Raw genomic sequence first — 72,089 nt, 5'->3', positions numbered from 1 at the left:
ACCGGCCCCAGGGGACGTGAGCTCTGCACCAGGGCCCCAGTTACTCTCATCTAGTGCTTTCTTCAGACGATTTCACACGAGACAGACACTGGTCATTATGGTGGCGTGGGTAGAAAAGTTCCCACAGCGTCAATCGATGGAGCGCGAACTCCCTTGTAAGGGAACACCTCAGTTATAACCTTGGTTTGATGAAATGAGACGTATGACACCCTGCCATACTTCATGCGTGCCTCTCAGCAACTTACTTCAGCCTGTTTGTGTTAATATGTTATGGATATGTTTACTGGAATGTGTTTTTATTTATTTATTTATTGCCATTACAAGCAGGTTGTCTGGATTTTTCTCCATTCACAATTATAAAAAAAAAAACATACATAGATACATACTGTATAGCTTAGCATAAGTGAACACACCCATGCTAAAGTTGACTAAAAAGAGGAATATAACATCATTCTTTGGAAATTGATCTTAATACCTTAATTAAAAAATGAGGAAAACTGCTGTTAAGTGTCACCCCCCTTATATACATGAAAATGCACATTTCAAACTTAAATGGTTGTAATTCAAGAATGCTTTGGAATATAGATGTAAGATTGGTCTCGTTTTAAAGAAGACATTTGGCAGATTTTTGTAGAAGTGAAATAAATTAAGAAAGTGAAACAGAAAAAAAAGTTATAGAAGTTTGAGTTTATGAAAATGTGCAATGTAAAAAATTTAATTATTCATATTTTATATAAAATATATATTTTCAAAACCTGGGCGACTCTAAAATTGCAACAACAAAAAAATCAAAGCCAAAAATCTGAACAAGTTGTGTTTCAAATTTTAGGTTGATATCTCAAAAAATGAGCTTTCAGTGAGATTTTGTTTGGGGGCAGTACCAAAAATTTTTTCACTAGGGCACAGCCAGACTCCATTATTGCCCATATAAGGGCGCCTCCATTTCCATATGTGTTTTGAGTGATATGAACCATTATTTCCACAATTTTCATACAATTTATGAATTAGACATCCTATTCAGAAGTAATATGAGAAGTTTGACAGATTTTGATATGAATTCAACCTCTAAGAAACATAAAAAGAACACGTATGTGCGTTATAGCTCGCTGCCACATCACAAATGGTGAATCTATAATCTTTTTCTTTATATTTAAAAAAAATCAAACCTTTTTTTTCTAAAATAATTGAATGGATTCTATCTTTTGAACTCTTTGCATGAAAACAAACTGAGGTTTCTACCCTTCTTTCATGATTTTCCATGTTCATCACTATTTCAAAATAAAGGTCTGAACACGCCTTAGGAGTATGGAAATATTCTTGTTGCAAATTGATAAATTACTGCTTTATTTTGAAAATCAATCACCAAATATGGAAACTAGAGATTGTAAGCTTTCACATGCTATATAGTTTGTCAAAATTTGTTTAGGTTTAGTATATTACTGTTTTAAAAATGTAATGGATTTGGGCCCACCGGTGGGCCGGTGACACTTAAGAGGTTTAAGGACTATGGAAGTAAAATAATCCCAAATGTTTTTGAAACAAAAAGCCTGTTGAATTGTATACTTGAAAAAAAATATGCATTGCATTAACCCTGCTTGTATTTTAATGCATTGTATTTTTAGGGCTTGTATTTTTATAGGCTGAAATTTAGCATGGTTGAATATTTAAGCTGTGAATATTTCAAATCAAAACATTTCAAACACATTTTCATTAGTAAAATTTCAATAATCCATATTCACCTTTCATATTTAATTTCCCAAATATTCAAACTGATTAAAAATACAACCTATAATATTCAACAGGCGGTTTTCGGTCCATTTTATTTCGCTTTGAAAATTCGCTTCCACAAATTCAGTGGTTCAAATTCGACAGTAAATTCAACATTGACATCCAGGAGCTGCAGGAAAAGCAGTAGATTACCGAGTATAATCTCCATCTGCTGTTAGTCGACCTCACCAGCAGGGGGTGCAAGCGCGTGTTGTTGACGAAGACCAGAGCAACAGTTAGTGCAAGCCATTCATTCATAAAAACTCAGCATGCATTATGTTTTTTGTGACGATTATCTGGGTCAGTATATATGCGGAAAAGATGATAAAGGCACAAAAGCTGTTTTTATGTTTCATTCATTGTTACTTTCCCTGTGTAGCCTTATGTTATCAGCCTTTTCTACAGTGAACGGGATTATAATCTGTTTCCCTCAATACATCATCATACTCAAAGATTCCCCGAATTCCGTCAGGACTTAAGCGCTTAACGTAGCTTAATGGACTACAGTGATATAAAAGACCAAACTCGCACCTTATTTGGAAAGTATGTATTGTACATGTACTGCATTAGATTAAACTGGGAAGTAGCACTTTCATATTGTTGTTCTATATTGTTAGTTTAACTAGTCGCTTTGGATAAAAGTGCCAGCTAAAAGACTAAATGTAAAATTGGGTTGACATTTGCACATTTAGGGACCGTCTCTAAAGTAACAAGTCCTATAGGCCTAAACGTTTCTAACTTCAATAGCAAACTTCAATCTATTTGAATAAATTGCGCATTATGCCTGAGCCGGACACCTACATGAACACTTTACAGTTGGTTTTATGACTGTAAGTCGTTCTTTTCAAATGGTATTGAAGTTAGAAACGTGTATACCAATTTCGTATGTAACTTTAGAGACGGTCCCTAAATGTGCGAATGTCCAATGTCAAACCAAATTTATGCCAGTATATCACTGGGAAACGCTCAGCATTAAACTTTGCGCGTTAAATTCATATTCTGAGTCCATCTGCTAGCCTGCGAGTTTGGTCTTTTATATCACTCTATTAGTCCATTAAGCTACGTTAAGCGTTTTATATGTCCAGCAGGGGAATCCTGACATTGAGGGAAACCAAACCCTAGTACTGCATGCAGCACATCGCTGCAATATAAGGTTAAGGCAACTAAACAACCAAGAGAAATAAATATGTCAAATGTAACACTGGATCTGCACATCCGCATCGAGGGAATAACATTATCGTTCATGGTAGAGAAAGATGCATGTAGGCTACACAGGAAAAGTAATCATGAACACACTGAATTTCACATAAAACAGACGTCATAATAATCACAAATACACTTACATTTTTGTAAATAAGTTTTTATGAATGAATGGCTTGCGCTAACTGTTGCTCTGGTCTTCGTCAACAACACGCGCTTGCACCCCCTGCTGGTGTGGTCGACTAACAGCAGATGGAGATTATGCTCGGTAATCTACTGCTTTTCCTGCAGCTCCTGGATGTCAATGTTGAATTTACTGTCGAATTTGAACCACTGAATTTGTGGAAGCGAATTTGCAAAGCGAAATAAAATGGACCGAAAACAGCCTGTTGAATATTATAGGTTGTATTTTTAATCAGTTTGAATATTTGGGATATGAAATATGAAAGGTGAATATGGATTATTGAAATTTTACTAATGAAAATGTGTTTGAAATGATTTGATTTGAAATATTCACAGCTTAAATATTCAACCATGCTAAATTTCAGCCTATAAAAATGCAAGCCCTAAAAATACAATGCATTAAAATACAAGCAGGGTTAATGCAATGCATATTTTTTTCAAGTAGTACAATTCAACAGGCTTTTTGTTTCAAAAACATTTGGGATTATTTTACTTCCATAAAGGACACCCATTTTCTTTGTGAATGAATAATCTATCGTAAATAAATAAATGTTCTTCCTTAAAATACAGGGTGCATAACTCAGGACACCCCTATGTTAAATTCCCATAGACCTAGAGATTGGCACGGGGTACTTTCCATAAGATCATTTCTCAATGCAAATCAAACCAGCTATAGGCTAACTGAAATAAAACCATGCCGATCTCTAGGTATGGTGAAGGGTGTGTGATGTTGTGGGGCGGTTTTAATTACAAAGGCTAAGGGAACTTTATCAAGAGGCATAGTGTCCTGGATCCATGAAATAACTGACCTCTATATAAAATAAAATTCTGCCCCTCTATGGGAATTCAACCCAATCACACTAAATGCGTCTCTATAGCACGCAGTGTGTTTATCGTGTAATTTATACGCGAAAATGAGTTTTTACGTGCATAGGATACGCATGAGTTGGTTAGGGTAGGTTTAGTAGTGGTGTGGGGTGTGTGTGTATTACACGCAAATGAACTGCGTATCAAATGCACGCGAAAACTGCGTATCATATGCACGTAAAAACTCATTTTTGCATATAAATTGCACGATAATACACAATGCGTGCTATAGAGACTAGGGCTGTCACTTTTGTGGAAAAATCCTGATCGATTTTTGAGACATAAGTGTTCATTGAATCGATTGTAAAATCGATTTTCCATGTCTAAAGACGTTTCCATTTTCAACACCAAATACACGCAAATCCACGGAGTAGCCCCAGAGTGCAGTCTGGACGATGGGGCGGGGCGACACTTTTAGGTGGGGCGACACATGTCGCTCCGCCCACACCCGATTTTATTGGTTTATAATGCAGCAATCTTATTGGCATAGACGCTTGAGCCACGAGCATGCGCATTCTTTTATGTACGAGTTTATGAATTATCTATGACGCTGTTTGGCCGTAGTACTATATTAAGTGATAACCGTTGCGATTTCAGTAACGATCAATTGGATAATGTTTTGATGAACTTACGAATCAAGTTAGATGAAGTTACTGTCAAAATGTATTCACAATTCACATCATTTCAAAGCAGCTTTACAAAAAGTCATATTGTAAGCTTTAATATTGAGCAGTTTTATGGCTTGGCGATATCATATGTTGCTGATAAATAATACACTGTTTGAGATTTAGCCTAGCTATACTATATTAATTTACCCTACAGATAAGTCAGTGCCACTTTTGGTGGGCAATGAGAATGACTGCATGAAATTACTGGCAGATCAAAGGAGAGATCATTTCTATGTGGGCTGATTTAGGCAATATTTGTCCGCATGTCATGCAGAGCTCAATTAATCGTGCTTCTTCGTTTTTCCATTAGGATCAGTGAATAAACACAAACTCGGGATTTTGCACAAATTATGATAATTCCCTGTATTTCAGTAAAACAAAGGATAAATCCGAAAGTGTGTTTTATTTTATTTTTATATTTATTTTATTACAGCCTATTATAATTGCACAGATTTATAGCAGCGTGTTTTTTTATGGTTATGCAGCTATAGCCTATATGTGAGTGTTAATATTTGTAACCATTTTTATCCAGTAGCCTACATGAACATGAACAGTAGCCACCATGCGATGGTGGATGAATAAACAATTGGATTTTTAATATAGCCTACTGATGTCACAGTCACAGATAGACAGTCGTACATAACCGGTTGACACACTTATTAGAAAACATGAATCTTTAAAAAATATAACATAAGGCTTTACAGAACCAATAGGCCCTCATTTTGTATGAACAGGTAATCAACCAGGAAACGTGTTTGCCATTAAACATTTTATTTGCACTTTGTACCAAATAAATAATGCAAGCATTGGACAATCTCGTTAAAAAAATGACAACAAAAAACGGTCATGCTTTAGAATTTAAAATCAGCTGCTTACATTCTTACAGTCAATTATCATCATTTGCGTAAAATCCCGAGTTTGTGCTGATCCATCGATCCTGATAGAAATATGAAGAAGCCAAGTGAATGACGCACTAATCTAATGTAAAACATCTCCCTGAAGTACAAGTGGGTCACCAAGCGTTCGTTTTTAAACAATAACTTAATCTATACTGTGTCTTAAGTATAATAAAGTATTAGCCAATAGATATTAACAAAAATTACCATGGTAAACTGATAATAAGATACGATTAAAGTTAGCATTTAATTTTTCTTTGATACGGCCAAATCATTCACAAAATCGTACATTAAGGAATGCGCATGCTCAGACCTGAATCGTTTACACCAATAAGATTGCGGTATTATAAACCAATTAAATTGGGGGTGGGCGGAGCGACACGTGTCGCCCCGCCTAAAAGTGTCGCCCCGCCCCATCGTCCAGACTGCACTCTGGGGTACTACAATCCACGGACACCTAACAGGCATTAGGACGAGCGTAAAGAGGGCGCTTGAGACGCACACAAGTCGCAATATTTCTGATGATTTATTGGCGTGAAGTTTCGTGCACAATGATAAACTGGAGCGCAACATTCAGGGATTGAAATTAACACCCTCCGACCCGCCAAACGCGGGTAAAAATGAACGCTGTCAAATCACGAGCCAATCTGGCGCGTGTTTCTGTTTTTACTCACTTTGCTGGGGAAGTTATGCCGCGTTCCAGGCAACCTGTAACCCGTGTTTTTCCAACCTTATACCCGTGAAAGTGCACTGGAACGGCAGTCAAACCCGTGACTTCCCACCCGTGAACTCGTACTAGATCGATGTACTCCCAGTTACGAGCTCTGACGTCACATAGCCCGCGGAACCATACAAAACAACAATGCCCCCCCCCCACACACACACACACACACACACACACACACGGTGAGAATGCACTTTAGGCCATTAAATAACGTTTCAGTCAAATTAATAATTATATAATAATGATAAAAATACACACACGATTATGTATTACAATGTTAAGTGTCTCTGAAACAATAAGTATATATTGCGCTCAGGTAGTTTGGCGTGACTGGATGGAACGCTACAAAGTCGTGAGTCGTGGTTTGAAGTCGTGATTTACCTGCTCAAAAACCTGCCTGGAACGCAGCATTAGTGTAAGACAAATCTGCCCGGATTTAGCGCAAATACGCAACTCGTGAGTCCTCATGATATATTAAATACAGCGTATTGCACAGAATCTGCGCATTTCTGGCTTACTTGAACACACACACACACACACACACTAAGCAACAAATAACGGCGCGCTTGTTCACTTGCATTGAAGTAATAGTGAATTTGGTTAACAGAAAAGACATTGCTATTTTCCAGCATCCTACATGTTCTGATACTGTATTGATCTGTCCATCTAAAACACATTTTTGGTAAAAAAAAAAATAAAAAAATAATCGTTAAAATCGATTCCCTGTTTTCGAAACTTGTGTTGGTTGGTCCGATCGATTGTGCAATCGGTTTTCGAACGTAAAGTGACAGCCCTAGAGACGCATTTACGTGTCCTGACTTATGCAAAATGTAACTGATTCACTGTGCGAGACACAATCATTAGTGTACATGGAATATAACATTAGTGACAATACACAGCCTTGTGGAGCTCCCACACTTGGGCTCGAAATATTGTTGTTAATTTTTACTACTTGTGATCTAGGCCTATTCTACAAAAAAAATCCATAATCCAAAGAGCAAGGAAGTGATGAACCCCCAATTGCTCTAATTTAACAAAGAGTTTAGCTGGAACAATTGTATTAAATGCAGATTTATAGTCCAGAAAAAGAGCCCTAGCATACGTGCCAGGAGTCTCAAGGTGTTGCAAAACACTTTTTAAGTTCCATCGCTCAAATATTTTCATTACAACCGAAGTTAAGGCCGCTGATCTGTGCTGGTTTTCGGCTTTTCTGGCACTGGAATTATAACAGCGCATTTAAAGCATGCTGGAACTCTGCATACTCTTAGCGACCAGATGGGGTAAATACCAGGGCAAGGGTGTAGACTCTGATGTCTTCCTGCAGTTCTGCCTCCTCAGCAGTTTCCTGACGTCACGCTCTTCAGTTTATGAGGAGGAGTCACTGAACTGGGCCAGGAGGGCAGCATTAGCGGACATATATCTGCTCCATTGTATTAAATCGACTAGAACACATTAAGATCTTCAGGTAATGTCATCAGAGATAACTGTAGCTTTTACCTTATAGCATGTGATCTGCTCCAGACTTTTCCAGACACCATAAGTGTCTTTGGTCTCCAACTTATTTTCCAAGTCACACTTGAATTGAACTTTTGCCTTTTTAACTGCTTTTTCAAAGTCAGTTTTGGTGATTTTATAAAGCTCTGTATCCCCACTCTTAAATACCTTGTGCTAATTGCCTTATTGAACCATGGTTTATTTTTTATTATCTGGTGACAGACTTGGATGGTACACACACCATCTCACAAAAATTAATGAGGTAACTCTGTACACTCATTCAAATCAAAACATGATTCCTTTAAACACAGACCAATCGGGGATCTCTAAGCAGTCCATTAAAGTCTTCATTTCATCTGCAGACCATTCTCTAACATTTCTCCTTATTGGTGCAATATATTTTGAGATTTGCAATAAAAAACAGGAATAAGAAAAATCATTTTATGATTCTGACCTATGATCTAAATGATTCTTGCCAATTGTAGGCATATCCACCATCAACCTGCCAGGGGCTACAGAAAAAGCCTAAAGCTAAACCTGGCACATTTACATGACGGACTTAAGTGCTCACGTTATTTAATCTGCATTGTCCCTTAAAAAAAAAAAAAAAAAAAAAAATGTCTGCCTACATTCAGAATAGTACAGGAATATATATATATATGTGTGTGTGTGTGTGTGTGGGTATACATATTTACAAATATATACATATACTGTATAAACATACATACATACTACACACACACACACACACACACACACGGTAAAGTATAACATATAAGTTTACTCCGGTAATTGTATATATATCTTGTTATACATTCACTATATTTATCTTACAACCAACATAAGATTAGACATTTTAAACATCTGATACAAGGATACTTCAAGTTGTCACGGGTATGCAGGGACGAGGAGAGTTAAGGATCTATTAGCAAGCGGCCTTTATTCCATTGGTACACAAACACAAAGATAATCCAAACAATGACGACATTGGAAACATAGGAGACGCAGACAATAACCAACAAACACAGACTGAAACAGTGGTTTACACAGGCTAAAAAGAGGATAACAAGGCACAGGTGAGACTGATTAAACACTATGAAGACTAACAAGGGTAAACAAGGGCAAACAGGAATTAAACGCAGGCGCAGCAAGACAAAAAAATATCAAAATAAAAGTCAAGGAACACTAAACACAGGGGTTCGTGACAGGTATATGCGATTATATTGTATAGATAGATGTTACATTCATTATATTTATGGTGAATAAATATAAAGGTTCAAAAATTTGCCATTAGCAATATAAATAGCTACAATGCCAAATAATTTAATAAAATAATTAATTACAATAATATTAACTTCAATTTATTCATAAACCCCAATTCGACATTGTCCAAACTTCGACACCTTACTTTATTGTCAAAGTGGGACACTTCGTTTTAAGCACAACAGCATTTAATTGCATATGTTATTTCTAGAAAGCATGTCGACAAACGGTCTTTGTCTTATTAGATTTACAGTTTTAATTTTCTCCTCTGAGTAACATCTTCCCTGACTGCTAGTCTTCCGTCTTCGTGTTTGTTCCCTGCCACTGCAAGTGGATTATTATTAGTGTAGTGAATGAGTCATCATACCAACAGAACTAACAAGCTTAACACATGGCTTTAATCTTCTAGCTGCACTTTAATGTTAGAGTTAGGGATGGTGTGTTTATGTAGGGAAAATCCCCCATTAAAATGACTTAAACGTAAAAAAACAAGAAGAAAATTATTTTAGGAAAATCTTATCCACTATTGCTTCCCCAACCACAAACTGCCCATTACATTTGACTGTTAAATAACCTTAACATGATTTTCTTCAGAGGACTTTGTCATTATGTTGGGTTATAAATAGTCAAATGTGGTATGACACCCCCTGAACTGCTCTCGCTGAAGAAGCCCTTATTATCCCATACTTGTTAGGATAAACCAGGGGCATCACTGGGGCCAATTTAGGAGGGCTTTAGCTCCCCTATATGTCCACCCAGCCAGCCCCCTAAATAGTTACAATTAACTCTATACTATAGAGACTAATTCGTGATTGTGATGTATTTTAGTCAGTGTCATTCAGCGTGTTCTTCAATCCGCAGCAGCGCTACAACAGCGTCAAAAGAAGAGGACAGTGCGTATGTATTTAGGTGTTCAAGCACGAAGTGCTGAAAACCTATTGTAATTGCTATTTGAAAAAAAAAAAAAAACCTAAAACGCATCGTGCAGCCCAAACCGTAAGGCCTAGAGACTTGAAACCTGGCCAGGTGCTAGGGCCTCGGTTTGGGGAGAACCTATCAGACTATGACCCTGATTGGCCCATAGGTGGCGCTACAGCAACCAAAAGTACTAAATTGCCCATAACTCATCGACCGTTTGACCTAGAATCTAGATTTGTACACCACTGTGTTCCTTGGCTCAAGACGGACAAGATGTATATCTCGGATTGTCGATTTGAGCAAAGAAAAATGTGTTATGGCCAATTTTGTCCAAAACCTACTTTTGCGAACTAGTCCCTGGTTTTTTGCCTGATCGGAACCAGACCAGTCTAGGACAATTCTATGGACTCTCTAGATCAATAATTATCAAAAAAAAGTTGAACTTTGCACTTTGGTTCACTGTAACAGGGTCATTTAGAAAAGGGGGCGTGTCAAAATACACTCAAAAGCCTATAAATCATAAATAAAAACTCAGAACTTCACAAAAATTGATGAGCACATGTGTCCTAACATGGTGAAGAAGCATGCAGAGTTTCATGGAGATCGGACCATAGGTGGCGCTATAACTGTCAAAAAGGTCCCCCATTATTAGGTGTTCAAGCACCTGCTTATATACCATTAAAAGAGATTTTCACAATAACATATCCCGTGTGTGTGTGTGTGTGTGTGTGTGTATGTAAGTTTGTTTTAGTGCAGAATACTGGTGAAACCAAGTGTGTTCAAAATGAAAGTGAGTCAGTAAGTGGTCTTCTACTGCCCTCTCTACTTATTAATAGTCTTTTCACATGTGCTTTTGCATTCATATATATAGACAATAATAAATCACTTATATAACAATTACTATTATAACACAATCATATTTTGTCAGAGTTTATCAATTCAATTGTTCTGATGCTTCACATAATGTCTATCAACGTGGTAAATCATGGTAAATAACGCCAGAAACATGGTAAATCATAGTAAATAAGGTAAATCAGGCTAGAATCCTGGTAAATCATTCTAGAATGTGCTATATCATGGTAAATCATCCGATAACATGGTAAATCAAGGTAAACTAAGATAAATCATGGTAAACTATGGTAAACCATGTTAGAATCATATTAAATCATACTAGAATGTGTTCAATTCTGGTAAACCATGTTAGAACATGGTAAATCATGGTCAATCATACTAGAACTTGGTATATCATGGTAAACTATGGTAAATCATACTGGAACATGGTAAATCAAGAAAAATCCAACTGAAATGTGGTATATCATGGCAAATCATGCTAAAACATGGTCTATTCCATCTATGATGTCAGTGGTTAAATGCTTGCTACATAAAACTTAATGTCTTTTGATGCTTTTGTGCTTAACGGCCTTAAAGGCCTTAACTGCTTGAACACCGCTAAATGCTGCTTGCAGCTTTAATTATCTTTATTATTATTATTCATCTGCATCTGTATAGTTCTTTGCCATAAATGCAGTTTACATGATATGATGTATAGGAGCAATTCAAGATGGTTTCCCATCCACTGTAAAATCTGGGCTTAATCATTTCTTTATTTTATGAAATTCCTTTCATCTAAATTGCATGATACTTTGTGACTTTTCTATACTTCAGTGCATTATTAAATATGCTAAAATTGTTATAATATTTATTTTATAATAAATCCAAAAGCAAAACACACGAAAATAACTATAAAAGGGAAATGAGTGGTCCTCTGCAGCCATCTACTGGTTATAGTGGTATTTTCATGCGCACTAAAGCATGGCACATCTTCCATGTTATCTCTCCACATATGAAAATTATACATGTAGATCTTCTAAAACACTGTAAAAAAATAGTAGTGTTTAAAACATTACATGTGCTGAAAAAAATATCTAATTCCTTTTTTACCAACGTATTGCCAATATGTTTTTTGGTGATTGTTTTACTATCCACATAGACCCTGGTTTTGAATGGCCGTGCTATTAAAATGATTTATATAATTCATGTTGGGTGGTCATGATTATTTTCCAGCATGGACAAGATAACAGCTGCCATGACTCTGATGGAACAGATATATAAGTCCGGAAATGTTTTTTGTTTATCTACAGCTCAGATCTAGAAGTGAAATAAAGTAGCCCTGTAATATATTTTTTTTTATGAATTCGAATGAATTAATCAGAGAGCGAGCGAGAGAGTAAGAGAGAGTGAGAGAGTGTGCGAGTAACCTAAAAGTGAAGCTTGTTGGTTTAATTACAGTGAAGTTATCACCTCATTGCTGAGACATAATGTAGCTTTCAGTAGTGAAGCTGTTTAATTTATAAAAGTCACGGGCAGAGGGAAAAAACCAGCTCCTGAATGTTTTTGTGTTCGTGCAGAAAGATAAATATAAAGTTCCCATCTCAATAAAAGCTGTGAGCGAGCGCATACAGACTCATAATACAACATTAAAAAGATATCTCTCTGAATAAACGTGTCGTCCTCGCCTTGTGGTGGCCTGAATTCAAAGGGGAATCGGATATGTGTGATCAGACGTCGGTCGGATGTCCAGATATCGGATATGTATCAGTGTATCAGTGTTTGCTGTAGGCTAGTCTGAACCCCTCCACCTCCCCAGCTCCACCTGCACATCTGCTATACGGGATTTATGTGTGTCTATTTATGCATTTCTTACATAGTCCACCAAGACCAAATGTATTAACGTTGCCATATTCAATGCTAAAACTATTTTGAGAGTTGTCATGATTGAAATAAAATTATAGATACCTTAATACTGTACATACTGCCAGTGCCAAATAGGCCTATAAAAGATCTGGCCTATGCCTATAATATACTATAATAATATACTATAGAAGTCATATAACATTATAATATATATATTTATAATATATGAACTGTGTACAAGACATGTATAATCTTTTCTTATCATACCTTTAAGTTTAATATGCATGCATATATTTAAAATACAATGTTATGCAAATAAGTGTGCGCAGATCAGCTGGTATAGAGGGCAGGGGATCATGTGGGCAGATGCACGGGCACGGCACCTGCGCGCGGGAGTGAGCATCATCATCACTATCTGAAGCGTGCTCGCGGAGATCTCGCGCTGGCCACCGCCTTCACGCTCTGCACCATCAGCACCATCAGGACCATCAAGGACAATGAGCCCCTAGCGAGTCACCGCATCCATACGTTAACCTCGCGCTATTCCATAGACCAACTATGAATCATGTGTGTGCTAGTACTGTCAAATCTGCTCGCGTGCATCCTCGCTTCTCGACTCCAGCCGTTCGTGGCGTCCGCGTCAGCCGGTACGTACTTAACCTTAACCGAATCACTCTGTGTTGAACTTACACAGACCGCAGTGCGAAACATGATAGTTGTAATGTGTTTATATAAAGAAATGTGATGTGCTTTCGCGATTGTGCAGTTCGGGATGTTTTCAGGGAGTTGTGCTTCTGCAAGGGCATCGTGTGTGTGTGTGTGTGTGTGTGTGTGTGTGTGTGTGAATGCGGAGGACAGCAGGGAGCAAAGTGTCCTGACTGAGAGAGACAGACACACACATGTGCATGCTAATACAGCTTCAGTGTGTCTCTGAGACTTGATGTGGTCTGGGCTCACAGTCAGAGGACACTGCAGAAGTTTACATGTATTTTTGGAGCCTAATCTCTTTAATGCCTCGATTAATACTATTGCTTAGAGCTCGGAGTCCTCTTGTGCATTTAATCTTGAGAAATTGACTTTAGAAATCTCACTTTGAGTCTGGTTTTATTTCTCAGAGGGAATTTCATGAAAACCAGGAATGCTTGTAGAGAGGGATCCCAATAAAAGTCTTCAATGGTATAATAACTTATTCATTGGGCCTGGGGAAAAAGGCAAGGCACCCGTATCATGTCCTGCCTCTTAGCAATACTATTTATCATAGCTACAATAATAATGTCATAATGTGAGAAATGATAACACGAGTACCAGAGCTTTATAACATTGTTATGAATAGTCTAAATAGATGTATTCTCTTGTGACGCATGTATTGTAGTCTGCACACTGACACCAAAGCCTTCCTGTACATTCCTCACTGATTTCTTTGAGGTTCAGTGTCAGATTGGCCTAGTTTAGATGGTGTTAGTGTCAGGAGTGCTCATCGGACGTGAAGACGGTTTCAGTCATGTGTGTGTGTGTGTGTGTGTTGTCAGTGTTGGAGGCTGAGATCCCCAGGGAAGCGGTGTCAGATGATACTGCAGCGGGACAGGCGCACAATGCCAGCATCCCGCAGGACTCACAGCGCACACTCACATACCCCTCTCGCCTCATCTACTACCTGAACGAAGCCTCTGAGAGCACCTACCATGACCTGGACACCCGCAGCAAGATCCCTGACGCACACACACAGGTGAGAGCGGCTTCACTGAGCGCAGTATCCTGACTGAATATGATACATCAGCTTATGTCCATAGAAATGTGCGCGGATCTAAGTAAGACACTGCTGGGGCAGGATAGGGGACTTGTTGTGTTTGGTAAGGATCACACTTTTCGTATTATCACATTATCTTATCTTTTGACTTCTTCTCATGGACATTCAGACCCAAGTAAACGAGCTTCAGGCATAATGTAATGCTCCCAGCACAATCAAACTCGATGCATCACTGAACACTAACTCATGCATTATTAAACCCCACTTAAGAGAACACAACAGGACTGTTTTAAGAAACTTTCATCCAGCCATGATCTCAGCTAACAGGCAATGTGCCGAATTCTCTCCAAATGTGATATTCATACACTGTGCAACAAGATGAAGCTTTAGCCGCTCATTTCTTTACATTAAACGCAATGCAGAACAAGAGTTACCATCTAGTAAGGTGGTCAGATTAAAAAAAACAACAATAAAAAACACAGAATATTTAAAGTGCAGTGGTCCATATATGAATTAAATTTCCAGTGCCGTTATATATGAATAGTAAAGTGGGACAGTTCCATTATACCATTATAAATGTAGGAACAATCTACATTGTTAAAAGCATTATATAAATGAAGATGACTTGACTTGAGGATCTTAATATTATTATGTTCTGCTGTTGCTGTTTGCATATTGGCATCCATTACTATGCGGCCTAATGCCTCACGACTTCAGAATGGTTGCATTTACAATGGCAAGTAAACCGTAGAGGAAGATGTAGGATAAGATGCCTGAAAGCTGCTAAAGCGAGCGGATCCTCCGGTGGCCAAAATAAGCCAGAGCTACTCACACTGATCCCTTTATTAGATCCCTGTGGAAAAGATGTGATCTTAAGTTTATTGAATGTACACTTTCTTCAAACATTAAAAGTACATAAAAAAACTGTGGTTGCAAACAGTATAATATTAATGAATTAAATGCCACTTATTTAAAGTACACTTTCATGACTGTTTCCTAACTCACAAAATGTCATATAAAATGTTTTACTTTAAAATCCATTTTACATCATTGTGTTATAATATTCTGTTGTGCTTTAAATATTTACACTTAATTTAATGTGTACAGGTCACGTAAAGTACTTACTAATGTGTAATTAGAAATATATTTTAATAAGCTACATGACATTCAAGTTTCAATAGAAATTACATGAAAGTGTATTTTATTTAACCATAAATGCTTGTCAGTACATTCATCTGTACACTTTAACCATATTTCATAGACAATAGAAGTAATTATGATATTACATATAAAGATGTGCTTAAGACGTCCTTCTGAATTGGCTCAAAAAGCACCATAAAGTCATTAAATAAAAAATGTAATTGCAATTAACACACAATTAAGTGTCCGAAAATGTAACATTTAGTGAATTCTTTTAAAATATATTATTTCCCCTAATAATTATTCTAAAAGTATTCTAAAGTGTACACACACACCCCTTTATTTGATAATAATTATTATATATAAATGAGGCTAGAAATTCATCCCAAACCGCCATATTACACAACAGACACTGCATCATTTAATTACTTTTTCTTATTTATTAACTTACTGGAAGCAAAACCAAAGATATGTTCAAAACAACTTTATGCAACACTTGAGCTGAAAATAGACATTACCACTGACTGTGGGAGTCACATTTCACCAGCCCTGATAAGAAGATGTTTGTGATTATTACTATGATAATGACATCGCTCAGACATTGCTTTAGAATTGCTTAACAATGTTTTGAATGCACCATAGAAATGATTGCATTTCCCGTGACAGCTCGAGGGATTTGATCTGTAAGCGTTTGGTCATTCTAGCATCCGCTGACTCTAAATCTGTGTTTTTCTTTCTTCAACAGGAGGTTCATCTCGCTCAGGCTTCATTCCAACTTCAGGCCTTTGGATCCCAATTCATTCTCGACCTCACATTAAACAAGTGAGTATTGCTAAGTCTAATCGGCAGTGTTGTGCTAGTTAAATAGGAAATAGTTACAGTTACTAGTTACTTCATTCAAAAAGTAACTCAATTACTTTGTTGATTACTTACACCAAAAAGTAATGCATTACTGTTAAAAGTAACTTTTTAGTTACTTAAAAAAAAAAAACAACATTCTTTAATGTTCCCATTAATGCCCTTTTATGCGTTATGGTCTATACAAACACAAAACTGACTTAATTTTTAAACACTATTTTATTTGAGTCAGACCAGCACAAACTGAATATATCACAAGGATTTCTGAGGTGACTCACGATGCTGACTCGCGATCTTCGCAGTAGTGAATGCGCCAGAGAGAAATGCACATTTCATACGGATTACATAAGCAGAGAGCAGTCTGTAGTCTGTTTCCTTTCATTTTGAATTGTTCTGTTTAAAAGTAGACATGTCTGAGGCAAGTAGGCTACCTAATACGCCGAGTTTCGGTTCATTTATGAGACGAGCTCCAGTTCACGCGCCGGCGCCTCCGTTTCGTGATTATCTATCGTCTGCTATATTTACTTCTTATTTATTAAATCCAGGCAATTGGTTGATGAAACATTGATTAAAATTAAGATACAATTAATACAAAACGAAATTCACTTAAAGAAAGGTTTTGTGCTTTCTGTTTGATGTCTCTGTGAAAGTATTAAAGCATCTTTCAGTGCCGCTTTCAGAGCGCATCGCGTCCGTAACGGAGAACTGTCACGTCCGTAACATTGTTTTTCCATAAATGCAAACACTAAACATAAAATAAAATGAATATTTTGTTCTGTGGAGACTGAGAGCCAACCCTTCTTCAGTCGGTGGGTAGTAGTTTGCGCAGTGTAATTCACATAAGGGACGGTGGCAACCCTACCACCAACAATGCGTCGCTGCTGTAAACAGGTTAGGCTGTAGGCTACACTTCAGCCCAAATTAATTAATTTAAAAAAGTAACGGACAACGCACCATATGGTAACGGTAACGGTAAGTTAATTTATTTAAAAAGTAATGCGTTACAGTATGAGTTACTGTCAAAAGTTCATAAAGTAACTGCGTTACTGCCCAACACTGCTAATCGGTATGCAGACTCTCATCGGCCTCACACACACACACACGTCTCTCATGACTGTTGATGTGCCAGACTATTGATGTGTTGTGTGTCTGTGAAACTAACACATGCACTTATGGGAATGCAGATCCTCTCTTTTGTGTTACTGGAAGCAAAGTTTGTATGATGGGATTCGCGGATTTACACTGGAAATAACTCCATATCCTTGTGTCCCCTCCACATAAAGTGGTATTGAGCGCCTGAATGGTTATTGCAGGTTATGTAACCAAAACACTACATAACTACACACTTCTGTCATCACACAAAATCTCCACAGCCAGACATTCATCTGAAGGGAATGTGTTTGCGTGTGGTTAACACATGCACACTCACAGACACGGCATCCCTCCTGAAAGAGAAGTGTGCACTGAATATTGCGCTTGTGCAACTTCAAATCTTCAAATCTATTTTTTAAAAACTACTTGCAGATGATATTACATTAATGAAATAAAAGGGCACTTTAGTGTACTTAAAGAGAGCACACTTTCATAACTGTTTCTTAACACACTTTTTAAAAGTGCCCTTTGTAATAAAGTGTACTTCTTTTTCACAAGGGATTGTTCTGCATCAAGGAATTCTCTGGAAATTATTGTATTTTCACAAAATTGTGATTATTAATATTTAGTGTTTACGATTGCTCAAAATAAGGGTTAGGGGTTTGTGAATATTAAACTTCATTGTCTAACATTGTCTAGCCACTCCAGTTGTGTTTAGGACTTCACTGATATCTCAAATCGTGTCGTTTGCTGATGACAAGAGCGATTACTTTTCTAAGCAATCTAACTTTGCATTTTTGCCAGCTGCAGGATGATAAATCGAGCAAAAAACTCATTAAAGAAGTGCCCTGAGTCAACATAGCTAGCTGAAAGTTATTGTCATGGCTCCGTTTCTGCATCTTACGCTTGAGTTGATTGAAGAGGCGATTTTGACACGAGAGGCTAAAAATACTGTAATTGTAAAAGAGAAGTGTCAGTCTGTCAGACCGCCTTGATTGATATGCGGTTTACCTTGTAGACTCGCGGTCTCTCTCACAATGCCTCTGTGTGTGTGTGTGTGTGTGCTGTTAGCATGTCAGTGTGTGGGTATACTGTGCACCTGTGGCCAGTGTTGTGGTTGTTGTGCGATAGTCTTGATCTAAATATAGCCGTCCCACAGCATGCAGTGACTGTAGATCAGAGAGTCCCGCTCTGGCTCTCACTGCACCTGTAAAACATCACTCATCGCATTCAGCATGTTATTAGCATTATTTAACACACTGTTAGCATGGATTAACACATTGCTATCATGTTTTAACATGTTTCTAGCATCAGTTAACACAGACATGTTGGTAGAATGAATTAGCAAATTGCTAGCATGTTTCTAACATGAATTAGCACATTACTACCAGACCCCGTCTACGGAGAGCTTGGCCACTCCCTATTAAAGGGCACCTATTATGGCATTGAAAATGTTCCTAATATTGTTTTGGGAGTCCCTAACAAAAGTTTTACATGCATGCAATGACAAAAAACACTTTTGTTGTCTTATAATATGCATTTATTTTTACCGGATTTGCTCACCGACTCCCAAATGATTCGTTCAACGACTCATTTTTCCAAACCCCTCCTTTGCTCGACGCTAATCTGCGGTGATTGGTCAGATGACCCAATCAGTTATTGTTTGCGTTAGCCCAACGCATAAACATATTGATAAAGCACTGCAGTACTACAAGGTATTGCTCTATTCTTTATGACAACTCCAATAACAACGACATGTGTTTCACATATTTTTAAAAAAATTGACATTGGAGACCTAGAAGCTGCACTGAGCGTAACTTACACAACACACACAAATACTTATTGAGCATGCTACAAAACACATAAAAGCAACAATTATTAATAATACTTACAGGTTGTGATTCGGAGGAGGAAACTGATCCAAATAAACTTGGTACTGAACCTTCTTTCAGTATCAACCGGCTCGCGAATCCACACTTGAACGCATTTATGTTTGTAAAGCAATCGTCATTAAAATGACGCGAACACAGCACAAGGTTCGGCCTATACTTGTGTGGTATAGTTGTATATGAACTGTAGCCACTGATTCTTCACATGCTCGTCCCTGGGCTGTGGAAAAAAGGTCGCTTTTGATTCGCACTTCAGAACACAGCGTCTTGTTGTCGACATGATGTTTTCAACTTTTCCCTGGTGTCTGCGCGCGCAATGAGTGGGTGCGGCCAATTTGATAATTTTTCGTCTTGCATCACAACGAAAAGGAAAATTACTAATTGGAAAACCGATTCATTAAATTGACTCAGAGTCGACTCATACTTTTGAGAGACAATAACTTTTTTTACGGTGAACTTTCATACATAAACTTTGCAGGATGTTTTTGTTCACTTAGATCTATGTTACACACTACATGAAAGGTAATTTTCAAAATTCCATAATAGGTGCCCTTGAAGTCCTATTGTACCGAATTTTGGTTGTAGTTCCACCAGAGTTCCACTGGGGGCGATCGCCCATGAGTGCAAAATGAATGGGAGTCTATGGAGCTAGACGGCTAAATGTGTCTCTTTCACCCGATTGCCGTTGAGAAATCTCAGATTTGATTGTAGGTTTTGCTAGTTCAACATTACATGGGTTATAGGTCGAAAGTTGAATGAACGAGTACTTATGTCCTTTCGATTTCTTACAGGTTGAGTTGTTGTTGCCCATAACACGCTAGCATTCTGCTAATGAACGCTGGTTGGTCAGTGAAGGACTGATTATGACCAGAGATACCGCTTGATGGCATCGTGGCATCCGAAGCGGGACCAGAATGTTAAGAACTTTAGTTTTACAAAAACTCTTCTAGCTCGTGTGTTTACCTGTGTCAGCTGTGTTGTCGATGTCTCGAGAGGAAAGAGTGCAGAGCCTGAAAGCACCAAAGTGACCGAAGGATTGCCGTTAAGCAGTATCTCTGGTCGTACGATGTGTATGACGTCATTGACATTTTAAAAGACTTTTTAAAGCAAATAAGTGACTCTAAAAAAATCTAACACCCAACAATGTGTAATTTCTTTGCATCTCGTTTCGAATACATTCAAATTACTAGACAAAAAATTATATCTTGAGAAAAGTGGATTTTTAGGGGTATAGCTCCATAGACCTCCATTCATTCTGCACTCGTCCTGTGAGCGCCCTCATATGGGACCAGAGTGGAACTGCAACCAGTTCAGAAGCCGGAAGTTTACTGAGAGTGGGAGTTCTCTCCTTATTAGACATTCTCTGTTACTACCATGTTTCTAACATTAATTAGCACATTGCTAACATGTTATAGCATGTTTCTAGCATGAATTAACACATTTTAACATGTTTCAGCATGTTTCTAGCATTAATTAGCTCATTGCTATCATGTTTTAACACGTTGCTAGCATGTTTCTAGCATTAATTAGTATATTAACATGTTTTAGCATTTTGTTGCATGAATAAGAATGTTACTAGCATGTTTTAACACATGGCTAACATGTTTTAGCATGTTGTCCTAGGCTAGTTGTTAAGCTTTGATATAGTGACAGAAAGCTTAAATACGCTTTATATAGAGTTTAATATAAGAGTTATTGTATAAAAGTTTTTAACCTGGCAATGAAAGTCTTTGGGAATATGGGATTGTTCGAAAGTCCGGTACGGGTATTCCCAAAGTCAGATAAATTAGAAAAGATATAGGAACGTGAGTCAGAACAGTCTAAAGGTCTCACCCAAGTTTGGTTGTTGTAGCTTGAAAGCTGTATGAGTTAGAGTCAGAAACTTTGGTTTCAGGAGAAGAATAATTCCTTCTCAAGCCAACATAATTACACTGTTGACCCTGTCTTATATCTAAATACACGGTACTGGTCAGATGTTGATTCCAGATGTTGTTCCAGAGAAAATAAATCTTTTCCTTTGTAATAATTCATGAAAATCTAACAATTCCTCTTGGCGGCTAAGATCACCTAGATAGTTGATCACTGTTTTATCTACAGTTGTAAGTAATTTAGCCTTTTTAAAATCTTGCCAGCAGTTTAACAATGAACTAATTTAATGTCAGTTAACGTTAATGTATAAAAGGTTACGGCAATAATAGCACATAACAAGTGACTGCTATTAGAGTACATTGAGATTGTGTTATTGTTGAGTTACTTTATCAGTTCATGATGGATTATTTTGGAAAACTGGGTCACTCTGGGTAAATAGCATTGTTATATCAAGGTCATGCGTGTACACAGATAGAGAAGGATGTAGTTCAGTTAACATATGCACACGCACTAGCCTAACCCCCATTAATGATACAAATATTCTAATATTCTGATCTGAGCCTTCAGACGCTGCTCCAGCCCTGTTTGCTCCCGAGAAAACTTGACTGTGTGTTTGAGTAATTTCCACAAGGTTACAGGAGAACACCATTCTGGCAGAAAGTGGCCTCTCTTGAAGTGAGCAGTCAGCTAAGAATGAGACAGCTAGCGGTTTGTCAGCTAGAGTGTGTGTTTGTGTGTTCTGCCTCGCTGACTCAAGTCCAGGCTTGTGATGATTAAAGGACGTCGAAGGTCAGTCAGTGTCAGCTCCTGACACACAACACACACACACACACACACACACACACACACACACACACACACTAAACACGGCCTACCTTCGTTTTACACATAAACAAACAGAGATGAAAGTGTTAGTCTCAGCCTAAAGCACCTCTTAGATTCGTCTGTTTTGACACAACACATCAGTTGTGCGCTGACAAGGCAGACAGCAACAGTATGTGATCTTGAGTGTGGCCAAAGTCCCTTTCAAGGAAAGTCTATTCACAAGTCGGCCATATTTGCAACACCTCGGGCAGCTATTTCGGCCATCCAAGACCTACTTGGGTCTAAGTTTTTCTTTTGTATTGCAACTACTCTGAACTTTGATGTTAATTTACTGTCTACTGTATACTTCTAGCCCACTTTTTATATATGAAAGCTAGGGGTGTGACGAGACGCTTATCTCACGAGACGAGACTAGACACGAGATTGGGTTCACGAGAACGAGACGAGACGAGATTTTTGCACAATTTTTCAGAAATCCTCAATGACAAAATTCATGGCTGGAAAAATAGTATGCAGGTGCATTTTTCAATGTTTTAACTAATAATCTTCTAATGCATGTCATTTCAGGTCTACTTTATGAGTATGAATTATCAAATGCATTGAAAGAAAACAATATTCAAGCACTGTAAAAGGTTTTTATTGACTGGCTTTTCTCCTGTATAATTTCACATTAGTCTCTTCAGACCTTACTGTACATTTAAGAGCTTTCAGAACTTCTGATTGAGGCTGTGTGTGACCTCCTAACTGAACTCCTTTTAACACACATTTAACAGAGAAATAAAAACCGTATAAATAACAAAAATAAATAACTGTTTTCTCTTAGTCTTATTAAGTGCAAACAATAAGTGCGAGTGCAACCATAATCAAAGTTAGCACACAGACTCTTTATAATTGTTGTGAAATTGCGGTTTTATTTTGCACCGGCAGTTATAGGGTTAATGCGGTGAGTTCGGAAAAGGCCGAGAGAAACGAGGCTGTTTGTCTCTACAGTTGTTCTTGCGTTCCGATTATAAGTTCAGAAACGGAGCCTCCCTTGTCTGTTGTCCTTTGTACGTTACAGTGCTCTCTCAATATTCGCAGTGCCAACAGAGACCAGAGCCGCAAATAAACAGTCCAGAGATGGGTATTGGGAGACGGATTATTTTATGTATGCAGCCTAATTTGTGCGCAATGCACATCAGGGAGCTTGTGTTTTACTTTCACTTACAAATTCGTGACCGCGCGTATAGGGAGCAGCGGTGCTGAGCGCGCATTCTAAATGATAAGACATTTACCAGACGTTTAGTCTGTTGCGCAACGAATCCTCCGCCATCGTCACGCGATCAGTGAACTGTGATTCGTGCTGCACTGATTGCAACGGCAACTCGCGCTGGATGAGCAGAGCAGACTTTTGCATTAGTTTATAATGGTTTTTATTTTTTTATAAAAACAACAAAACGATAGTTTAGGCGAATGTGAGTGTAGCGGTGGAATATTAATGGGGATATCGCGAGACAGCTTTTTCACTCGACGAGAAATCTCGTCATATTTAGTCTCGCGAGATCTCGTGGCACGAGATCTCGTCACACCCCTAATGAAAGCACATCAAGTATACTCTCAGTAAACTACTAGTTTAATAGTTTTTATACTGCAATTAGACTTTTCGAGGGAACTCACGCTGCATCATTTTAGCGACGGTATGGGAATGCCCCTGCGTGACTGCGTCGTGAAGCACGTGTGAAATCAGTCCAATGGCATGGCGGGACATCATAGATGGGTGATGTCATGACCAGGATGCTATAAAGTGCACCCGGACCAAAATTTGCCAGCAGCCATATCACCCTGTAGCCCAAGACTGGTTGCCCACTGAAGCTAAGCAGGGCTGAGCCTGGTTTGTACCTGGATGGGAGACCTCCTGAGAAAACCAGGTTGCTGTTGGAAGAGGTGTTAGTGAAGCCAGCAGGGGGCGCTCACCCTGTGGTCTATGTGGGTCCTAACGCCCCAGTATAGTGACGGGGACACTATACTGTCAAAGAGCACCGTCCTTCGGATGAGACGTTAAACCGAGGCCCTGACTCTCTGTGGTCATTAAAAATCCCATGGCAATTCTCGTAAAGAGTAGGGGTGTAACCCCGGTGTCCTGGCCACATTCCACCCATTGGCCCCTGCCAATCATGGCCTCCTAATAATCCCCATCCACTGAATTGGCTCTATCCCTCTCTCTCCTCTCCACTATAGCTGGTGTGTGGTGAGCGCACTGGCGCCGTTGTACTGTGGCTGCCGTCGCATCATCCAAGTGGATGCTGCACACTGGTGCTGGTTGAGGAGAGACCCCCTGATATGATTGTAAAGCGCTTTGGGTGTACAGTAGTACATATGAAAGCGCTATATAAATGCCTCATTCATTCAATATCATCTTCTGTGCCTTCAGCAAGTGCTCTATGTGAAATTGTCTCTATTTATTTTTTGTTTGTCACAAGCACTGTATATTTAACTAAGACAGGAGTATAATGGCAAGCACACAGCAATTTAAATCGTTTGTCCCTCACTGCCATTGCTACATTACAGGTGAGGATACACATTTTATGTGATTTATGTGTTGTTTGTTTGGGAGCAAGGGGCACACTCCTGCTCCAGCCAGGTGCTCTTTAAGGAGGGTTTGAATGCAAAGAAAAGTGTGCTTTCTGTATCACAGAGGACCACCTTTTGGCGTTGTGTGGGATTCGATGACGATCCAGGCATGTCTGTCACCTGCTCGTATCTATTCGATCCTTGCAGCCATGAACAAGTTAAAGCTAGACCAGTCACTCACTGTTTGCAGTTTCAGTCGTGATACCTTTTGGCCTGCTGTACAGTGGTGGCTCAAGACCAAGGTTTTTTACACGCAAGCCTTTGTACCTTGGTGATGTGGAAGAAACCTTGGTTCTTGTCCCAAGGTCCCGTGCTGGGAGTTCCTTGTCATCGCAAGATGCTAATGATGGATGCGTCCCTCACATGCTGGGGGTCGACCATGGACAAGTCTACTCAGGGCCTGTGAGACGAGTTCATCATCTCTCTTGGCACATAAACAGTCTGGAGAAGATGGCTGTCTTTCTATGGCTCTCCCTGACCTCAGGGTCACCATGTTCTTGTCCGGACAGATAACAGACACATCGGTGGTCGCCTACATAAATCATCAGGGGGGCCTGCTGTCACGCCTACTTTACAAACTGCCACACCAGATCCTCCTGTGGAGTCTTATATCCCTGGGCATAAAAATCAGGGAGCAGACATCCTATCAAGGCAGAGGCCCAGGGAATGGAGACTTCACCCTGAGGTTGAGGAGCACATATAGAGGGAGTTCAACAAGGTGGACATCGCTCTATATGCGTCTTAGGAAACGATACACGATACTACAGCCCCGCTTGGGTTGGATGCCATGGTACAAACATGGCCAAGGCTACGTCTGTATGCTTTACCCCTGATCACTCTGCTCCCAGGAGTTCTGGAGACAGTTTGCCAAGATGGGGCCTGTAGTATTGTTAGTATCCCCTTTCTGGCCAGCCTGAGTTTGGTTCTCGGACCTTGTGTCTTTCTTCGACCTTCTTACTCAGACAGGGGGCACATTCCCGCACCCCCGGCCATACTTGAGGAGGCTGTGGGTTTGGCCTGTGAGGAAGCCCAACTCCTAGACTCTGGTCTCTCAACTGAGGTTGTTGAGACCATTCTCCGGTCCAGAGCTCCCTCCATGAGGAGACTATATGCCTTGAAGTGGAGAGTATTCATTTCATGGTGCAGGAATCAGCTAACTGCCTGGTTGGTACAGTGCTGGAGTTCCTGCAAGGTTGGTTCTCCGCAGGGTTAACCCCTCTACTTTAAAGGTTTAGGTGGCGGCCATAGCTGCTTACCTTTGGGTGGTGAGTCATTGGGGAGAAACCTGTTGATGTTGCATATCCTTCATGGTGCCTTGACGCTGAGGCCTGCAAATTACACTGGATTACTGGCCTTGGATTTGACCGTTGTCCTGGAAGGCCTGTCTACGGCTCCCTTTGAGCGTATTGAAACTGTTCCAGAGAAATTTCTCATGTTAAAACCTGTTTCTTCTGGCTTTAACGTCTCTTAAGAGAATAGGAGATCTTCAATCCCTGTCAGTTGCCCCTTCGTGTTTAGAGTTTGCACCAGGTATTTTGAAAGCTTTTCTACACCCTAGACCGGGGTACATTCTAAGTTCCCCGCTTCGGGACTCCTAGACAAGGGTCCCCAGCATCTATGCAGAGTATGAGCAAGTGGATAGTTGAGGCTATCTCTCTTACATACAGTGGGGAGAACAAGTATTTGATACACTGCCGATATTGCAGGTTTTCCTGATACATGGCCCCATCCATCCTCCCCTCAATACGGTGCAGTCGTCCTGTCCCCTTTGAAGAAAAGCATCCCCAAAGAATGATGTTTCCAACTCCATGCTTCACGGTTGGGATGGTGTTCTTGGGGTTGTACTCATCCTTCTTCTTCCTCCAAACACGGCGAGTGGAGTTGAGACCAAAAAGCACTATTTTTGTCTCATCAGACCACATGACCTTCTCCCATTCCTCCTCTGGATCATCCAGATGGTCATTGGCAAACTTCAGACGGGCCTGGACATACGCTGGCTTGAGCAGGGGGACCATGCGTGCGGTGTGTTACTAATGGTTTCCTTTGAGACTGTGGTCCCAGCTCTCTTCAGGTCATTGACCAGGTCCTGCCGTGTAGTTCTGGGCTGATCCCTCACCTTCCTCATTATCATTGATGCCCCACGAGGTGAGATCTTGCATGGAGCCCCAGACCGAGGGAGACTGACCGTCATCTTGAACTTCTTCCATGATTGCACCAACTGTTTTTGCCTTCTCACCTAGCTGCTTGCCTATTGTCCTGTAGCCCATCCCAGCCTTGTGCAGGTCTACAATTTTATCCCTGATGTCCTTACACAGCTCTCTGGTCTTGGCCATTATGGAGAGGTTGGAGTCTGATTGAGTGTGTGGACAGGTATCTTTTATACAGGTAACGGGTTCAAACAGGTGCAGTTAATACAGGTAATGATCGGAGAGCTTCTTAAAGAGAAACTAACAGGTCTGTGAGAGCCGGAATTCTTACTGGTTGGTAGGTGATCAAATACTTATGTCATGCAATAAAATGCAAATGAATTACTTAAAAATCATTCAATGTGATTTTCTGGATTTTTGTTTTAGATTCCGTCACTTGTTGAAGAGTACCAATGATCGGCAGTGTATCAAATACTTGTTGTCCCCACTGTATATGCATCTGGTCAGCCTTAACATATGGCTTTCAGAGCTCATTCAACTAGGAGTATGACGGCTTCTAGAGCCTTATTGTGAGGCGTATCATTTCAGGATATGTGTGATGCTGCAAGCTGGTCCTCTCCGCACATATTTGTGAGGTTTTTTTTTTACCTTGATTTAGGCTCTATACCAGGGTCCCAGGTGCTCATATCTTAGTTGTGCTCTCCATAATTTCACACTAGACAGTCACTTGTCAGTACGCCGTTGTGGGTATTTCGTTCCCAAAGCGTTGCTACTATGATGCAGCGCGAGTTCCCTTCGAAAGAGAACGTCTCTGGTTACGACTGTAACGAGACACTGTGTTGCCCTACCATACCTCCTGCATGCCTGTTATCTACTTCGACATATCAGAAGCTGACATTGTTTGGTGCGGGTGCACATTATAGCTTCCTGGTCCCGCTATGATTTCACATGTGGTTCATGACGCAATCACGCAGAGGTGTTTCCATAGCGTCCCACAGCGTCTCAGCGTCTCGTTCTCTTTTCACAGGGAACAATGGTTAGAGTCGTAACCTGAGACGTTTCATTTAGGTAAACTTAACATCACACTTGTACTTGAACTTTATGTATGCTTCTAGGGTTCCTATTTAGATATTAATTTTTGTACTTAAAATCTGGAATCTTTTGTACAGTTAAAACCATTAACTACTTGAATTAGACTTTGTTAACACCTATATGTACACTACCTATAAGTTATCCCAATGATTTATGTATTACATAAAGAGACTTGCTCTATTTGCTAGTTAAATACAAACTAAAAATGTTAAATACAACTACAAGAAAAGTATACTTTGAATACTTATTTATAACTTTCTTAAGCATATCTCGATCACAAGATTAAGTACAATTATAGGCTAAAGATACAGATTTTTCTGTATAGGCTACTTGTCAGTATTAGACAAGCATTTTCGTTAAGTATATCTCTGATAAATACAAGACTATCTTCTATACTGTGTGTGTTTTTTTTTTTTTTTAAATAAGAACCATATGATGAGGTGTTATCCATTTGCAGGATCTCTCTTCTGTGTATGGGTATGTTACAGATGTCAAGTTTCAGAAATGCTGAAAATATGCAGAAAACGTGTTGCACATGAGTGTATGTTGAACTGAGTGTAGTGAAGTTTCATCTGAATTATATAGGCTCTGGTTCAACAAAATTGGATTTAGATACTTTCCTTTCAAAGCAAATACTCTACAGCCGAAGGTGGTTGAGAAAACAGTCCCTATGCGTAAACCTGAGCTAAAATACCAGTCTTCTGATATCCAGAATCAACAGATGATCATAAGTTTGTACCAGTTCATATCTGTGTGTGTTTTTGTGTTCCAGTGACCTGCTGTCCTCAGACTATGTGGAGATACACTATGAGGACGGGAAGCCCATCCTCGGGAAGGTATAAACTAGGCATTTTCAATTCATTGTTTGTCACTTCACTCTGAATTGTATAGCTGCTTTTCCCCCGTCGGGCCAAACTGTTCTCGTTGCTTAACCTTTCCATTCTGTGCAGATTCGGTCCAGCTGGTATGGAAATGGTTTCATTTTCCATTAATATCAGTAAATCACTGGGACTCAAATGAGAACGTGCCAATGGAATAAACTTCAATTGTATTAAAAGAAGCTGTCGCGTTCTGGCTTGACATGATCATCCAGATTCAAGAGGCTTGATGCAGATGAATGATGAAATCACATTTAATAAACACAAGGAACAATAACGAGAAACACCAGCACGATTACGACGTTAACACAAGACAATGAACAGACAATGACTGAGGGTTTAAATACACAAAGCTAACAAGAGGCTAAATAAAGGACAGGTATTGGTGATTAGTTCACATGGTAACAAACAAGGATATCTAACAAGATGGCAACAAGGGTTGTGTCCGAAATCACCCTAATATCTTTAAATAGGGAACTACACTCACCGGCCACTTTATTAGGTACCCCATGCTAGTAACGGGTTGGACCCCCTTTTGCCTTCAGAACTGCCTCAATTCTTCGTGGCATAGATTCAACAAGGTGCTGGAAGCATTCCTCAGGGAGTTTGGTCCATATTGACATGATGGCATCACACAGTTGCCGCAGATTTGTCGGCTGCACATCCATGATGCGAATCTCCCGTTCCACCACATCCCAAAGATGCTCTATTGGGTTGAGATCTGGTGACTGTGGAGGCCATTTTAGTACAGTGAACTCATTGTCATGTTCAAGAAACCAATTTGAAATGATTAGAGCTTTGTGACATGGTGGAAGTAGCCATCAGAGGATGGGTACATGGTGGCCATAAAGGGATGGACATGGTCAGAAACAATGCTCAGGTAGGCCGTGGCATTTAAACGATGCCCAATTGGCACTAAGGGGCCTAAAGTGTGCCAGGAAAACATCCCCCACACCATTACACCACCACCACCAGCCTGCACAGTGGTAACAAGGCATGATGGTTCCATGTTCTCATTCTGTTTACGCCAAATTCTGACTCTAACATCTGAATGTCTCAACAGAAATCGAGACTCATCAGACCAGGCAACATTTTTCCAGTCTTCAACTGTTCAATTTTGGTGAGCTCTTGCAAATTGTAGCCTCTTTTTCCTATTTGTAGTGGAGATGAGTGGTACCCGGTGGAGTCTTCTGCTGTTGTAGCCCATCCGCCTCAAGGTTGTGCGTGTTGTGGCTTCACAAATGCTTTGCTGCATACCTCGGTTGTAACGAGTGGTTATTTCAGTCACTGTTGCCCTTCTATCAGCTCGAACCAGTCTGGCCATTCTCCTCTGACCTCTGGCATCAACAAGGCATTTCCGCCCACAGAACTGCCGCTCACTGGATGTTTTTTCTTTTTCGGACCATTCTCTGTAAACCCTAGAGATGGTTGTGCGTGAAAATCCCAGTAGATTAGCAGTTTCTGAAATACTCAGACCAGCCCTTCTGGCACCAACAATCATGCCACGTTCAAAGTCACTCAAATCAACTTTCTTCCCCATACTGATGCTCGGTTTGAACTGCAGGAGATTGTCTTGACCATGTCTACATGCCTAAATGCACTGAGTTGCCGCCATGTGATTGGCTGCTTAGAAATTAAGTGTTAACGAGCAGTTGGACAGGTGTACCTAATAAAGTGGCCGGTGAGTGTATTTTAGTGAACATCCATTTGTAGTGGTGTCTGATATTATAGTGGACTTTATCGAGTGCACTCATTCAATCTCACAATGCACCATAATAACGAGTGTAAGACCGTTGTATGCTCAACGCCTAGAGAATTCCCATAATGCACCACGAGGGTCACGCTGAATAAAGTCCCGCGTCTTGCCAGAAGATGGCGTCCGCAGCTGAATCATCCAGCCATTTGATTATTAAATAGTTTAATTAAGGTTTATACATAGTTTCCATGACCGAGTTCGAGACAAATCTTTTCATTACAACTGGAGCTGCCAGTTTCAAATGATTATTAAACAGCAAGCACAAACTCTGCAAAAGCGGCAGCCCTTCCTGCACACTCAGTGTCCGAATTCACTCACTCGTTTTCATTCACTCCTTCAAGTGGACTTTATTAGTGGAGTAATGCGGGCAATAGTGAATGAGGGTATAGGGAGCGATTTCGAACACAGCCAAGGAAATAGGAACTAAACCACAGCAAGACAACAGAATATCAAAATAAGAGTCCAGAGACACAGGGAATCGTAACAGAAACGAGTTATTTTCACTTAAATATTACTGAAAGTTCAATGCACTTAAAAAAGTTATGTTTAAGTAGAAAGTTATGCTTGATTTTAGTTAACTAGAAAAAAAGTTATGCAAACTCATTAACTGATTATATTAAACAGAACTCAAGCTGAATCAGTTGCAGTAGCCTCTAGTTCCCTGCATGCTTTGCTTCAGACTTTGTAAGGAGAGTAAATGTTGAAATTAAATTATATTTTATCTTTACACTGATTTGTTTAAATGTAGGCTAGTAACTGCACTTGCTGATAGAGTAGTAGTCTCAGTCATTGCTGTGCAATTTCAGTTTTTAAACATAAATGATGTTTTATTAACAAAGCTTGGGAGGAGCATGTTCAGATGGTCTACCCAATCAGTGCGAGAGTAAGGAGTTGGCTCTATATATAAGCTTACTCTCGCACTGATTGGGTAGACCATCTGAACGTGCTCCTCCCAAACTTTGTTAATAAAACATCATTGAAATTCGATTATTCTTATCCTAGCCTGGGATGGGGGCGGGGGGTGCTCTGGGTTTTCAGAGCTCGGAGACCTTTCCTTGGACAGCACGCCAAATACGCATATTTTATACTATATCTGATTATATCTAAGTGTGAACTCATGAAATGCACTGAGAAAATCTGTATCCTCAATTGAAATGAGTTATCCGAACTCGTTGGGTGTTACAGTGTAATAATTTAACCGCCTACAGACAGTGTTGTGTGATGGGAGAGATGACAGATGTGACACAAAGATTGTGAGAAAGGGGAGAGTAGCAGAAAAGAGCATGACCGGAGGGAGAGAGAGAGAGAGAGAGAGAGAGAAAGAGAGGATGCTGATAAGTGCTCAATCCGGTAAATCAAGACTTCACTGCTGAATCAGCACGGCTTGTTCACCTGCAGGTCAGGTCACATGACCAGCAAAGCAGAGAGGCTGAAGACCAGTCGCTCTGGGCTGGCATTCCTCGAAGAATCACTTTTAAAGTAGATACGAACATCAAACTGTTAAACATTTGCATTCATGCATTTGTACACAGATACCCATCATACAGGAAAATGTATAAAAGTCCGATCTTCACTATATGCAAATTGATGGCAATGAAATTAACTGATAATCGAAAACAATCCGCTTATTTCAAGATCAAAGAATGCAATAGGAGAGAGAAAAAAACGAAAACAAACATTTTTGGAGGGAAAAGACTGAATATAAATGGAATCAGTACATAAAACCCTCAACTTTAAAGATGAAGAGATACTGAGACCTTATCTGTGACGGGCCATATCGTATGCACACAGAGATATATCTTTAATTTTAGGAAAGTTGCACTCGGGCAGCGCATGATTAACATCAGCATCACACATGCACACGGAACGCACATGTAGGAAACCTCGTGAATTACGGCCGTTTCACACCGCAAGCGTGAGCGGCGCGCATGTTAATCAACGAGTGCATTCACACCGGGAGCAGGAGCAGCGCGTGAGCAGCAGTGAAGCGGGGGTTTCGGCACAGAGTCTATTTTTGCTGCGCTGCTCACGCTCAATTAAAGTGAAAGCACACTTTTGATGGACAAAATAAATATGATTTCACACAAAAAGTGCCGAAAATGCACAGAATTTGCATGTCTAGTGTGTTTTGGAGTAGTAACTGGAGTAGGCTATGTCAGAAATTAAAATGAAGACTCTTTATAGAAAATATTTATAGAAAATGTACCCATTTAAACTTGTTTTTATTATTCAGTTTGGGTAAAAGTATATGGTGTTTTATAAATAAAAAAATATATAGAAAATAAATATTTGTGTTATTGAAAATAAAAAAGTGGTTAGAAAAAATAGAATCGGAATCGGCTAAAATCGGTATCGGCAGGTCAAAGTCAATGGAAATCGGAATCGGCCTAGAAAATTGTAATCGGTGCATCTCTAGCAATTACCGTAATCTGTGAAAAGCCACATTTTCTGAGAGCTATGAGTGCTGTACCACCTGACCACTGCAGATTTAAGGTGTGTTTGAATTGAAGCCGCGCTTGAAGACCGATCGGTGTGTATGACATCAAAGTACCGCGAGATTGATTCGAAAGCATACAAATCTTTATTTACGGTAATTACGACATGCCGTGAACGCAGCATATCTCAATGACACGCCTATATCTTATCGCCAATGGTCAAGCACTGGTCACTCGACACACAGTGCCTTGATCCTGTTCATTTCAATGGAGAGCTGGTAATTTCCGGCGACAGTGATCTTTGGCGACAGGACGTAACGTTGAGATGTGTTTAACTTGATGCAGGTGAAGAGTGAAGTCAAAGGAGCGCACGTGATCCTCCACTCCATCCTGTAGAGTAGTGTTGGCGGCAATGTGGAGAAGTTCATTTTAGCTAACAAAAAATTCTCTATGATTAACCTGAGCTCACACTCGCCATGCTGACAACGAGCTTGAATGGTTTTGTGAACCCAGATAGACCAGCGATTTGCTTTAAGACACACCATGTGTAAATTCATAAGTCGACAGCATTGCAGAGTATTTTCTCCTTAAAACTGCAGTGAACCAAAGACAGTCTCAAACACACGGTTTGAAATCGCTGGTGTTTCTGACGTCACAAACGACCTTGTAACCAATCAGATCAACGTGTGATCGTCAACCAGTGGATCTCTGAGCTGAGTGAGTGAGTGGAGGCGGGGCTCATTTGCATATTCATAGAACCGCGTATACTAAATGAGGCAAGAGTGTCGAGTTACAGTCAAGATATTTGAAGGCATGATGAAATAATTTTTTCAAGGAAAAAACATTTGAAACATGTCATTTTGGCGATCAAAGATGAGTTTTAAGGGATACAATTATTGACTACAGTGGGAGCATTTTAGGTATTGATTCCATTTATATTTAGTCTTTTCCCTCCAAAATGTTTGTTTTATAGCAGCTAGAGAACTTATTCATTGACTACTACATGGAATAACATCTGTGACTGTCATTGTAGCCAAGCTGAGCTCTCACTTTTTTAGTAAAATATGGCTTCAAAGGGATAGTTCACCCCAAAATGAAAACTCTGTCAGTAATTACTCTCCCTCATGTTGTTCCAACCCCGTAAGACTTTCGTTCATCTTCGGAACACAAATTAAGATATTTTTGATTAAATCTGAGAGCTGGATCACTCCTCCATAGGCTTCTTAAGGGACTGAAACTTGCCGGCCCAGAAAAGTCATTAAAGACATCGTTAAAATAGTCCGAGTGACGACAGCGGCTCAATCTTAAGTTTATCAAGCGACGGGAATACTTTTTGTGCGCAAAAAAACAAACAAAAATAACGACTTTATTCAACTTTTCATTTCCTTCTCTGTGGGCCTTGAGATTTCACGTAGTTTAACAGCGCAGCGCTTCTGTGTTGCACTTCACATGCAGGCTCACTATTGGCCGACGCTGGTCATGTGTGTGATGCGTGACGTGCAACCTAGAAACTTTGCGTAGTTTCACTACGTGAAATCTCGAGGCCCACAGAGAAGGAAATGAATAGTTGAATAAAGTCGTTATTTTTGTTTGTTTTCTGCGCACAAAAAGTATTCTCGTCGCTTGATAAACTTAAGACTGAGCCACTGTAGTCACTCGGACTATTTTAACGATGTCTTTCATAACTTTTCTGGGCCGGCCAGTTTCGATCCCTTAAGAAGCCTATGGAGGAGTGATCCAGCTCTCAGATTTAATCAAAAATATCTTAATTTGTGTTGCGAAGATGAACGAAAGTCTTACGGGGTTGAACAACAGGAGGGAGAGTAATTACTGACAGAGTTTTCATTTCGGGGTGAACTATCCCTTTAACAACCAGATGCATTTACACTTCTTGTCCACGTTCATCTGGCAAGCGTCTCCTGAAGTGGTTTGAGTGATCAGATTTATATCCGTCTCGAATGCGTTTTGGAGGGCATTTACACCTGGTCTTTTCACGACCGGATAGCTGTCCAATCAGAGAAAACGCATGAAGTGACCAGGAGTGAATGTGTCCTAAGGCCCTAAATGTGTGTGTGTTGTCAGGGTGGAGAGCACTGTTACTACCACGGCCACATCAGAGGGAATGACAACTCGCATGCCGCTCTGTCCACCTGTAACGGTCTACAGTGAGTACCGCACTCAACACACACACCTAAATACTCTCTCAATACTGACTTACTCAGTTGTGTCTGTATTTATTCCCAATTTTTAAGTTAATTTGAGTAATGTATGTTTATGCTACAAATTATGTTCCTATAACTCATTGTACTGTGGTTTGTAATGTCTGTATGTTTTCCTCACTTCTAAGTTGCTTTGGGTAAATGACTCAACATAACTGTGTGTCTCTCTCTGGTACCCAGTGGCATGTTTGATGATGGACTCCATGTGTACACAATTGAGCCACTTAATCAGACTCACTCTATTGTAAGTTTTCTTTACTAAATATCATTTGCATACACTTTAAGACCAACTTTTATGAACTTGAGCGCATTATCTAATTCTAATATTATTATGTGGTGATGAATAGATAGTAAATTCATAGAGTTAGATGTGATGTTCCTGAAAGAAATGAATACTTTTATTTAGCAACGGTGCATTAAATTGATCAAAAATGACAGTAAAGAAGACATTTATAATGTTGCAAAAGATTTCTATTTGAAATAAATGCTGTTCAAACTTTCTGTTTATCAAAGAATCCTGAAAAAGACATTTTCCACACTTCATTAAGCAGAATAACAATTTTCAACTGTGATTATAAGAAAAGCAGATTCTTGAACATCAAATCATCATATTATTTCTGAAGGATCATGATGCTGAAAATTCAGCTTTGATAACAGGAATAAATTACAGTTAATATATATTATTCACATAGAAAACAGCTATTTTAAATTGTAATAATATTTCACAATATACAGGTAGCATACTAATATTACTGTATTTTCGATCAAACAAATGCAACATAACCTAAGTGTATCTTTGGGAAACTTGATAAAAATGTTGCATAAAAATAAGTATTTCCTGTAAGCATACAAATAAAGCCTAATTTTCCATTAGATTACTTATTGAATATTATTCTTATAATAATTAGGTATGATTTGTAGCCTGCCATATTTAGCTTCTGCAAGTTTCAAAAGATTATTTTGGTCGTATGAAGTCTCCAATGAGAATATGTACACATTTATTATAAGGAAAGAAAATGGTTGTGTGATTTTTTTGATCAGTTCTGTTACTACAGCTCTGTTTCCTCTGTACATCAACTCTAAACACTTTAATAAACTCCACACACACTCTCCTTACACACAGTGACTCAAATACGTCTCTGAACTTTCATTTTAAACTAACAAACCATCTTCTAAATCAGAAACCAAACTGTACAATTCATTATAAACACTAATCAAAAGCACAAGGCCATTTAAAACTCTGATATGTGCAGCTTTGGATGAACTCGATGAGGTTTGGCTGCTCATACTGTGTGTGTTTCATTAGGAGGGAACAGCGAGACCACATGTCTTACGCAGAACCAATATCCTGCAGCAAACCCCCCCTACAGGAGAGGAAGGTACATGCACAACACACATCAAGAACTCAAAATATTAACATCTTTGAGGGGGGAAAAGTGTGTATAATTGTATTTAGTGTGCACTTGCAGTGTACTTCAAATCTTAAATGAAATGAAAGGCGATTTATCTGCAGAACCTTTCAAGACTGTTTCATAACACACTTAGTTCACCCAAAAATTCGTCCCAAGCCCGTCAGACCTCCGTTCATCTTCAGAACACAGTTTAAGATATTTTAGATTTAGTCCGAGAGCTTTCTGTCCCTCCATTGTAAATGTGTGTACGGTATACTGTCCTTGTCCAGAAAGGAAATAAAGACATCATCAAAGTAGTCCATGTGACATCAGTGGGTTAGTTAGAGTGTGTTGAAGCATCGAAAATACATTTTGGTCCAGAAATAACAAAAACTACGACTTTATTCAGCATTGTATTGTCTTCCGGTTCTGTTGTGGATCCGCGTTCAGTGCCGCCGCTGACGTGTGTCTGGTGTGTGTGTGTGTGTGTGTGTGTGTGTGTGTATTCCGGTTCTGTTGTGGATCCGCGTTCAGTGCCGCTGCTGACGTGTGTCTGGTGTGTGTGTGTGTGTGTGTGTGTGTGTGTGTATTCCGGTTCTGTTGTGGATCCGCGTTCAGTGCCGCCGCTGACGTAAGACGCTGCTGACGTGTGTCTGGTGTGTGTGTGTGTGTGTGTGTGTGTGTGTGTTCCGGTTCTGTTGTGGATCCGCGTTCAGTGCCGCCGCTGACGTAAGACGCTGCTGACGTGTGTCTGGTGTGTGTGTGTGTGTGTGTGTGTGTGTGTGTTAGGGGTGGAACGGTACACAGAAGTCACGGTTCGGTTCATACCTCGGTTCAGACATTACGGTTCGGTACGATTTCGGTACAATGGAGGGAAAAGCAAAACAAAAATGCAGAAGGCATTGTATTTTTTAAATAAGTTTTATTAATAAAGGCATAGAACCAGTTTATTTGTAGTGCACTGACAATAGTTTTATATAATTAGTTTATTAATTAAATTAATGAAAAGACAAAAAGACCTTGCGATATGTTTGGTAATTGTACCTGAATTAATTTAAAATTAATTTGCTATATTTCAGATCAATATATTTGTTTTCCTTAATTTTAATTAACATTATTAATTAACAATGTAACATTATTCTCATCTGAATTATAAATAATTGATTTCTGTTAAAATATTACTACCATTAAAAACACATTCGATTTTCTTTTTTAATCAATGTAGAATGTGTTAGATTAGCGCTCCGAGGACAAGAAATGAAAACCAATGCGATATGATGAATGTCTAAAAGATGGAACACAGACTGTTTTGAAATGGAGTTGGATAAAATATGTTTTTCTTTTAAACAGTGTGTGTGTGTGTGTGATTTTGGTTGAGTGACAGTTGTAGGTTACAGTTTGACTAGAGTTTACAGTGTGCACAATGTGTAAACACTTTGCAGGTTTAATGATCTGTATGAACAAAATTACGGAGTATGTTTTTTTTTATGTTTCCACTGTTCGATCGCGCCCGCGTCTCTCTCTCTCTCTCTCTCTCTCTCTCTCTCTCTCTCTCTCTCTCTCTCTCTCTCTCTCTCTCTCTCTCTCTCTCTCTCTCTCACACACACACACAGAGTTCAATCGCGCCTCTCTCTCGCACACACACACACACACACACACACACACACACACACACACACACACACACACACACACACACACACACACACACACACACACACACACACACACACACACACACACTCCAGCATTGCAATCTTGACATCGCAGCCCATTATGCGGTCACACCAAACGCGAATAGAGCGTCAAATTCGCGTCTATCGCGTCTAGTTCGACGCAAGTCCAAAGTGAATAGGACGCGCGTATAAAGCCAACGTTTGAAGTGAACGCGCGTTCAGAGCTAAGCCGATGGTACAGATTATGTGTCCCTAAAGAACCCGCGTATCTAACGGTAGTTCCGCATTACATTAATTAATTTGCACGCGAGTTTAATTTATTTTTATACCGTGTATTCTCCGTGTAAATTCGTGCACCGAACCGTGACGCCCGTACCGTTTCGGTTCGATACGAATACATGTACCGTTCCACCCCTAGTGTGTGTGTGTGTGTGTGTGTGTGTATTCTGGTTCTGTTGTGGATCCGCGTTCAGTGCCGCCGCTGACGTAAGACACTGCTGACGTGTGTCTGGTGTGTGTGTGTGTGTGTGTGTGTGTGTGTCTGGTGCGCCCGAGCTTCGTTTACAGTCTGAGGGAGACGCACGCCGGAAACAAAACAATCTTCACAAACATGTCTAAGGATTTCCACACAGAGGAAGACTTGAATTTTTTTGCCCAGCCATATTTATTTGAACCCGAATACACACACACACCAGACACACGTCAGCAGCGGCACTGAACGCGGATCCACAACAGAACAGGAATACACACACACACACACACACACCAGACACACGTCAGCAGCGGCACTGAACGCGGATCCACAACAGAACCAGAATACACACACACACACACACACACACACACACACACACACACACACACCAGACACACGTCAGCAGCGTCTTACGTCAGCGGCGGCACTGAACGCGGATCCACAACAGAACCAGAATACACACACACACACACACACACACACACACACACACACACACACACACACACACACCAGACACACGTCAGCAGCGTCTTACGTCAGCAGCGGCACTGAACGCGGATCCACAACAGAACCAGAATACACACACACACACACACACACCAGACACACACACACACACACACACACACACACACACCAGACACACGTCAGCAGCGTCTTACGTCAGCGGCGGCACTGAACGCAGATCCACAACAGAACCCGAATACATATGGCGTTATTATCCTGTCCAATGTCGAGAGCGCATTATTGTAGCGCGAAAGTACATTAATATTATGCGCGAGCGTGAATCTCTCTGCTCGCGCGCGGAATATGATGTGCCGAGCGTGAATCCCTCTGCTCGCGCGCGGAATATGATATGCACAGCGCGAATCTCTCTGCTCGCGCGCGGGAACTGGGCGCGCGCTCTCAGATACACTTCTCTTGTAAGAATTCTCTCTCTGGGCTGAGTGGGCTCGCTGCCTCGCTCAGAGAATATGCCTGCACTTAAAACGTGTTCAGTGCAATCGCGAATTGCTCCTCTTCCCCAGCTAACAATTTTAGGTTATAAGAACGTTTTCATAACGTTCCCATTAAGTTATAAAAACGTTATTTCTGAATGTTCTAGGGAATTTCAAAAAGTCCAGTTTTTTAGACGTTGTATTAACGTTATTTCTTGGTTATAAGACCGTTCAATTCTCCCTTTATATAAACGTTGTATTAACGTTCTTGCTTGGTTATAAGAAGTTATTCAAACGTTAAATTCTCCCATTATATAAACGTTCTCTTAATGTTTTTCTAAGATAATGAAAAACGTTTCATTCATAACAAGGTAGCCTATATAATAGGCCTATATGAAGAACCTAAAACAAGAACTTTCAGATTTTAAAATTAAGACAAAAATAAATAAAAAAGACCCATGAATCATGTCTATAATATGTGTAATGTAGTCCACTGAAGTCGAGTTGAATTGAACCCAAGTAGGCCTATAGTTTATTCCAATAAACCGATTTGGGTTGAAGTGACCATATGAAATTAACATAAACATAAACTTGGAAATTGTTGTAAAAATGAGCTATATAAATTAAATTAACTTTAACTTGTGGTTGTTTTTGGTCATAATCCTTGTCCTTGTGTTCCCATTGTCTCTTGTCTAGCTTTGTTCCCTGTACCATTGTTGGTGATTCTATGTTTAGTCCAAGTTTATGTTCATGTTAATTTCATATGGTCACTTCAACCCAAATCGGTTTACTGGAATAAACTATAGGCCTACTTGGGTTCAATTCAACTCGACTTCAGTGGAGTAGGCTACATTACACATATTATAGACATGATTCATGGGTCTTTTTTTATTTTTATTTTAGGTTCTTCATATAGGCTAGGCCTATTATATAGGCTACCTTGTTATATAAAAAACATTAAGAAAGGTTTTAATAATTATTAAAACATTTCTTAATGTTTTTTTTATTGAATGAAACGTTTTTCATTATCTTAGAAAAACATTAAGAGAACGTTTATATAATGGGAGAATTGAACGTTTGAATAACTTCTTATAACCAAGCAAGAACGTTAATACAACGTTTATATAAAGGGAGAATTGAACGTTCTAACGTTATTATAACCAGGAAAAAACATTAATACAACGTTTACATAACGGGAGAATTGAACGGTCTTATAACCAAGAAATAACGTTAATACAACGTCTAAAAAACTGGACTTTTTGAAATTCCCTAGAACATTCAGAAATAACGTTTTTATAACTTAATGGGAACGTTATGAAAACGTTCTTATAACCTAAAATTGTTAGCTGGGGAAGAGGAGCAATTCGCGATTGCACTGAACACGTTTTAAGTGCAGGCATATTCTCTGAGCGAGGCAGCGAGCCCACTCAGCCCAGAGAGAGAATTCTTACAAGAGAAGTGTATCTGAGAGCGCGCGCCCAGTTCCCGCGCGCGAGCAGAGAGATTCGCGCTGTGCATATCATATTCCGCGCGCGAGCAGAGGGATTCACGCTCGGCACATCATATTCCGCGCGCGAGCAGAGAGATTCACGCTCGCGCATAATATTAATGTACTTTCGCGCTACAATAATGCGCTCTCGACATTGGACAGGATAATAACGCCATAAATACACACACACACACACACACACACACACACACACACACACACACACACACACACACACACCAGACACACGTCAGCAGCGTCTTACGTCAGCGGCGGCACTGAACGCAGATCCACAACAGAACCCGAATACACACACACACACACACACACACACCAGACACACGTCAGCAGCGTCTTACGTCAGCAGCGGCACTGAACGCGGATCCACAACAGAACCTGAATACACACACACACACACACACACACACACACACACACACACCAGACACACGTCAGCAGCGTCTTACGTCAGCGGCGGCACTGAACGCGGATCCACAACAGAACCCGAATACACACACACACACACACACACACACACCAGACACACGTCAGCAGCGTCTTACGTCAGCGGCGGCACTGAACGCGGATCCACAACAGAACCGGAATACACACACACACACACACACACCAGACACACGTCAGCAGCGTCTTACGTCAGCAGCGGCACTGAACGCGGATCCACAACAGAACCCGAATACACACACACACACACACACACACACACCAGACACACGTCAGCAGCGTCTTACGTCAGCGGCGGCACTGAACGCGGATCCACAACAGAACCGGAATACACACACACACACACACACACCAGACACACGTCAGCAGCGTCTTACGTCAGCAGCGGCACTGAACGCGGATCCACAACAGAACCGGAATACACACACACACACACACACACCAGACACACGTCAGCAGCGTCTTACGTCAGCGGCGGCACTGAACGCGGATCCACAACAGAACCAGAATACACACACACACACACACACACACCAGACACACGTCAGCAGCGTCTTACGTCACACACACACACACACACACACACACACACACACACACACCAGACACACGTCAGCAGCGTCTTACGTCAGCGGCGGCACTGAACGCGGATCCACAACAGAACCAGAATACACACACACACACACACACCAGACACACGTCAGCAGCGTCTTACGTCACACACACACACACACACCAGACACACGTCAGCAGCGTCTTACGTCAGCGGCGGCACTGAACGCGGATCCACAACAGAACCAGAATACACACACACACACACACACACACACCAGACACACGTCAGCAGCGTCTTACGTCACACACACACACACACACCAGACACACGTCAGCAGCGTCTTACGTCACACACACACACACACACCAGACACACGTCAGCAGCGTCTTACGTCACACACACACACACACACCAGACACACGTCAGCAGCGTCTTACGTCAGCGGCGGCACTGAACGCGGATCCACAACAGAACCAGAATACACACACACACACACACACACACCAGACACACGTCAGCAGCGTCTTACGTCACACACACACACACACACACACACACACACCAGACACACGTGCCTATAGACTTATGCCTATAGATGCCTCTTCTAGTTTTGAGGCACAGCTCCTAAAAATTGAGCTAAATGGCCCCCTACTTTGTGTTTTAGTGTATAGACCTCCCAAAGTCAATACAAACTTTATTCACGAGTTTTCTGAATTTCTGTCAAATCAAGTGTCTCGCTGTGACAGACTGTTGGTACTGGGGGATTTCAACATCCATGTCTGCTGCCCATCCAAACCGATGGTTAAAAACTTTTTGAACCTTATGGACTCACTTAATTTTGTACAGTCTGTCTCCAGGCCAACACATATTTTAGGCCATACACTGGACCTTGTTTTGTCTCGTGGTTTCTCTGTACAAGTCTGTGAAGTATTTGATACTGGCATTTCTGATCATTTCCCTGTGGTGTTTGAGCCTGTTATTTCATATACTCAGCCTAATCTCTCTCGTCCTGTACACTATTCTCGTGTTTTTCATTCAACTACTGCTCTCGAATTCTCTGAATCTTATTCCAAAATACTTTCAAATTCCAATGCTTGTCTGTCACCTTGTATGGATACTGAAAAACTGGTTGAAACTTTCACATCCGTCTGTTGTACTGCTCTAAACACAGTTGCTCCACTTAAGCGCAAGAAGTGTAAGGTCAGATCTAATCCTCAGCCCTGGTTAAATGCATCTACACGTACTCTCAGACAAGAGTGCAGGAGGGCCGAGCGCAGGTGGAAAAGGGATGGGCTTCAAGTGTCCTACCAAATTTTGAAATCTCACTTAACAGTCTATCAACACTCTGTTAGTGAGGAAAAATCCAAATATTTCTCAAACTTGATTGCAAAAAATGCCAATAGGCCAAAAGTTCTGTTCAAAACTATACATTCGGTTCTTAATCCTGTGGGTTGTTCAGTTCCTGATGTGAATCTTGAGATGTGCACACAATTTTCTGAATTTTTTGTTCAGAAAATACAGGATATTAGATTACGCCTCTCTCCTCTTTACATAGATCATTCTGACCTGGTCCTTACATCCAGTCGTTTTTCAAACTTTCAACCAGTGTCTTCATCCCAATTACTTAACATTATCTCTCAGATGAAATTCACATTCTGTCAATCAGATGTATTGCCTGGACGTCTTTTCAGTGAAGTTTTAGACACAATCTGCCCCATCCTCTTAGCTATAATAAATAGCTCTTTAATAAACGGGGTTTTCCCAGAAAGTTTTAAACACGCTATCGTACAGCCCCTATTGAAAGGACATCACCTTGACCACACTGTGCATAACAACTACCGGCCTATCTCTAAACTGCCTTTTATTTCAAAGATTTTGGAAAAAGCTGCACTGTTACAGTTTACCTCTTATCTGAATACTTTTAATATTTTAGATCCATTTCAATCTGGTTTTAGAGCGCTGCATAGCACTGAGTCAGCACTGCTGAAGGTTACAAACGACATTCTATTGTCTACCGATTCTGGGTCTTCTGTTGTCCTGATACTTTTAGATCTGAGTGCTGCATTTGACACCATTGATCATAATATTTTACTGAGACGACTGGAGTATATTGTTGGAGTGGAGGGCCCTGCTTTACAGTGGTTCGCCTCATATTTGCAGGGGAGGACCTTCTCTGTAAATATTGGGTCATTCACTTCACCCTCTGCGCCGATCCAGTGTGGCGTTCCACAGGGATCCATTCTTGGCCCCCTTTTGTTTTCCCTCTACATGTTACCTTTAGGCTCAATATTCAAAAAATATAACATAAATTATCACTGTTACGCCGACGACCTCCAATTATATCTCCCAATCAAATCAGGAAATGACTTTTCATTAGACAACCTCTTTACATGCCTTAACGAAGTCAAGACCTGGATGACAAATAACTCACTGCAACTGAATGAAAATAAAACCGAAGTGCTTTTACTGGGTCCTGCTGCTACCAACAACTCCATTAAAACACAGTTAGGTCCTTTAAGTAATAACTTACACAATCATGCAAAAAATCTTGGAGTCTTTTTTGACCCTCTTCTCCAATTTGATAAGCACGTAAATGCAGTTGTAAAGAGTAGCTTTTTTCAACTACGATCTATAGCAAAAGTGAAAAACTTTCTATCTAGTAAAGACCTTGAAATTGTGATTCATGCGCTAATTTCCTCTCGATTGGACTACTGCAATTCTCTGTATATTGGCCTACCTCAAACTACACTGTCTCGGTTACAAATGGTTCAAAATTCAGCAGCCAGATTGTTGACAGGAGCTAGGAAAAGGGATCACATCTCCCCTGTTCTTGCCTCATTGCATTGGCTACCAATAACATTTAGAGTCGATTTTAAGATCCTTATTTTTGCATACAAGGCCCTACATAGTTCGGCACCAGATTATATTTGTGATCTTATTAGGCCATACACAGCCTCTAGGTCACTAAGATCTTGTGATCAGTCACTCTTATCTGTCCCACGCTCTCGGTGTAAATCAAAAGGTGACCGAGCTTTCTCTGTAGTTGCCCCCAAGCTCTGGAACAATTTACCTTTAACTATTAGGACCTCTCCATCTCTGGTTGCTTTTAAATCCAGCTTAAAGACCCATTTTTACTCTCTCGCATTTGAGTAAATTTTAAATAATTTGGTGTTCTACGTTATGTATGTGCTGTTTGTATAAACTGAATGGTTTGATCCTTCATTTTATCTATTTTTTGCCTTTTGTCTACTACTTTTTCTTTTCTCTTTTTATTCTTCTATTTTATTTTTATTATACTGTAAAGCACTTTGGATCAACTACGGTTGTGTTAAACTTGTGCTATATAAATAAACCTTGACTTGACTTGACTTGACACGTCAGCAGCGTCTTACGTCAGCGGCGGCACTGAACGCGGATCCACAACAGAACCAGAATACACACACACACACACACACACACCAGACACACGTCAGCAGCGTCTTACGTCACACACACACACACACACACACACACACACACACACACACCAGACACACGTCAGCAGCGTCTTACGTCAGCGGCGGCACTGAACGCGGATCCACAACAGAACCAGAATACACACACACACACACACACACACACACCAGACACACGTCAGCAGCGTCTTACGTCACACACACACACACACACACACACACACACACACACCAGACACACGTCAGCAGCGGCACTGAACGCGGATCCACAACAGAACCGGAATACACACACACACACACACACACACACACACCAGACACACGTCAGCGGCGGCACTGAACGCGGATCCACAACAGAACCGGAAGACAATACAATGCTGAATAAAGTCGTAGTTTTTGTTATTTTTGGACCAAAATGTATTTTCGATGCTTCAACACACTCTAACTAACCCACTGATGTCACATGGACTACTTTGATGATGTCTTTATTTCCTTTCTGGACAAGGACAGTATACCGTACACACATTTACAATGGAGGGACAAAAAGCTCTCGGACTAAATCTAAAATATCTTAAACTGTGTCCCGAAGATGAACGGAGGTCTGACGGGCTTGGGACGACATGAGGGCGAGTCATTAAGGACATAATTTTCATTTTTGGGTGAACTAACCCTTTAAGTCTCAAATTTGGCTGTCTTATTAAACTTAACTGTCTACAAAAATAGCTTGTTTTCTAAGTTTGTAGACTCGCAGTATCATGAGTAGTATGAGAATTTTGTGTCCCTTAACAATTAAAAACAATTTCATGGCACATAAGTTTCCGCTGAGAGCACTGAATGTTCAGATTGTCTAAGTTACTCTACATCTTGTTTGGAGAAGAGAGAATGTGCGCTTTGTGTCACTGAAAACAATGATACACTCTTGTTAGAAGATTTCTGCTTTGGGAAGGAATCTAAGAATAGAGCATTACAAACACAGGAAGAGCTGACGAACACACACATGTTTGTTTACGTGTGTGTGTGTGTGTGTGTGTGTGTGCAGGCATGGAGGAGGATTTGTCTTGGCTTCACCGGAGGAAAAAGCGAGCTGTAAGAGTTTGAGCTGATGGACACAGGCCACACAGGGATCCAGAGCACAACACTGTCAATGCAAACCTACACACATCCCATAATGTCAAACAGATAGATTCAGACTCAGAGACTTAAGAACACAAAGGGTACATCCCAATCCGCATAAAGGCCATACTAGATCGTATTCATGCATTTCACACATTAGTAAAGTAAAAACAGTTTGACACTGGTGTCTGGATGGGAGGCTTTTAAACACATGAACATAAAACATTAAGTAGATAATTATGAAATCATTCAAAATGCATCAAAATACTGACTTTTATGCTAGTGCAAACAATATTTGATGCAATTTTATTAACTAGTATAGAAGTATTTCCCAATAATTAATTGTTCAAAATGTTTGAAATGTCAACAGGTGCATCAGTGTAGCTACTTTCTATTTTTATTGATTAAAAGAAAATCAATTTTACCTGTGATGACAAAATCCTATTTTTAAAGGTCAAAGTTTATTTATATAGCACCTTTTAACAGCACGAATCTTGACCAAAGTGCTTCACACAAGTAAATTAAAAATACACACAGTAAAACAGAACATTTCAAAAATTCAAACCTAAAAAATCTTTAAAAAAAACAGAATATTTATAATAAGTAAAAGAAGTCAAACCTGGCAACATCACAAACACTGCAACCCCATAGCATTAAAGAAATAATTAATACTTTTATTCTGCAAGGATGCATTAAATTGACCAAAAGACACAGTAAAGGTTAATAATGTTACAAAGATTACTAATGAACTCTCTGTTCATCAAAGAATCGTGGAAAATATTTTTTTTATCATGCTTTCCACAAATATCTGAAGTAGCACAACAGTTTTCAACATTGATAATAATCATAACTGTTTCTTGAGCATCAGATCATCACATTAGAGTGATTTCTGAAGGATCATGTGACACTGAAGACTGGAGTAATGATGCTGAACATTCAGCTTTGATCACAGGAATAAATTACACTTTAAATGATTTAAATTGTAATAATATTTCACAATTGTGCAAAAATATTTTCTGTATTTTTGATCAAATAAATGCAGCCTTGGTGAGCACAAGAGACTTCTTTTAAAAATATAAAATAATCTTACCAACCCCAAACTTTTGAAATGTGCTTTCCCATCACCAGAAAAGAGCATGTTTTCACTAGGCAAAAAAGGAGTTTGTTTTTGAGGCCATGAATTTAATTATGTTGTTGCAGATGTAAATTGGGATCCATCCAAAAACTTTGATCCAGAACAGGGCACATTCCTTATCCATAAATGTAACCGCAGCACATTGTGAGAGTTTGTAATGTCTGAAAGTGTTTACAGTAGCATTGATGCAGAAGCTGAGCCATGTGTGTGTTCTCCTCCTCCAGATCCCGAGGAACCTGTTTGAGGAGATGAAGTACATCGAGCTGATGATCGTCGTCGACCACAACATGGTGTGTTTGAATGCTGTTTGAATATTATAGTGTGTGACTGTCTTTGCCACATGATTTCTGTTGTGAAGAGGCACAATTTAGCAGTACTTTTAAAAAGAGAATGGGAAAAAATATGAAAAATGATATGATCAGTAAGCCTTGTGTTTTTCCATGTTCCACTTTAACTCATCAAAATAATTTGACCAATTTTATCTTACGTTTTTAACTAGTTTTTTAAGTAGATTTAATTAAAAAAAAACAATAGTTGAAATGACTTGAACAGCCAATTTGATTATACTTACAAATCTAAGTAGAATTAGATGAATTTTTTTTTACAATGTATTTGAAAAGAAGATACTTAAAGGTCATGGGCGTTGGAAGCAAAAAAAAGTGTGTGTGTGTGTGTCCTCCCCCAGAAAAATGTTACTGGAGTAAATGCCATTTTATGTATTCTGGTGCCTTTTAATTAAACAAGTAAACTAAACTCCGCTTCACGTTATGCATTAATTGCACAGCTATCCGTGGATTATCCCGCTGCTGATATCATGGGCATTTGCCAGCATTGACAACTTAAAGCTGTTATTGATGTTTGCAACGCAATATTTGACTGAAGGGTACAAGGGCGGTTATTTTCATCAGTTGCGACTCGTTGAGAAACATAATGTAGCGATGTAGCGTTTATTAGGGCATTCCTCAAGTGGAGTGGATTTGACTGACGGCGCTCTGAAAAGTGAACAGACATATGCACTGAATTAGAGTATAGCTGGTGTTTTTAATATGCTTTAAGACAAACCATGTGCAAATTCATAAGTTATGATTCAATTCCATTGCTGAGTAGCCTGGTCCCACCAGACTCTCGTAGATTTCATTTGTACAGAGAGTCTGGCCTCGCTCCATTGACAAGCGTTAACTTCCTTGTAGGCGGGTCCTCTGTTGAAGTTTAAAACTATTGGATCTGCCCAGAGCCACTCTGGATCTGCCTTAACCAATCGCTGACGTTTGGTCGTGACATATGGCAACTCAAACTAGCGCACAACATCAACGTCAACGTTCTCAGCCACTCCCTCTGTTCGCTGATTGGACCGGTAAAATATTGACCGGAGAAAACCAAAGAATACACCACAAACCCAGACGTAGTACTGAGGGAAAATGAAAATTGAGCGGAAGTACGTAGGAGGGCGGAGCCAGGCTAATTGTGGAGTATTTTCTCCTTAAAACTGCAGTGAACCAAAGACAGTCTCAAACACACGGTTTGAAATCGCTGGTGTTTCTGACGTCACAAACGACCTTGTAACCAATCAGATCAACGTGTGATCGTCAACCAGTGGATCTCTGAGCTGGAGGCGGGGCTCATTTGCATATTCATAGAACCTCGTATACTAAAGAGGCAAGGGTGTCGAGTTACATTCAAGATATTTTAAGGCAAGAAGGAAAAAAACATTTAAATATGACATTTTGGTGATCAAAGGTGAGTTTTAATGTATAAAATTACTGATTACAGGGGGACTTTAATATAATAAGTAGTTTTTAAATAAATAAACTTAAGATTTGAAGTACATTCAATACATTTAAGCACTTTTCTTTTTCACAAGGATTAGAGGGTAGAGTTGGTGTTAGGGATAGGCAGTTGACTATTGTTTAAACTGAATGTGTGTATGTAGTCTTGAGTAAATCTGTGCCCATCTGGTGGTGTCCACTGGAGGGCGCTCTGCTTCTTTACAGAGTTTGTTCTCCACACTAATTCTATTGCAGTGAATGCAGTATTAGTGTTGAGTTTGAGAGTTTGTTTGATGCTTTTATAATCAGGTTATAACTATATCAATATTATCCCACAGTTTAAGAGACTGGGGACCAAGCAGCGCACACTCAACTTTGCCAAATCTGTGGTCAACCTGGTGGATGCTGTGAGTTTTTGAATTATTGATCACTTTTCAGTGAATAGTTTGTGTTAATGATCAATTCAACAACCCATACAGCTGAATTTCAGAAACCCATAATGATGAGAAATGCCAATTCCGATTTAAATTACACAAAAAAGCATATTATATGTACATATTATATGGAAAGATGTTGTTCATTTCCTTCTCTCTGTCTAATGGAAGAGTTTTAAAGATCACCTGTACACGCGTGTGGTCCTGGTCGCCCTAGAGATCTGGACGGAAAAGGATCATATTCCCATTAGTGTGATTCCGTTCGATATGCTGCGAAACTTTTCCAAATACCGACAGCAACACATCAGGAAGCACGCAGACGCGGTGCATCTGTTCTCGTGAGTTCGTGTTTGTGCATAACTGCTTACACACGTGCAGAAATGACCTGTGCATAACGGAGCGTCGGTGTGTGTGTGCAGGAACGTGACGTTTCACTATCCTCGCGGCTGCGCGGCGTATTTTGGAGGGATGTGTTCTGTGAGTCACGGGGTCGGAGTCGTTGAGGTGAGTGAGCACATGATCATGTAGATTGACTGACTCACAGCAAACATCCACAGTGAGGAGCTGAACTCATCTAAGACTGCATCAAAATGAAGTTTTCTTCATAGTAGCGAATATTACAGCTGGTTTTACACACCAATCTAACTCTTAGTTTGAACTGAACTGAGTTTGCAATCGAGGGTACAAAATAATTATTTCAATGTTTTTGAAAGAAGTCTTTTATGCCCAAAAAAGGCTGAATTTATTTGATACAGTAAATACAGTAAAAAGAGAAATATTTAGAAATTACAATTTAAAATAGTTGTTTTCAATCTGAGTATATGTTAAAGTGTAATTTATTCCTGTGATCAAAGCTGAATTTTCAGCATCATTACTCCAGTCTTCAGTGTCACATGATCTTTCAGAAATCACTGTAATATGATGATCTGATGATCAAGAAACATTTATGATTATTATCAATGTTGAAAACAGTTGTGCTGCTTCATATTTCTGTGGAAACTGATCTTTTTTCATGATTATTTGATGAATAGAAGGTTCAAAAGAACTGCATTTATTTGAAATAGAAATCTTTTGTAACGTGTCAAAATGTGTCTCTTTATTGTAACTTTTGACCAATTTAAAGGGGTGATGAACTGAGAAATCAAATTTTCCTTGAGCTTTTGACATCTAAGAGGTCATCGTATTATAAGAATATCCTGTAAGTTTCAGAACTGAAAACGTCCTTGTTAGTCCAATAAAAGCTTTTATTGACACCAGGCTCGGCAAACGACTCGTTTTACAAAGTGGGGAACTATGACGACAAAGAGGATAAAACACCACCCCCGCAGAAGAAGATCAACGCCTACTTCAACACGGACGGTTAAGCCCCGCCCACCGATTCGCGCATTACACGAAACTCATTATAATATGCAAAACTGTTATCCACTCACAGCAGTGGGCGTTTACTTCCAAGTCTTCAATGCGAGACGCCCATAAAAACCAAGCGTTTTTGAGCTAGGCTCAAAACTAGGGTTGAAAATAGCCTTTTACCTATTCATTTTGATGTTTTTGAATGTAAAAACCAAGCGAACGTCATAAGTTGACCTCAGACAACAATATAAAAAAAATTAAAAAGCCAGTTCATGACCCCTTTAATGCATCCTTGTTGAATAAAACGATTGATTTGTTTTGATTAGGACAAAATGTCTCCACATAGGTGGCAATATCCCAAATACTTGTCCTCGTGGGACATCCCTTGGTCAGCTTATAAATCATACTAAGTGATGTTTTTGAAAATGTAAAAATGCAGAAAGTTTTATGTTATGGGTAAGTTTAGTTGTCACGATGCCCATGATGACCACCAGAGGGCACTCCACCCCCGACAATAACAGACTCCATCCCCCATAATCCTTTGCCCAGACTAATCAGCCATGATTACATCCACCTGTGTGTCATTACCTTGTTTAGCTCACCCTATATAAGCCTGGTTTTCTCATTCATTCCATGCAAAGTCTTGTTTAGTGTAATTTGGAACATTCTCCTGGTTTTCTGTATCTTTTAGTTTGTATCTTCTGTCCGGTTTTCTTGGTTTCCTCTGTTTTTGCCTGTGACCCTGTTATTGTTTGGACTGGTTACACCCAGTGTTTATGACTTTGCCTGTTTTTGACTACGATTGTGGATTTGGATCCTCAGCCTTTGTCTCGGAGCAGTTTTGTTACATTAGGGGAGAGAATATACAGTTAGTACAGTATACAAATAATTATATGAAAACCCAACATGTCTTTCTCTGTGTGTGTGTGTGATGAATGTGCAGTATGGCTCTACGCGGACATTGGCACTCGTGCTGTCCCAGAGTTTGGCTCAGAATCTTGGCATTCAGTGGGATACAACATCAATAAAAAGTACACACTCTTTCTCATAATCTTGCTCAATTTTTTATTGATTTTTAGATTACATAACAAAGCTGACATAATATGACAGCACAAACTTACTCTGATACTGAGATATCACATATTGAGCATTAACTCGCTGTGTGTGTGTTCTGTTTTATCAGATGATTGTGGGTGCATGAACTCCTGGCTCGGCTGCATCATGGAGGACAATGGGTGAGATACTCCACACAAACACATTTTGTGATATATGACAAGTCTTCATAATCAATATACAATGTACTCATTAAACTCCTGTGATATGTTTAGATCATTTAGAAAGCTGTTTAGTTCTGACATCACTTTATAAACACTGGCACTGTCATGACCTACACACAAACACCATCAAAACATACAATAATTCAACAATCAAAGTGCCCCTATTATGCTATTTTAAAGGCTCTTAATTTTGTTTTGGAGTCTCCTGCAACTGGTTTTAATTTTAAAGTCAAGAAACTTTTTTTCATAACACGCGTTACTTCCGCATTCCAAAGTTCCTATGGCGGTCTATGGGAGTGTCGCAACTCTTTCTCTCTATGGCTCTGGAAACGGTGTGCACCGGTGTGCAACGGGGTTTGAGATGCGTTTTCTCTTGTTTGGTGGGTGTGTCAGAACTGCAGTCCAATCAGCAGCAACATGTATATAAAGCACACGGTATTAAAGAGAACTCGCACAATGGAAGTACTTTACAAATGTGTTCGATACGCAACAACTAAGGATATCAGAAGACATGTTTGTCGTAAGTATTATTGTAAAAATATAGGATATCAACATAATGATGTAGTTGTTTATATTTTTAGCTTCATTGCAAGTGTGTGACATTTGGTATAGAAATAAACAATGCATGTAAAGTGCTTTTCCTAAAAATGAGAAAGAAAATACAGGGTATTAATAAAACATTATGAACAACAAGAATGTGAGGTTAAATAGATGTGTTTTAGTCTTTATTAGGTAAGATGTGTGCTTCCATTTCAGTTTCCACAAATCCCTTCACTCGACTGGGATGTTCTCTTGTGTTCTGGGCGGCAAGTGCAGTAACTGTAACATCGGGCATATTTTGTAGCATTAAACACATATTTATACCGACTTCATTAGGCTCCGAAAATTCTTCACAAAGAACACAAAAACCTTCTCAGCTGCCGTAGTTGCAACTCTTGCGTCATCACAACAGTGCGTTCAACGCATCACCGTTTCTGTTTAAAAAACGTTCTGCAACGTTTTGTCGGCGCTGAACGCAGCCCTGTTGTGATTGGTCTACTCTGCTCTGATTGGTCAGATGACCCAGTCTGTTGTGATTGGTCTACTCTGCTCTGATTGGTCAGATGACCCAGTCTGTTGTGATTGGTCTACTCTGCTCTGATTGGTCAGATGACCCAGTCTGTTGTGATTGGTCTACTCTGCTCTGATTGGTCAGATGACCCAGTCTGTTGTGATTGGTCTACTCTGCTCTGATTGGTCAGATGACCCAGTCTGTTGTGATTGGTCTACTCTGCTCTGATTGGTCAGATGACCCAGTCTGTTGTGATTGGTCTACTCTGCTCTGATTGGTCAGATGACCCAGTCTGTTGTGATTGGTCTACTCTGCTCTGATTGGTCAGATGACCCAGTCTGTTGTGATTGGTCTACTCTGCTCTGATTGGTCAGATGACCCAGTCTGTTGTGATTGGTCTACTCTGCTCTGATTGGTCAGATGCTCCAGTCTGTTGTGATTGGTCTACTCTGCTCTGATTGGTCAGATGACCCAGTCTGTTGTGATTGGTCTACTCTGCTCTGATTGGTCAGATGACCCAGTCTGTTGTGATTGGTCTACTCTGCTCTGATTGGTCAGATGACCCAGTCTGTTGTGATTGGTCTACTCTGCTCTGATTGGTCAGATGACCCAGTCTGTTGTGATTGGTCTACTCTGCTCTGATTGGTCAGATGACCCAGTCTGTTGTGATTGGTCTACTCTGCTCTGATTGGTCAGATGACCCAGTCTGTTGTGATTGGTCTACTCTGCTCTGATTGGTCAGATGACCCAGTCTGTTGTGATTGGTCTACTCTGCTCTGATTGGTCAGATGCTCCAGTCTGTTGTGATTGGTCTACTCTGCTCTGATTGGTCAGATGACCCAGTCTGTTGTGATTGGTCTACTCTGCTCTGATTGGTCAGATGACCCAGTCTGTTGTGATTGGTCTACTCTGCTCTGATTGGTCAGATGACCCAGTCTGTTGTGATTGGTCTACTCTGCTCTGATTGGTCAGATGACCCAGTCTGTTGTGATTGGTCTACTCTGCTCTGATTGGTCAGATGCTCCAGTCTGTTGTGATTGGTCTACTCTGCACTGATTGGTCCAGTCTGTTGTGATTGGTCTACTCTGCTCTGATTGGTCAGATGGCCCAGTCTGTTGTGATTGGTCTACTCTGCTCTGATTGGTCAGATGGTCCAGTCTGTTGTGTTTGGTCTACTCTGCTCTGATTGGTCAGACGGCCCAGTCTGTTGTGATTGGTCTACTCTGCTCTGATTGGTCAGATGGCCCAGTCTGTTGTGATTGGTCAACTGCGTCATCTCGGAAATCAAGCGCCCATCCTAATTTCAGCTCTTGATACACAGTTACACGAACAGTAACGATGGCGTGGGTTTTACCGTATCAATCTCATCACAGTGGATTTGCTTTGTCAGCAGAAAACAGCGTCGACATGAACAACAAGAAACAAACTCTTCCCGTCTCAGATCAACTACAGTGTTTGAGGGTCAAAGTAGACGTTGTTCACCAACAGCCAATGAAGATCATAGACCGGCATTATGCAAATGTGCAAATACAAATACAAACCTTTAAATCTTTAAAACTTTAAAGCCCTTTCTCATTCACACACAGGCATATCACAAACTGCATGAAAGGTTGTATTCGAAAAAGCATAATAGGGCACTTTAAGACATACACTCATTAATATCAACTCACCTGTTACCACACATGCACACAAGCTATAAAAACACACAATTGTTATTTATTGTGTATATATAATAAATTCAATTATTTTCTATTCATTTAATAAATGTTTTCAAATAACATGCATCTCAATGGGTCTGTCAGTGGGAGTAAATTGTTGCGAAACCGTTCTTCATCTCTTTCTCTCTACTCAGGATTCAGCTCACACGGATCTTCTCTAAGTGCAGTATCACTGGTTTTAAAGAGTTCCTGTTGAAGGGAGGGGGATCCTGCCTCTTTAACAAACCCACCAAGGTCAGGCATCATTAACATCATCAGAATGTATCCAAAAATAAGAAACAGCATGAGAAAGTATGAGGAGACAGACCGCCCCACCTTTCATTTAAATATGTCTAGGTCATCTCATCTGTGACATGCTGCGCATTACCACAGAAATTGTTTTCTGTAATAACACATATCTCGGTTTGTATAAACAAATGAATATGATGTTTATATGGTGAGGTATTCCAGAGATGTTAAAGCAGAAACCGTATTAAAAGTTTAAAAGCAAACGCTCTTTCACTCTTCCATTTGTCCTGTTGTTGACAGACTCCAGCGCATGGGGTGTCAGAAACTAAACTATAGCATCTGGATACCGTACCACTGTAGACAGCGTCAGGCATTATAATGGATTCTGTTTGCTTTTGACTGCGAAGCGACACTCGCAACTACGTCTACTTATTCTACTTACCTGTGTCCTAACACCTAACCTAACAGTCTACTGATACTAGGGTGGGCATTTTTCTAAAATATTGCATAAAAATCGAATATTCATTTATTTAAATGACGTTTAACGAAAAAGACATTATTTATTAAGTTTAAGGTTACAAAACGTTTTTTGACAGCATTTCTGAACAAGCTTATGATTAGGCAATATACACAACAAGCTTAAAATATATCTTACGGTTTTCTTTTAGTTGAAAACATTAAACAATATGAGTAAACAACAAATATAAAGAACAAAAGCATTTAAGCTCAAGCAGGCTAACAGAGAGAAAAAAAACGCTAATAAAGCAGGTCACGCCAGTTATCGTACTGGCCGAGTCAGAATATGGTTATCATGTTTATATTGTTTCACGTTCATGCTCAGAAAACAATAATATCCACATGCTCGAGTGAGAGACAAAGATAACGGTGTTCTAAGCGAAGTTTCTAACAGCACTTTGCGTTTTCTCCCTCAACCAAATGTAAAGGAAACATGTTTCAAAATCATTTAGCTATAAGATAAGTTATCATCTGGGATATACCTGCAGTTGTGATGCAGTGACGGACAGCTGTCTTTCCTCAGTCGACTGGTGTTTGGATGTGATTTCTCATGGTGGTGATATTATGATACCTCAGATTCATTCATTAATTTGATCAAAAGTAATTCCATTTTGTAAGATATTTTAGTAAGATAATTTTCATCTGAGTAGCCTAATTCCAAACTTCGTGAGGCAGACGACAACATTATGTGATCAAATATAAACTTGTTAAACACACTCCACAGTGCCACCCAATGCAATGAATTATAACTGCGAGTTAGTGAGTAACTTAGTAAAATTTGAGTAGTATTTTATTTTTCAAATAATAATCAGAATAATCAATAATAAGAAGAATATTCGTGCACATCCCTTACTGATACACTAATTGATAGTTGACACTTGCAACGTAAAGTGTGACCCAGTTTTAAAAAATATATATTTTTAAGATTTGAAGTAGATTACAAGTGCACTTTCAATTACAATTAAAGAGAAACCCCAAAATGATGAAAATTCGTCCATTATCTGCTCATCCTCGTGTCGTTTGCATGTATGTCCTGCAGCTGTTTGAAGAGACAGAGTGTGGAAATGGATATGTAGAAGTGGGAGAGGAGTGTGACTGTGGACCAAGAGAAGTGAGTTTATGTGATACTCAGACAGCACATATATGGTAAATTATATAAGCTCACTACAGTGTCACAGCAGTATTCAGCTGTTATATGTGTCTTCTCTCTCTGTGTGTGTGTGTGTGTGTGTGTGTGTCATAGGAGTGCATTAAAGAGTGCTGTAAGAAGTGTTCTCTGTCTAACGGTGCACACTGCAGCGATGGACCCTGCTGCAATAAAACATGTCTGGTGAGAGTCAATCACACTGTAAAAAATGATCAGTTGACTTAACTTAAAAAAGTGAGGGAACCCGTTGCCTTAAAATGATTAAAGGGTTAGTTCACCCAAAAATGAAAATGCTGTCATTAATGACTCACCCTCATGTCGTCCCAAGCCCGTCAGACCTCCGTTCATCTTCAGAACACAGTTTAAGATATTTTAGATTTAGTCCGAGAGCTTTCTGTCCCTCCATTGAAAATGTATGTCCGGTATACTGTCCTTGTCCAGAAAGGAAATAAAGACATCATCAAAGTAGTCCATGTGACATCAGTGGGTTAGTTAGAGTGTGTTGAAGCATCGAAATACATTTTGGTCCAAAAATAACAAAAACTATGACTTTATTCAGCATTGTATTGCCTTCCGGTTCTGTTGTGAATCTTTAAGTAAATACATTTCATGTAATTGAAAAAATTAAGTTGTGACCTTAACAATTCCAGATAACTTTTTCAATTACGCATTTGTGTCACCATTCTGTTCAGTTTAGGGTACGTTTACACGACAACGATATGCTTAAAACGGAGAAGTTTTCCCTTTGAGTTTTCCGCGTACAGACGACACCAGTGTCAAAACGAGCCCCATTCACACTGATACGCAAAAACGACTAAAAACGCTGTATTCTGCTGCCAGGCCGTTAGATGGCGATGAAACACGTCATGACGTCATCGTCTTCAGAGATTTGCGTTTTTGTTGTTTACACGGAGACCGTTTTCAAAAACGTGCACTTTGAAACCCGTTTTCAAAAGTTTGCGTTTTCAGGCGCGCACAACGCTGTTGTCGTGTAAACGAACGACCAAAGCGGATAAAAAGTTTTACGTTTTTAGTTGAAAACGGTGTCATGTAAACAGCCCCGCTAGTTTAGTTTTCATGGACTTTCAGGTTGTTTTGATTTGTCATGAGTCTTCGTCCTGATTATCGTCACTCATCATCAGTATCCTTGGTTACTGTCATTATTAGTTCATCCGTGTAAGCTGTGTTAGTTTAATCATCTTGTTTGAGTTTGTTTATATATAGGTCACCTTATCCTGCACTCTTTGTCCGGTATCGTTAACACTATAGTGTGTGTTTGTATTTTCTGTGTGGATCGCTAACCTGTTGGATTATTATAAGTAAAGTTACCCGTTTGAATCTTCATCTTCTGTGTCTACATCTTCCTATCTGCACGCATCTGTTACAGAAGAAAGTTTATTTACTTAAAGGTGCACTATGTAACTTTTCTACTAAAATGAATCCTTTTTTTATTGCCTGTGTGTGAAGGGGTTGTAATTACACATTAAAATGATCCACTTGTCGAGTTTTGCTATTACCTCTGAAGGCCAGTATTCCTATTTCTATGTGAAGTCTCCGGGTCGGATTTACCGCGAAATCCAAAGGATGTGACGTGCACGCGCGCTCCCGAGCCTCTCTCCTTATATACAGTCTATTGTAGACGGTCAGGGAGTTACGTCCGGTTAAAGGCGCACGTTTTTCGGCTTATATCTCAGTCAATCTTTGATCAATATTCCCAAGACTCTAATCGTTCGTAGTGCTGGACGGGGCCTTTCGAACGAGCCCACCCCCGAGGTCCAACTCGCCCGGCTCCCCGAGTTATAGCCGTTCGAAATCGGGGGTCCCAGCGAACGGCGATCCGGTAGGGGGCATCCCCGAGGCCCGCCACTCTAGTTCGGGCAAGGGTTCCCCTGGGACCTCCTCCCCCGAATTTGAGCTCTCTGGGTCTTTGCGTTCCAGAGATACGAGCGATTTTCTTCTGAGATCGTGACGTCACCGGCGTCGGCAATTTTGCAGCGCGCCCGATGGTTTTCTGCTAATATCTCTGCGAAAACACCACCAAAAACTATGGGACTTATATGGTTCTTTTCAGCTCGACTAGATGGTCCCAACGAGCTCGGTGCTCGCCGAATCCGTCTAGTATTCCGCGAGATATTTGCGTAATAGACGGTATTGTCTATGAGTTCGAGCACGAGCGCTCTTGTAAAATTTGGTTGCAATCTGAAACATCACCACTAGAGGCCGCTAAAAGTTACATAGAGCACCTTTAATCATTTTAAGGCAACGAGTTTAACACTTCTGTTAAAATTATAATCAAGCGACTTTACATGTGCGTTAGTATGTTAGTCAACACGTCAAAATAAGTGTACTTCTATAAAGCACGACAAATTATTATTAAAACATAATGAATTAAAAAACCATGCGTGCTCATTCAATACAGTTAAGCACAGGTAATCTTTACAAGAGGTGTGTCTCGTGTCTCTCTCTGTCTCAGTTCTACCCGCGAGGCTACACCTGCCGCTATGCAGTGAATGACTGTGATATTTCAGAGACGTGCTCTGGAGACTCAGGCCAGGTCAGTGACATATCAGCACGAGTCCAAACACATACAACAGTCTGATTATGCATGTCTTTATTTAACCTTTCTTTGCATCTCTGTGTGTGTGTGTGTGTGTGCAGTGCCCTCCCAATCTACACAAGCAGGACGGCTACTTCTGCTCTCTCGAACAGGTACACACACCACAAAAACTGCTACTCTACTGAAACAGGGTTATTTATTAGCGGTTGGCCAATGAGGGTTTTTTATTTAAAGTCCCCCTGTAGTCCTTTAAAACTCATCTTTGATCACTAAAATGACATATTTAAATGTTTTTTCCATGAAAAAAAGTATTCATGCCTTCATCAATTCTTCAAATCGCTTGAATGTAACTCGACACCCTCGCCTCATTTAGTATACGCGGTTCTATGAATATGCAAATGAGCCCCGCCTCCACTCACTCACTCAGCTCAGAGATCCACTGGTTGACGATCACACGTTGATCTGATTGGTTACAAGGTCGTTTGTGACGTCAGAAACACCAGCGATTTCAAACCGTGTTTTTGAGACTGTCTTTGGTTCACTGCAGTTTTAAGGAGAAAATACTCAGCAATGCTGTCGACTTATGAATTTGCACATGGTTTGTCTTAAAGCATATTAAAAACACCACATACACATATAAACATCTGCATTTTCATCACAGGGGGACTTTAAATGGCCAGTGACAGTATCAAGAAAGCAGGGTAGGGAATGACCAGGCTGGAATTTGTTGTAATCTTAAAGAGCTTCTGATATAAATTTCTTTACAAAACTCATTTTAATTAAGATTTTTAAATGACCTGATATATTAGATAAAAGTAAACAGAGTTTCCATGTATGTAGGATTTTTGTTTTTTACATCATACACCTATTTCCACTTGTGTAATTTCATAGCTTTTATAGCTTGTTCTATTATAATTACATTGGTAATGTTAAAGTAGAAATTTATCAAATTAATAAGTTAATGAATGAAACGTAGATAAATAAATAAATTGAATGGTAGTAAAAAAAAAGTATTAAAAATAAATATAATGGTAGCGAATTACATTCATTGCATTAAATTGATAAGTAGGCTAAATAATTTACAAATATTTGAAAATGTTCATTAGCCATTGGAAAGAGTCAGCATATTAATGCTATTGATCTCAAAAAGGCCAGTGGATTATGATTGATTAGTGGGATTGTGTTGTTTTTGCAGGGCCGCTGCTACGCTGGGGAGTGCAAGACGAGAGACAGTCAGTGTAAATATGTGTGGGGTCCACGTGAGTCACCATTACCTGTCAACAGCAAGATGATGATGATGCTCGGTCGTTTTTGGTCATACAGATAAGAGTAATGCAAACTGTTAAGGGTCTACTTTTATTTTTGTATACTCACAATAACAACAAACAACAACGTTGTGCTTTTGTAAAATAATGGCGCTTTCTGTCGATACGGTCTCAGTGAACTTGAGCGCATGACATAAATGAACTGAAACTCAGAGTATACTCAGCAAGAGTCAGCTTTGTTGACTTAATCTCGGCAGAAAAACACAGAAAACATCATCAATAAATTATTAAAATGTTAAACAGTCTCAGTTTTTTTCACAACACATTCATAATCATTACTTTTACCGGTGCGCTGTGATGAGCTTTATGTGTGCATTTGTGCGCTGATTAGGCTATATGTATTTTATAGGCAATTAAAGGCACATTATTATGATCAAAGGGTTATTAATATAAACGTGGGATTAGTCGACTAATGACTTAAATGGTGGATACTGTAGAGTAGATCTACATACAGTAAACTACCCTTAGTCAAACTAGCTTATCTATACTGAAGTTTATTTTCTTTTTTCCCTTGTTTCTCTCCTTTTTCCTGTGTTTTCATACAGAGGCTGCGAGTTCTGAGAAGTTCTGCTATGAGAAGCTGAACACAGAGGGCTCAGAGAAGGGCAACTGTGGTCAAGATGGAGACAAATGGATCCAGTGCAGTAAGCAGTGAGTTCAAAACCATTCAACCATTGTGGGAGGTCGCTTACTGGCCCAAGACTGAAGATCCACTTCTTTCTGGGATATTCTGATCTACATATGGCTCAGATGTTTTATTAGCCCGAACTTAGCTCCGCCCACAACATTTGAGGATGGGAAGTTCAGTCTGGACTTGATCCGTTGTGAAGCAAGTATGCCCGAACCAAAGCTGTTCGGACCAATCACATTGTCAGGGCGGGCTTTATACGATGATGGACAGATGATCAACCGTAACGTAATCATCCACGTCACCAAAGACCGCTTGGGTTGAATTCGTTTACAACAAAGATGGAGAATTTAGATGTGTAGATTCAGCCATCGCGTCTGTTATAGAAAATGTAGACAGCGCTTTCAATATAAAAGAGGAACAGAGAACCGCGATCAAGGCATTTGTCGATCGGAAAGATGTTTTTGCCATCGTTCCTACGGGATTCGGTCGATCCAATTGAGTGGAGAGGCATTTTCTTCCTGGTTGGGTTAAAACACGCCCCATAATCACAGCCCAATGGAGCAGTATCAGACTCACATTCTGACTAGCATCTGAGTATGACGACGTCAGGCTAGTGTTTTAATGTCCACCAGGAGAACATCGTGTGCTTGCTTAGACAAGAAATAGCACAAACCTGCTCAACAAGCTGCATGATGTGAACTGTAATTAATGTCTCAAAAATACTTTGTAAAATATATTTAGCTTCTTTCCCATATCTCTCACACTTTTAGGGCTGAGATTTGTTGGTAAATTTGAATATGCACATACAAAGAAAAAAAAATGTATTCGAACTCATCAGTCCTCTGCAATGGCAACACACACGATATTCAGCAGGAGTATGTGCTATTGGTGTGAATTGTAGTGTTATGTTCTTACAGTAGTGTCGCTGTGATCTCTATATTTGCAGTGATGTGTTTTGCGGGTATCTGTTGTGCACTAACATGGGCCGAATCCCACGGATAGGAATTATGAAAGGAGAAGTCACTCCCACAAACTTCAACCATCAGGGCAGAGTGATCGACTGCAGGTGAGAAGCTCAGAGGCAAATGCATGATCAATACGTTTTGCATCTATTAACAATATCTCACAGTATTCATTATGCCGCCAATATCAGAACACTCTGATCTGAACACACACACACATTGTTTTCTCAGCGGTGGCCACGTCTTGCTGGATGATCAGACTGATCACGGTTATGTGGAGGATGGGACTCCATGTGGTCCATCAATGATGTGTCTGGACAGGAAGTGTCTCCCTATCCAGGATCTGAACCTGAGCTCCTGTCCCAGCGGACACAACGGACACATCTGTTCCAGTCATGGGGTGAGAACTATCCCGAATACACACACTGAATACACGCCATGCTGATGTACATTTTCCAAAATCCATTTCTCATTATGCTTAGAAAGTAATACCTAATTAATGTGATTTGTATTTTATGCATTGTTTTGGCGATTTTAAATGTAAACAGGTGTGCAATAATGAGGCGGCTTGTACATGTGACACAACATGGGCGGGGACAGACTGTAGCATGCCTGACCCTCCAAAAGAGCCGGCCCCTAGTGAAGATGAGGAGCCCAAAGGTCTGTTTCTTTACTCCTACACAAACACATATGCTTACACATACATACCCAATGGGTAACACTTTACTTGAAGGGGTGTGCATAAGACTGACATGACACTTTCATAATCATGACCTCCACATGTGTCATGTCATGATTATGAAAGTGTCATGTCAGTCTTATGTACACCCCTTCAAGTAAAGTGTTACCAAACAAGGGAGCTCATTCATAAAACAGCAGCAGAAGGGATTTCAGTTTAAATAGTTTTTCAATTTTAAATGGATTCATGATCGACTTTCACAGAGATGCGGTATATTTGCGCTTAATGAATGAGGATCTGAAGTTGGTTTGGTTAGATTTTTTCACTTTAGTTTTAGATTGCACTATCATTTTGGAATGCATCATTCCTGAACAAAAGTATATATATTTTTTTTAAATCCCACTGAATCTAAACTTTTGAACTATAATGTACTTTTTAGTAGAAATAGTAATTTTAGTAATTTAGTTGTCTGTCCACTGTAGTGCATATATGCGTTTCAAATATACAAGTTAATACATGACACATTTCCTAAAATCATAATGTAAAAATAGAGACAAGCGCCACCCAGTGGACAGGAAAGAATAAATCAGAGAGAGGGAAACTACACTCTAAGAAAAGTCTGTGAAAATAGGGCACATATAAAGGAATTTTCCAAATAAATTTTTCACAGGTGTTTTACCCATATTTCGATTTATGCATTGCATTAAAGGAAATGTCTGTAAATTAACAGATAATATCCTGGCAGAACCATACTAGTACCTTTTTCTGTTTTTCTTCAGTTTTTTTTTCTTACAGTGAGGCAGGGCCATTACAGGCAAACATAGATATTCTACAGTTTAAAGATTTGGGGCCATTAAGATTTTTTTTTAAAAGAAATTAATACTTTATTTAAATCATCCTTGCTGAATTAAAGATTTAAAAATCTTCCAGACCCCAAACTTTTGAACAATGATCAGCATAATGAACAAGCATAAACAGGAAATCCAAAAGGTAATAAGCTTGTTCAGAAATGGTGACAAAAACTTGATGAATAAAATAACGTCTTTCTTGTTAAACGTAATTAAAATAAATGAATATTCAAATATTTGTTATTTATGAGCCCAAATATTTGAATACAATATTTTTGAAAAATGCCCATCCCCGAATGGAAATAACAAACCTCAAACATGGCATAAAATGATGGATCTTTTTAAAACACCATCTGTTTTGCTGGAACAGATATTTTGAGTTCTAGCTATTTAAAGCTCATATCCCGTTTCCCTACACTTGCCCAAACAGGTCCTAGTGCCACCAATCTCATCATAGGGTCCATCGCAGGGGCTATCCTGGTGGCAGCTATAGTCCTGGGTGGGACGGGCTGGGGTTTTAAGTAAGCACCAGTCTGCATGTCTCTTCGCTCTAGGCAACACTATACCTGCAGCTTACACTTATATGCTTTGAGTTTCTGCTGCAGATGCTGTACCAGGAGAGAAACGCTCTGCAGATGCCAACGGACTGAACAACTGAGAGCTAGGGCAAATAATGCAGAACTCGGAGCGTTAAAACCTGGTTTAAATTTCACTGCCGCAGAACCTCAAACCAGCTTGTAGGGCCCAGCTGAAATCCTGACCTGCATGTTAAAATGACACACAACTTCAGTTGTCATTCACCAAACTGGCATTCATAGCAAAGCTAGGGAGACTGAATCTACATACTGCAGAAATTCCCTTGATTGATGTGGGGAATGGATAGTTTAGAATCAGCTGAAACTAACAGCTTTAAAACTTTCAGACAACAATTTAATGAATTGTAATAGAGGTTCTGTGCAATTAAATGCACAATTAATTTCAGCTACAGTATTCTAATACTTAATAATTAGCAACTGTTTCTACGGACCTCTATCCATAACCCGTCCGCCATATTGAAACAGTCAAAGCCACTCCATGATACCTTGAAAGCAAGTTGATTGTGAGACTGCAACCTACAGTAGTAATTCACATTCATCAGTATCTATAGCTGCAATAATCTTTAACAGGTGATTTTCACAGGATTTAGTTTATCATTCATGTTAAAATTCTGCATATGGTAAATAAAAAGGAATATTGGTTAAAGCTCTGCTAAATATTATTGATCATCAGAAAACCCTACAGCCAGATTGAAAGTAGTGAATGCCTCAGGTTACGTATGTAACTTGGTCCCCCGAGAAGGGAACTAGACGGCACATCATGTAGTCCCAGGACGAACTCAGCCATCTTGAACCATGCAAGAACCGAGACAACAGAGGATGCCTCCCAACAGAAACCTCTTTTGATGGTATGTGGCTAGCTGAGGTCAAAAGTAACTACGGCACTGAACCGGCAGTTAAGTGGGTCTAAGTGGCGCTGTTTGCACCATTATATGAAAAGTTTTCAGATCTCCAGCCTGGGGTGGTAGATTGTCCCTTGCACTTGAGACAGAAGATGTTTCTGAACTGGAATCTCCCATGGAATGCCGTCCAGGAGAGATATCATGTATTTGAGAACCATACTTGAGTCGGCCAGAACAGAGCCACAATGAGAAATGGACTTGGTCTTGGCGCACCATCGCTAGAACCCCCGGAATTAGAGCCATCAGAGAAAAAAGGAATATAGGTGCGGCCTTGGCCATGTCTGTACTATGAAAGAGGAGCTGGAGGGGTAGAGGGCGAACCAGAGGGGACAGTGGCTCGTCTCCGTGGAGGCAAACAGGTTCACTACCTCTGCCATATGGACTCCACTACTTGTGGATGGAGTCACCATTCCCAGGGCCTCAGCCCCTGCCTCGACAGGATATCTGCCCCCAAGTTTGCATGCTTGCCTGAAAAGGGAATACAAACGCAGACCGCCCTGGTGATTTATGTAAGAGACTACCGATGTGTTGTCTGTGCGGACCAACACATGAAAGCCCCTCAGAAGTGGAATTAAGTGTTTCAAGTCCAAAAACACTGCTCTCATATCTAGTATGTGCCAATTAAGATGAAGGTCCCCCAAATCCCACTGGCTGGACGACCATCGAAAACCGCACCCCATCCTGTTAGAGAGGCATCCGTTGTTAAAGTCTTGTGACTGCAACACGCCCCAAGAGCCTGGCTCTTGTTCAGGAACCGTGACTCCTTCTGAAGTCATAGAGCACGTAGCCCATTGCACGGGACCCTTGCAACTCTGAAGGGAAGGGTTTCAGAGGGGGTTCAGAGGATGAAATCCCCTGCTTTTGAGCCAAAACTGAAATGGTCTTTTGTAGTTGGCCTAGTGGAATGATGTTGGCCACTGCCGCCATGAGACCTAACCGGCTCTGAACTTGAAGAACTGAGAGCTCCTTACCTAGCTTGATATCTTTCATAGCATTTAGAAACAATTCTACATGTGCGGGAGACAGACGTGCCTGTATTGTGGTCAAGTCCCAAACAACCCCAAGGAAAGTGGTTCTCTGAGCTGGAGAAAGCAATCTAAATGTTACGCCGATTGAGCCAGCATCAGCCAACCGTCTATGTAGTTCAGCACACAGATGCCTTTGAGTCTCAAAGGAGCCAGAGCACCATCCATGCACTTGGTAAAGGTGTGTGGGGATAGAGCTAGGCTGAAGGGAAGAACTCAATATTGGTATGCTTCGCCCCCCGAAAGTGAACCTGAGAAACTTCCTGTGTTCTGGCAGAATTTCGAGGGAAAGTAGGCATCCTTTAGATTTGTCACAAACCATTCCTCGAACAGGATTTGCAACACAACTAAACTTTAGGGTGAGCATCTTGAATCTGTATGTCCAAAGCCGTACGTACTGTACGGTTCAAGCCCTTCAAATCTATAATCGGATGCAAACCCCATCCTTTTTTTGGCACAATAAAGTACCCGCTGTAGAACCATAAGTCCCTCTCTGGAAGGGGTACACTTTCCATGGCCCCTTTTGCCAAGAGAGACTGTAGTTCTTGTTTAATAAAAACTTTCCTGACTCTCCCGACATACCACTGTAGCTACAATGCCATTGAATCGAGGTGAACGGAAGGCAAACCGAATCCTGTAAACTTTACTGAGATATGTTTCAGCACCCACTGAGATATGTTTGTTGGTTGCTATCAAAAGTCTTACAGAGGGATACTTTTTTTGATAGCACTAGCCTGCTCGGCGCCCTGAATCAGCGAACTGGCAGGGACCAACCGGGTGGGCCAATTGGTAATATCGCTCATGAGTGAAGATGGGGCGAATGGCCCGTTGGGGCCCTGAGGAAGGTCTGGCACTTGATGTCTTGGTGTGCACGGATCTTCCCTGGGAGGTGATGCTATTGGGGGCCAGGGCCCATGAATGTCAGGGCTTTTTCTTTGCCATCTTAGAGGATCCTGTCTGCCCAGAATGGCTGTGCCTTAGTGCGGTTCCCTGTCCCCTTTGTGAGGGGTTACGTGTCGCCACGTTGTCATTCTGTTCTTCTCTCCTATCACTGGGCCCTGGCCTGGAGCGGCTGGTGGATGGTACCGACTCCTGGATATGGCGAGGGATTCATTCCCTGAACACTGCTGCCAGTTTCCAGCCTCCTGGTATCTGTTGACTATGGTGTTGACAACATCGCCGAACAGGGCAGATTGGGGTGTTCAGGAGGAAAGCCCTGTCTGTTTCCTTAATCCCTGTGAGGTTTAGCCACAGCTAAATGAACCATAGCAGCCATTGAAGGGCCAATGGTGTAGACCATCTGCTTAGATGCACGGAGGGCGAGGTCTGTGGCCCTGCATAGCTCTTTAACTGCATTCAGGGCTAATTCCTCTTCATAATCCAATTCTTTAAGCAGGTCAGCCTGGTGACCCTACAAGGGGTCACCAGGCTGACCAATTATTTAAGTTGGTCAGCCAATTATTTAAATAATCACCAATTATTTAAGATTCTTTAAGCAGGTGACCCTACAAGGCTTGGTGTTTAAGGCAGGTTACACAGTCATGAAAGTATACTCGAAGTACACTTAAATGACTTTTATTTAAAAAATACTTTTGTGGTATTGTGGTATTTTTAATGTTACTGAGTATTTAAAAAAAAATCTGTATTTCTGAGTCTGAAATGTTGATGTTCCAAGATGGCGGACAAGTTGGCGTATCTTGAGTAGTCTAATGTGGTATCTAGAATAGATATCTATGCATACAAAGTTGAGACTGGTCACTAACTTCATACAATGAGCTTCATGTCCACAATCCGTTTTAAAGGGCTATTTTACCCCAAAATGAAAATCCTGTCATCATTTACTCACCCTCTTGTCGTTCCAAACGTGTGACTTTCTTTCCAGAGTGCTCTTTTCTACTAAATGAAAATTATATATAATTGTATAGTGATTTGATTAGATTACGATCCTTTATCTTATGATTGAGATGCATCATGAAATTGACATGAAATCAGCCGTAATGTAAAAGTAATTGGAGAGACAATTTGTCTAAAAAATTACATTTTGGATCATTTGTGCTTGACTAACAAAAAAATTGAAAAAAATAAATTCATCCAAGTTTGGGGGTTGTAAATGATGATTGAATTTTCATTTTTGAGTGCACTGTTCCTTTAAGTGATGAAGTGTGTGGGTAAGTAATGGAGGAGTGTGGCGAGACATCATGTTAACCATTGCACTCTCTTTCAGTCTTGTGTAAACTCAACATGAGAGCAGGGTATCAGCCTTAGACATGACACATGCTCTTCACTTCCCGTCTCCTTGCGGAGCTGCTGGCTGGCAAACCCACCTGGTACAGACAGCTCGCACTGGCACTGGTCTGCATGACCACGTCCAGAAATGCTGGCATTTCACTCTCGCACACAATTATCCCATCTACATGGGGCTGTCCAGGAAATGCATCATTTTGGATGGGCGTTCACACTGACAGTGATTCACCTCGTTCGCTGGAGGTTGCCAAATTACGGTAGTGCTAATGTAGATGTTTCTACTCGACTGCAGTGTGCGTCAACTGAAGGTGGATCCTCAAACCTCTTCACTCCCATTTACGCACAGTTTTCATTATTCTGATTAATTGCTAAGAATTACGGTTATTATATTATCGCCAATATTTACAAACCCCAATGCACAGCATAAATTATGAACTTCCATACAGTCAGTGTGTTACTGGCCACTGTTGTAATCTACTCGCGTCAAATGCAAAACACATATTTCTGTGGATGTATTGGATTTTTTCGTTGATGGGCCCGAAATGTCTTCATTTCAATTCTTTCATTTGTCACAAGCATATGCACACTTTGATCAGAGTGGAATATAGGCCTTTACCATTATAATGTTTTACGTGCCTGTTTATTGCGATTAAAAACAGCAGTAATGTCATCACATCTAGAAAAATATCAGATAATTTGACTAATAATTTGGTTAGCTTATGTCGTAAAATGCCATATGGTGTGACCAAGAACAATGGTATAAAAAATGTATATATTATTGCAATGTTTGCTCTCACATGTATTCAAAATGTTACACTTTACAATAAGTTAATGGCATTAGCTAATATTAATTAATATTTAATAATTAATAGTTATTAAAAATAAAGATTTTCGTTGTTAGTTCAAGTTAACTAATGTACTGTAGTGTCACCATTACTTTTTACTGGGTTGCTAGAGCACATTTTAGAGCAATTCAATTTAAAAACTAAATAAAAAACTTATTGAACAGTGTATATTTTTTTTTTACCAAATAAAACCAACATAGATACTTTTCTTTATCTTGGACACACTGATTTGTCACATCATATCACTCATGTCACCTCAAATCTTCAACTCTAACTGGTTGCTTAAAGGGGTGGTTGAGTATGATTTCACTTTTCTAGCTTTAGTTAGTGTGTAATGTTGCTGTTTGAGCATAAACAACGTCTCCAAAGTTACAACGCTCAAAGTTCAAAGCAAAGGAAGATATTTGCTTTTAAAGAAATCGTTTTTAAGGACTACAACAAATGGCTGGTAGGAACTACACGAGCTTCCTCCCGGGTTAGTGACATCACCAACCCTAAGATTTGCATAAACCCCGCCCCCGGGAACACACAGTCCATGTTGAGAAGAGGAAGAGCTGGTGTAGTCGAGCACATTTGTGAGTCAGCTCAACCTGTAGCATCCGTCTTTTCACATGCAATAGAAAGTCACTCTGTGTGCGTCTCACAACACAACAGTTCCTATACAAGCGATTTATAGATTATCATAACAGAATATGCTAATTGAAGATAGTTAACTCCACATCAGCAACATAAATTCATCAACTAACCATTCAGAAACGTCCTGTTGCTTCTACATGTTGTCACTTCTTCTTTGAGTGTGTGTCTGCGTGAGGTAATCGGAGCTGCTAACACACACACACACACACACACACAAGCTCTTGAAACCCCGCCCTCTGTGTCGGGAGCAGCAGCTCATTTGCATTTAAAGGGCCAGACACAAAACGGTGTGTTTTTGCTAACCCTCAAAAAATGAACATGCTTAAACATGCTATATAAAATTATCTGTGGGGTATTTTGAGCTAAAACTTCACACACACACTGTGGGAACATCAGAGATTTATTTTACATCTTGTGAAAAGGGCATTATACCACCCCTTTAAACCCTGCAATTTGCTGTCAGTGTAAACGCCCTGAAGAGCGACACCGCTTCAGTGGATCACATGAGCACTGAGTGTGTCGGTTCTTCTTGAAGAGGTGCATTTCCACTGAAATAGTCCATTGCCAGTCTATCGCTCTGTTTGTCCTTGTCCGCTGACGTGAGGCTTGTTCTCTGTAGCGCACATTGTTCTGCTTCAGTTCCACATTGTGTAAACTGTATACAAATTCATACCTAAACACCACATTTCAGTGACCATGTGCAGATACTAAGTTAAACTATAGAATTGGATTCTTCTTATTTGGATGCTGTGGAGCTGAAACAGAGTCTTGGTTACGATACATTTCTATCTCAATAACAGCAGTGTTTTGTTTCCCAATAACTTTTTTCTTCTTTCCTCTTCTTCCAAACAACAAGAAACGTCAAACGGAAAGGATATAATCCAAGTGCTTCTGCCATCTAGAAGCAACGCTCCAATCGCCGGAGCTTCTGTATTCTGGCATTATAAAAATATTATACATAATAGTAAAGAATTCAACCAACAATACCTTAGTTGTGTAGCTCCACCCCTTTTTATAAGCTCCACCCTCTCTCTCTCTCTCAGCCAATTTATTGACATATCCCACTCTCCCCCAACAGCCAATCAGATCATTCTTACATTACAGAAGCATGACATCACAACGGCCTTGCCTTGGCACCTATTTGAAGGTTTTGCTTGGCTAATGCCCATACTCAGCAGAATACACCATAATGACCTTTGAAGAACAATACGATCAATACGATCTCAGACCGGAATCATTTTTTGATTGTTTATTTGACAGACGTAATTGATAGCTGCATGGCTTAGCCTTAGAGAGACACGTTGAGCAGAATTATGGGATGGACTTGATTCTACATATAAATGGCCAGAGAAATCTATAGGAGTAGTTCATAGAAAAGTAAAAATTCTGTCATTATTTAGTCACCTTCATGTTGTCCCAAAACTGTGT

General features: G+C 40.1%; 1 protein-coding gene across 1 annotated transcript; it reads left to right on the top strand.

Annotated features, from left to right (window-relative positions):
• Positions 1-13,056: 13,056 nt before the first annotated feature.
• LOC130077245 (disintegrin and metalloproteinase domain-containing protein 23) lies at positions 13,057-71,870 on the top strand. Its single transcript, XM_056242413.1, has 26 exons — positions 13,057-13,321; positions 14,204-14,400; positions 16,307-16,383; positions 28,716-28,779; positions 35,095-35,177; positions 35,412-35,475; positions 36,538-36,610; positions 46,716-46,762; positions 48,149-48,214; positions 50,029-50,097; positions 50,296-50,462; positions 50,544-50,628; positions 52,418-52,505; positions 52,658-52,709; positions 55,655-55,754; positions 57,304-57,375; positions 57,508-57,594; positions 59,885-59,965; positions 60,070-60,120; positions 61,164-61,227; positions 61,839-61,944; positions 62,871-62,990; positions 63,118-63,286; positions 63,435-63,546; positions 64,844-64,934; positions 71,518-71,870. The coding sequence occupies exons 1-26, from the start codon at positions 13,240-13,242 to the stop codon at positions 71,561-71,563; spliced, it is 2,313 nt and encodes a 770-aa protein (XP_056098388.1). The 5' UTR covers positions 13,057-13,239; the 3' UTR covers positions 71,564-71,870.
• Positions 71,871-72,089: the final 219 nt, after the last annotated feature.

This window comes from Rhinichthys klamathensis, unplaced genomic scaffold (genome assembly GCF_029890125.1).
Source record: "Rhinichthys klamathensis goyatoka isolate OS25496 unplaced genomic scaffold, OSU_Roscu_1.1 h1tg000726l_1, whole genome shotgun sequence".
Taxonomy (NCBI): Eukaryota; Metazoa; Chordata; class Actinopteri; order Cypriniformes; family Leuciscidae; genus Rhinichthys; species Rhinichthys klamathensis.
Note: the sequence above shows the minus strand (reverse complement) of the source record. Positions and strands in the feature narration are given on the sequence as shown.

Coding starts and splice junctions, on each gene's coding strand:
- LOC130077245 (XM_056242413.1), top strand. CDS start 13,240: ATGTGTGTGCTAGTACTGTCAAATCTGCTCGCGTGCATCCTCGCTTCT. Junction 14,401..16,306: donor TCCCTGACGCACACACACAG/GTGAGAGCGGCT, acceptor TTTCTTCAACAG/GAGGTTCATCTCGCTCAGGC. Junction 46,763..48,148: donor ACCGGAGGAAAAAGCGAGCT/GTAAGAGTTTGA, acceptor CTCCTCCTCCAG/ATCCCGAGGAACCTGTTTGA.